This window comes from Elephas maximus, chromosome 12 (assembly GCF_024166365.1).
Source record: "Elephas maximus indicus isolate mEleMax1 chromosome 12, mEleMax1 primary haplotype, whole genome shotgun sequence".
In the NCBI taxonomy this organism is placed as follows: Eukaryota; Metazoa; Chordata; class Mammalia; order Proboscidea; family Elephantidae; genus Elephas; species Elephas maximus.
In genome coordinates, this window is record NC_064830.1 from 92216326 (window position 1) to 92284222 (window position 67897).

The window sequence follows — 67897 nt, forward strand, 5'->3', positions numbered from 1 at the left end:
GAACAGAATAAGTAACCCATATATGTTAATAGACTACCAGGTATTTAAGTGCTATGGAGAAGAAAAAAAAAAAAATAGGAAAAGGTGATGAGAAGGGCGTGGTTCAATTTTAAATAGGGTTGGTGGGAAAATTTCACTAAAAAGATAATTCACATTAATGCACAGCCCATTACTGTAATTGTTGTCAATACATTGTACACCTGTAAGAAGCTGAATTGGCAAAAGTGTGATAGATATATTTACAGTCACACACACACACACACACACACACAAACACACACACACTAGCTGCTGGGCCTGCTTATGTACAACCAAATACCTCCTGGGATTTGGTTCATTTGGTTTGGAGGTTTAGGGTCATAGTTTCATGGAACATCCCAGTTAATTGGCCTAATAACATGTTTAGTGCTTCTGTTCTACCTCCCAGTTTGTTGCATACTGCCTAGGGTCTTAAAAGCTTACAAGCAGCCATCCAAGGCTCAACAATTGGTCTCTATTCACCTGGAGCAAGAAGGAATAGGAGCAGGATATGGAATGTGTGGTTAATTGCCTCCATGAACAACTGCCTCCTTTGCCATGAGACCAGAAGAACTACATGGTGCCCAGCTACCATTACTGAACATTTTGATCAAGAATCCTCATCAAAAGGGGGAAAATGCAAAACAGAACATCAAATTCTCATGGACTCTAGACTTTCTGGGGCAATGGAGGGTGGACGAACCCCTGAAACTATTGCCCTTAGATAATCTTAAAAACTTACACCAAAAATATCCCCTGAAGTCACCCTAAAACCAAACAAAAGTTTAGCTTAACTAATAAAAAGGGTCTGCCTTGAGCATTATGCTTTTTTAAGAATTATCTGTATGGGATCAAATTGACAACAGCAATTCGAAAGCTTAGATAGGAACCTTAAGGGGCAGTGAGTTTATGTTAATGATGGAGGAACAACTCAGAAAAAAAGGGTGAGAATGATTGCACAACTTGAAGAGTGTAATCAATGTCAGTAAATTGTACATGTAGAAATTATTCAGTTGCTGTATGTTTTGCTGTGTATATTCTCAGCAACAATAACAAAATAAATAAAATTTAGGCAGAAAAAAGATAATTTGAGTCCAGAAGACCTACAGGCGGCTCATATTGTATAAGCCACAGAGTGTTCTTAGGTTATTGGAGGAATAGTCAAGTGGGGCAGCCATAGAAGATGATACAGAAGGGGTGGTGGCAAAATGCAAATCAGGTAGGGCTTCATTGGTAGGGTGTCCCTATAATACCTATCCACCACTCTGAGGTGCTTTTGAGTGAAAAAGAAACATTATTAATACTTTTGTCAGGGCAACTGGCATAAATCAGGAGTGTAATCGGTGAATCAGGAGGTAAGTGTGGGCACCCTAATAAAATTTTCACAATATTAAATTTGTGTGTGAATTCATAAGCTTTATTTTTCAAATCATGAACTGCCAAACATTTGGTCTGGAAGTCAGACAAGAGTTCCAAAAGTGGAAGGGTTTTGTAGTCACACACACATAGGAACAAGGAAGCTTATATTGGGCAAATTTCATATTGACTGGCAGGCATTTTCTTTCCTTATTTGGGATAAAGTGGAAATTCTGAATTAGGCTGAAGGGAACATGCAAGTCCTGATTGGCTAGCTTAGGTTTCCGTTTCCGGGAGCGTCAACTGACTGACTTGGATTTTGGCTCCTGGGAAGGTTAGGCATTTACAAGAAATGGGAAGAGGTTTTGGTTTGCTGATGTGAGAGGTTCAGCACAAGCAACTCCATTTTGGGCCTACTTTAGTCAAGTTAATAGCTTTTACTCTGAGGACAATGGGAATTTTGAAAAGAGGCAAGTCAGGAGCTGATGTATGCTTTAGCAGTATCACTTTAACTGCTGTATTGAGAATAGACTGTAGCGGCAAGAGCAGAAGCAGGAAAACCAGTGAGGAGGCTATTGCAATAATACAGGTGAGAGATGATGGTGGCTGGACTAGAGGAGTGAGATGTGGTTAGAAACTAATTATATTTTAAAAGTAGAGATCAAAGGAGTTGTTGATGAGTTGGATATGGGGTATGTGAGAAAGAGTATTCAAGCACAACCCAAAGGTATTTTTGCATAAGCAACTGGAAGGATGGGAAGGCTACAAGGGGCAAAGGTTGTGGAGATGAGTTCAGGCGTCTGATTTTGGACATATCAAGTTTGAGTTGTTTGTTCTATGTCTAAACAGAGATGTTAGTAAGTTGTTGGATATCCAGTCTGAAGTTCAGAATAGAGGTCTGGCCTGGAGATACATTGGGGGGTCATTAGCATTAGATGATATTGAAAACTATGAGATTAGAGGAGATCACCAAGGGAGTGGGTGGAAATGGTGAAAAGAAGTCTGAGGACTGAGCACTAGGGGTTTTCATGTTGAGAGATAGGAAGAACTAGAAGGAGGATATCCACAAGAGAATGGTATCCTAGAAGCCAAGTGAGAGCAGGGTTTTAAGGAGAGCGTAATGTTCAACTATGTTAAATGATGCTGATAGTTTAGTAAAATGAGGACTAAGAAATGGCCACTGGATGAACCAAGTGGAAGCCACTGGTGACTTGAGCAGTTTCTGTGGAGTGGCGAAAGGCAAAAGCCTAAGTGTGTGTTTAAGAAAGAATGAGGGGAGAGAATTGGAAGCAGCTAGTATAGACAACATGTATAAGGAGTTTTGCTATGAAGAACGATAAAGAAATGGGGTGATAGCAAGGGGGCAGTACAATAAAAAATATATTTTAAGAGAAATAAAAGCATATTTTTGTATACTGATGGGAAAAATCCAATGGAAGGGGAAAACAGCAGGACAATGAGATGGGACCCAGGGCACAAGCAGCAGGTTGGCTTTGCTGGGAGCATGATCAATTCATCTCTAGTAACAAGAGAAGGAGCAGAGCAAAGGGCACTGATGCACATAGGTGGGTGGTTGTGGGAAATGGAGCTTTTAGAATCTCTTATGATGGCTTCTGTTTTCTCAATGAAATGGGGAGCAAGGCAATCAGCCTGGAGTGAGAATGGCAGAAGAAGCATTCTAAGGTTGGAGAGAGGGGTGAAGACTTGAATAGTCATCTAGGAGTATGGGAGAGTGGATAGACTAGAGAGATGTGGTCAGAACTGGACAGCATTAAGGGCCCACTTGAGGTTCATGGTCATGAATTTTAAATGAGACTGGTTGCCATGGTTGGGTGGTTTGTCCAGCCACATTAAGCTGCTTGGGGGCAGGCTCAGAGTAGGTGGAAAGTTGTTTACCAGGGCTGTGGTTTTGCCAGACAGGTGTAATAAAGTGAGAAAGGAAGGGGCAAGGGGGTTGAGAGTGTAAGGTGTAATAAAGTGAGAAAGGAAGGGGCAAGGGGGTTGAGAGTATATGCAAGGACGTGATTGTAACTGTGGAATTTAAGCTGGTTAAGTAAGGAAGTGAGGACAAGGAGGTCAGGGGAGGAATAGTAGAAAGAATGATCAATGGATTTGGGAGTTCAGTGAGGTAGAGGATTGTTGAGGGTCTGAGATGACCTGAAAGAGGGAGGGGCTGCATATATTTGTAACACAAAGCCTAGGGCACAGACATTGGAGTGATTGTCTGGGTGGGGTAGAGCTTGGTATCTTTGGAGAACTGGAGTCTTTGAAGTAGAGTTCAAGGAACTGACCGAACAGGGTGTAGGAAGTCTCATCAATGTGGATATTGAAATCACCAAAAATTATGACAAGAGCAGTGCTGAAGAAATCCAAGAGCTAAACTCTGTGGCCATGGGCAGCAAAGATGACCACTGAAAATACTAAAGTTTAACTTCTCATAACACCTCTCCCTGGCAAAGCCTGGGATGACTTGAACACCTTTTTCTCCTAGGAAAATGTTCCAAATAATGTATAGCCAAAGAAGGGTGGCAGGAGAAGCCGTGTTGATTTCCTGAGGCTCAAAGGACAGTGTAGCCTAAAAAAAAGAAAAAAAAAAAATTTTTTTTTTTCCTAAAAGTCTGTATAACTGTTAGGAATTTATTACTGAAGCTAAGCTTCAATGACCTAATCTGTAAAACTTACATAATAGCAGTACCTGCCTCACAGAATGGCTATGCATATTTAACGTAGTACTGTATGCAAATAATTTATTGCACTTTTAGGCATTAGCTCATAGACCTCTCTCCCAGCAAGTTTATGAGGTAAATTCAAGTTAATTCCCATTTCACAGATGAGGAAACGTTGGCAGGTGGGGCTGATGTTGATGGTACCTGTAAAAGTGAGGAGGGTCCCACTCTGAGAGGTTCACAAGTCCCCTGAGAACGCTGTGAGGTGAGGCGCGGAAAGCCGGCAGCGGACGACGCACACCGGAGGCAGCCTGCACCTCTGGGGCTCCCGCCAGATTGGTGGCCAATAGCTCCCTCCGGTGGCGGAAGCAAAGAGCGCAGCCGGCGGGCAGGACCGGGCGCGAGGGGAGGGTCCCCGCGGCAGGTAGGGGTGAGGCCGGCAGCCAGCAGACATTTGTGGGAGTTTGAGGACTAGGACCCCGGAAGGCGCCACCCGATGTGGCCCCGAACCCTCCGCGACGCACCTGGGTCAGGTGCTGCGGCCCCGCCCACCTCCAGGCCGCCCTTCCGCAGTCAACACGAACCCGTTTCAGGCGGCGGCTCCTCTCGGCGCCTCGGAGCTACAAGCTTGTTTGCGCCAGCTACCCAGGGCGAGGAGGGGCAACAGGGGCTGTGGTCCACACCCGGTCGGAGACGTAAGTCTGAAGGACGACGCCTAGCAGCACCAAGAGGCGCACGTGGTTGTCAAGCCGCCCTGGCAGCTAGTGACCGGGAAGGGGCGGGGCCTCTCTTGGCACGCCCACGGGGCGGGGCCTCGGCCGGCGGCCAATGGAGCGCCAAGGGGGGGGCGGGCTCGGGGCCTGGCATCCCGGTAGCCGCCGCAGTGTTTTCTGCCCCCTGCGTTCCCTCCACCAGTAGCGGACCCCTTCGGCTCTCGGGGATCGCCCTGGAGGGGCTGCGTCCTCCGAGCCTGGGTGAGTGAGCACCCGAGCTGTAGGGGATGCCTGGCTGGCGAAACGGTGCTCTCGGCACCCTCCGACTGGCTCCGGGAGAAAGTGGGCAGAAGTGGGGTGGGGGAGGATGTTGCATGATGCGAGCCGGCCTGTGTTTTTGTTGTGGTAGTTGAGAGGTGTGTTTGGGTTGGTAGGAGATTTTGGGGGGCACCTCGTGTGGATGGAAACCCTGATGGCGAAGTGGTTAGGAGCTAGGGCTGCTAACCAAAAGGTCAGCAGTTCGAATCCACCATAGTGCACCTTGGAAACTCTATGGGACAGTTGTACTCTGTCCTATATGGTCGCTATGAGTCGGAATCGACTCGATTGCAACGGGTTTTGGCTTTTTTTGTGTGGATGGGAGGAGTTTGGTGGCGCTAAGGAGAGGGAGGAGGAGGTTGAGATGGGCTGAGGGCGAGGGTTGTAGGATTGTGGGGCTTGGGAAGATTTGGAAGTTTCTTGTGACCCGCGGTTGAGGTGTTTGCGTAGGGGGCTTGAGTGTGGTGGCTCAGGTCTTAGGAGGAGAAGGTGAGGAGAGTTCCCTGCCGGTAACTCACTTCCCTTTTGTGGATTTGCTTCCTCTTGTACTGCTAATTCAGAGAGAGAGGCTGGAGAAACCTTTGCTGCCAGAGGATCAGTGCCCTCTTTCCAGAGTCACTGCCAACCCTCGTCTCAGGGATATGGGGGGAGGGGCCTTGATATCTAAGTGTTCAGGGGGCTTGACCCCACCATTATTGGAGCGGTGGCTGGGACCACTGACGCTTTTGAGTTGCTGGTAAGCACCTGTGTTTGTTTCCTTGTAGCCCTGCCCTTTGGGGAGTCTTCTGAATGTTTGGGTAGAGGTGTTTTGTGGGGTCCTGTGGAGCAAAATTTCTTTTTCAGGCCTCATAACCCTTTTGTGGCTTCCCCTGTCTGCTCCCAGCCATGGCCAGTGAGAATTCACCTCTGCTGGCCTACCGGCTCCTGGGGGAGGAGGGAGTTGCCTTCCCTGCTAATGGGGCAGGGGGTCCTGGAGCGACGTCTGCCCGGAAGCTCTCCACCTTCCTGGGTGTGGTGGTACCCACGGTCCTGTCCATGTTCAGTGTAGTTGTCTTCATGAGGATTGGTGAGTGAGTGGAGGATACAGGGGTGCAGTGGTGATGGAGGTGGGGCTGGGGTTAGGTTGGGAAAGGGCCTGGGAGAAGAGGGTGGATGAAGGACTTGGAGAGGGGGCTCCCTGTGGCCTTGGGTTTAGCTCTGCCCTGGAGCTTACTGATGATGAATGGGGTAGAGGGTGAGGTGGGGGTGGTAGTTGTGGTCTGTGACACACCTTGTAACCTGTTTTGCTACTCTTGTCCCAGGGTTTGTGGTGGGCCATGCTGGGCTGCTCCAGGCCCTGGCGATGCTCCTGGTCGCCTACTTCATCCTGGCACTCACCGTCCTCTCTGTCTGTGCCATAGCCACCAATGGAGCTGTGCGGGGGGGCGGAGCCTACTGTATCCTCCAATGGTGGTGGACTGGGGTCTGGGTGGTTTTGTCTTCTAGAGAGGGCGTGAAAGGGGCTGGTACCCTCCATCCCTGGGAGGACTGGGTAAGAGGGAGGCAAGTTCCAATGAATGACAGGTTAGTGCATCTCTGTAGTCTACCAGGTGTTTTCCCAGCTGTTATTTTGATTCTCGTAGCAGTCTTGCCAGTTGGGTAGTTCTCTCTCCATTTTAGAGATGAGGAAACTGGAGCTCAGAGGGCGTTAGTGCAGAGCCACACGACCAGGAAGTGGGTGTGCTAGGACTCATTGCCACTGAGCAGTTCCTGCGGGAGATGAGTCTGTGGAGGGCCATCTGGAGGATGTTTTGTTCCGCGACCCCTTCCTCATATTCCACTTCAGTTTCTTTTCCCTTAATGCTCACTTCCTGCTTCCACTTTTAGTCATGATCAGCCGGACCCTGGGGCCTGAGGTTGGGGGCAGCATCGGCCTCATGTTCTACCTGGCTAACATCTGTGGCTGTGCCATCTGCGTGCTGGGGCTGGTGGAGGCTGTGCTCGATGTCTTCGGGGCTGGTCTGTGGGCTCTCCACCCCAGTCTGGGCAGCTCTGTGGGGTTTGCAGGGTCTAGGATTCTGGGACTGAGAGGGAGAAGCCCTTAGCTGGACTGTGTCAAGCCCCTACTGTGTGCCCAGCGATGCATATGTTCGAGCAATTGTCCTTGTCCACAGGGAATTAGCACCTAGTCCAGGAGAGCAGGCAAATACCCCTAAAATTGACACAGGAAAATTGGTGGTACCCAGTGGGAGGGTGAGGATGCTGGGGTAAAGCTGAGTGGGGAAGTAGAAACGATGGCCTCTCTGAGGCAGGTGGGGCAAAGAAGGGTCTGTTTCTGCTTTGGGTCAGGGTTTGGGTCCCTCCTTAGGGTCTGGCCTTCTAACTCTGCCCCTTCCTCTCTTCAGATGCCACAGGGCCCAATGGGCTTCGAGTCCTCCCGCAGGGCTACGGCTGGAACCTGCTCTATGGCTCCCTGCTGCTAGGTCTCGTGGGTGGGGTCTGCACACTGGGAGCTGGGCTCTATGCCCGGGCATCCTTCCTTACATTCCTGCTGGTTTCTGGCTCCCTGGCCTCAGTGCTGGTCAGCTTTGTGGCTGTGGCACCCAGGGACATCCCCTTAACTCCTCTGCCTGGCCCCAATGGCTCCTCCCTGCCCCCCCGGGTTGGACACTTCACTGGCTTCAACAGCAGCACCCTGAAGGCCAACTTGGCTGGTGAGTTGGGCACTTTGGTGCCAGGGTATTCAGGACAAAGGGCGGGCACATGTCGGGGCTGGACCCTTAGAGCCCCGGGATGGGAACAGGTGTCAAAGAGAGTTAGGGGGCAGGATGTCTGGACCTCAGAGCATTGCAATTTAATTAAAATCTGTCTGGCATGTGTTTGGTGCTGTGGTTTTTGCCCAGCATGGCACAAGAGAGACCACAAGATAGCCCTTGCCTTAGAGGAACTTGTACCCTAGTTGGAGAGATAAGCTATACAATCAGGAAACAATTCAGTAGCAAAGTAAGAGTGAGATTCAAGCAGACAAAAGTTTAGGGCAGGGAGACTGGGCTGGAAGAGGCAGGAGTAGGTGAAGCTGGAAGTTAAGTGAGAAGGATTGGGGGATTCAGGTAGGGGTAGGAAGGGAAGGCATCTCAGGAAGAGCGTGAATTAAGGCCCAGAGGGAAGAACAGAGAAGTAAGGGGGAGTCAGAAGTGATTAGTCCAGCTAAGCTAGGGCCAGTGAGGAGTCAGGGCCGGGGTCCTTTGAGGGCAGTAGGGGAGGGAGGAGGTTGTGGAATGTGAGGAGAGGGTGGCCTGGCCAATGTGTCTGGGTGCCAAACAAGGATGCTGACATTTCCTTCCTGGAAATAATCCCTTCTCAGGTAGCTATGCCCGGGACTACACCACGGGGGCCATGATGACCTTCGTCAGCGTCTTTGCTGTCCTCTTCAATGGCTGCACAGGCATCATGGCAGGGGCCAACATGTCAGGTGGGAGTGCCTACCTGCTGCCACCTGGGGGCGTGGGGCTGCCATCACTTGCCCCTATGGGGGGCATGAGGGTTCGGAGGTGCAGGGGGATGGTGGGGAGAGCTGACCTTTCTCCTGATTCCCTCCCTCCAGGGGAGCTGAAAGATCCCAGCCGGGCGATTCCTCTGGGCACTATCGTGGCTGTTGCGTACACCTTCTTCGTCTATGCCTTGCTTTTCTTCCTCTCCAGCTTCACCTGTGACAGGTGCCTGGGAAGGGGGGTGAGCCAGGCCCTTGCAAGGGTGGAGTGTCAGAGGAAAGTTCGGTATACCTGGATCACCGAGGGAAGCACAGGCTGGGGAGCACATACCCAGATTTTGGGGTGGAGAGAAAATGGAGACTGTCTCTCCCATTGGGAGGGAGACAGAGCTGCTGCTGCTGCTGGGGAGGGCTGGCATATGTGAAAGCAACTCGTAGCTATCATGTGCCAGGTCGCTGCCATGTAAGCATTGATTTGTGTGTGGGGCAGGGAAGCTTTCTAGGTAATTTGTATTGTCACAGATACTTGGTCTTCTGTGCGTATCCTGTTGGAAATGACTACCACGTAATTAAATTCAAGGCAGCCAAATGATAACCATTGCATACCCAGGAAATCCTTTTGGCCCATTTGGTATATTGCTCTGATCCCTGAGGTTGGGGCTGGGTCAACTGACGTACATAAACAGCTTTTCCCCACTTACTGTTGGGAGCACTTTTCTCACAGAACCCTGTGATGATCGCATATCTGTTATCTGTATCCTTTGTTCCTCCCCTTCCGTCCCCACCCAGGACCCTGCTGCAGGAAGACTACGGGTTCTTTCGTGCCATCAGCCTGTGGCCCCCACTGGTGTTGATCGGCGTCTATGCCACGTCGCTCTCAGCTTCCATGAGCTCCCTCATTGGTGCCTCACGCATCCTCCACGCCCTGGCCCAGGATGATCTCTTTGGTGAGTTCTCCCCTGCCTCCTTGTGGGCTCTGGGCATGTCTTCCTGGCTCTGCCTCCGGCCCTGCCTGACCCAGGCTCATGTGGCTGTGGCATTTTTGTTTTCACAGGCGTGATCTTGGCACCAGCAAAGGTTGTGTCTCGAGGAGGAAACCCCTGGGGGGCCGTGCTGTATTCTTGGGGCCTAGTGCAGGTAAGCATCCTTCTTCAAGCTACCATGCCCCACCCCCTACAGCATGATCACCTGCTCTCAGGATGGCGGAAGGTTTAGGCTCGGGCTGGGAGATAAGTGTAGAGTTCCCGGGTGGTGCAACGGGGTTAAAATGCTTGGCTGCTAACCAAAAGGTTGGAGGTTGGAGTCCACTCGGACACACTTCAGAAGAAAGGACTGGTAATCTGCTTCCAAAAGCTCACATTGAAAACCCTATGGAGGCCAGTTCTACTCTGACACGCATGGGCTGCCATGAGTCGGAGCCGACCTGATGGCATCTGGTTTACTGGTGAGATATGTACTGAATGGTGAGGCTGTATTGGCATTTTGTGTGGGATGCATTGGCATTTGTATCAATACCCAGCCTCTTGGTCCTTGCCCAGCTGGTGCTCCTGGCTGGAAAGTTGAATACACTGGCTGCCGTGGTCACTGTCTTCTACTTGGTGGCCTATGCTGCAGTGGACCTGTCCTGCCTAAGCCTGGAATGGGCCTCAGCCCCTAACTTCCGGTGAGAGAATAAAATGCCTGTGTCCCCAGAGAAAAACAGGGAGGAATGGGAGGGCCTTGGAGCCCTGGTGGTATAGTGGTTAAGTGCTATGGCTGCTAATCAAAAGGTCGGCAGTTCAAATCCACCAGCCGCTTCTTGGAAACCCTATGGGGCAGTTCTACTCTGTCCTGTAGGGTGAGTATGAGTCAGAATTGACTCAACAGCAAAGGGTTTGGTTTGGGTTTTGGACCAAGAGGGCGGGGGTGGGGATTAGAGTAGCATGTCTGTGTGTTGAGGGCAGTCCCTGAGTTTCCTTCCTTCTCTCTGTCCATCCTCAGCCCCACCTTCAACCTGTTCTCCTGGCACACCTGCTTGCTGGGGGTGGCCTCCTGCCTGCTCATGATGTTTCTCATCAGTCCTGGGGCTGCCGGCGGCTCCCTGCTTCTCATGGGCCTGCTTTCTGCCCTGCTCACAGCTCGAGGAGGCCCCAGCAGCTGGGGCTATGTCAGCCAGGCCTTGCTTTTCCACCAGGTTGGGGGAGCTTGGAGGAGGGTGGTGAGGGGAGGCCTTCTAGGAAAGCCCACCTGTCAAGGGGGCCTCCTCTTCCCTCGGCTGGAGTTTGTATTCCTGTCCGAGAGGTGCTGAGTGGTTGCCCTTTCTGGCCCTTCCTTCCTACATGTCATCCATGTCCCCAGGTACGCAAGTACCTGCTCCGGTTGGACGTCCGGAAGGACCACGTGAAGTTCTGGCGGCCGCAACTGCTGCTCTTGGTGGGGAACCCCCGGGGCTCCCTGCCTCTGCTGCGGTTGGCCAACCAGCTCAAGAAGGGGGGTCTGTACGTGCTGGGCCACGTCACCCTGGGCGACCTTGGTGAGTTGCCCTCCTGCTCACATTCCCATTCTCCCTCCCTCCTTGGTCTCAGGGATTCTTCGTGTCCCAGACATACTTCTTTCCAGATGACCTACCCACCCTGCCACAGCCTGCCTGGACCTTTTTCTTCTGCTCATTTGGGATTTGGAGTCTGGGAATAAGTAAAGGGGTTTGGCCACATGGGCTGCCTTCCTTTGCCTACCTTCTCCACAGACTCCCTGCCCTCGGACCCTGTGCAGCCGCAGTATGGGGCATGGCTGAGCCTGGTGGACCGGGCCCAAGTGAAGGCCTTTGTGGACCTCACCCTCTCTCCCTCCGTGCGCCAGGGGGCTCAGCATCTGCTGCGTATCTCAGGCCTTGGTGAGCTGCTTCCTCTCTGTTTCCTCCAGCTCCCTTTGTGGACCCGTTAAATCTCCACTCCCCTCTCCCAGAGAGTAAATCACAAATTGCAAACTCTAAAAGGAACTCAGAATCTAGTGCAGATAAGATGCAGTGCTCAAAGATAACAACCACGCTGATGGTGGTATATGATAAGGCCTAGTAGAAGATGCTGAGCGTTAGAGATGGGGTGATACTTTTTTTTTCCTGAACCAAGAATCGGGGCCCAGGCTTTGATGAGTCTGTTGTACTTCTAGGGGCAAGAGAAGAGTAATTATTTGGGTCTGGGGCTGCCCTATCAAATCTAGGGCAGATGGTTTCTAAGCACCAGAGTTCAGAGAAACAAATGCTGCTACGCACTGATATGGCCCGTAAAGTTTTTGTGAAGAGATGGTACCTCAGCCAGGCCTTGAATGGGCTGGAGAAGTGGGGAGCATTGCAACGTGGGCCGGAGACCACAGAGCACAGAGGATGCCAAGGGCATGGGGAAGGTTCCCAAGCTTTGTGAGTGTGTCTTAATGCTGAGGCCTCTAGCCTTGGGCTGCACATTCCTCCAAATTTGTGCTCAATATCTGTGGCCACCTTTTCCATTTAGGATCTGATGTCCGACAGTGCTGGACATTGCTTTGCTCAGTGCACATCAGAAAATGCTCAGGAGGGGATGTCTAGTTTCATCTGCAGTAGGGTGGGGGGAGGTGCATCGTTAGATAGCCCAGGGGCATCTGAGAGTCTGGTCTTTCCTCTGCCCCACCCTTGTAGGAAACCTGCAAAGAGGCTATTAAACCAAAAAAAAAAAAAAAAAAAAACCAAACTCATTGCTGTCAAGTTGATTACGACTCATGGCGACCCTATACGACAAAGTAGAAGTGCCCATAGGGTTTCCAAGGAGCGGCTGGTGGATTTGAACTGCCGAGCTTTTGGTTAGCAGCCAGATGTTTAAACCACCGCGCCACCAGGGCTCCAAGAGGTCACTACTTTCAGGAAATGTATCTTGATTCAAGTAAAAGGGAAAGGATTTCCTCTAGGTAGTGCATTCTCCTGGCGCGTAGAATTTGATTCACTGGTAGGTTTTTTGCAGCCCGTTTGTTTCATGAGGAGGAGTTTTGGAAGTGGTTTCAGAGCCTTCTGAAAATGCAGCCCTGTGAAAGGGAGGGATTATCACATTCCACATTGACTGTGGAAGTAGTACAAAACAGGGAGCTGTTGGCAGGGACTTGGGACGTTGTGGTTCGCATGCACACTGGCTTGGTGCTAGGCTGCCGCGTTCATGTGCTGGCCCCGGTACCTACGAGAGCAGGGAGACTTCGGCAATGTTACTTTCCTGCTCTGTGCTTCAGGTTCCTTATGTGTAAAATGGAAGAATAAGTGTTACCTACCTCACAACGTTGTTTCAAGGATTAAATGAGTTAAAACCAGGGTTCCAATGGGTCAGTTTTGTTGGGTGGGGGGTTCTGCCCCCTGCTGAGAATTTGCATTTCTAACCTATTCCCAGGCTGTTCTAATGCTGCTGGTTAGGGACCAGTTCGGAGAACCACTAGCAGAGCAGTGGTTCTCAAGATTTATTATATGTAAGAGTCACCTGGGGATCTTGTTAAACCATAGATTCTGATTCAGTATACCTGGGGTGGAATTATTTGCATGGCCTGGGAACTTGTTAGAAATGCAAATTTTCAGCAGAGGTTCAGGAAAAAAAAAAAAAAACAGCAAAAATCCCCTAACCTGTTCAAAGCCAGTGCTTTCAACAGGACCTGGGGCCTTGTAAGTTCCTTCAGGAATGGTGCTGTGAACGTAACATTCCGAGGCTTTGCAGGAGTAGGAACAGGCTGTGAAGCCTAGCTCGTCTCATGTCATAGCAGGATCTGAGGTGCTTTCCCTGGGGATTGAGGCCATGAACTTGACTAATCAGGGTGTCAGACTCTCCCATCATGAAAAAGGTGTGCTGCTTAAAAATGCGGAATAAACAGGTTCCTACTTCCCATGGCCCTGAAGTGCGTATTCTCCAAGTGAGGCGAGCTTTGACTATTTAAAGGAGGAGGTTAGTGATGAAGATAAGTGGATAAATGCATGTGAAAGTGTTTAGGAAAACGAAAAAGTCATTATGCAAATATACATAATGCCAGGAGAACCCACACACAGTGTAAATGTAATACTTAATGGCTGACACACTAATTGTCAGTGTGTCCGTGGGCGCATCCTTGTGTGGTAGAAGCTCAATCTGTGAGTCTGATTCCTGTCTGTTCTTTCCTGCCTCTGCTCCCAGGTGGCATGAAGCCCAACACATTGGTCCTGGGTTTCTACGATGATGCCCCACCTCAGGACCATTTCCTGACAGACCCAGCTTTCTCGGAGCCTACTGATGGCACTAGGGAGGGGGGGCCTCCAGCCCTGAGCACCTTGTTCTCTCCACCTCGGGCTCCTGGGAGCCCCCGGGCTCTCAGTCCCCAGGACTATGTGGCCACCGTAGCGGATGCCCTCAAGATGAACAAGAACGTGGTTCTGGCTCGGGCCTGTGGAGCCCTGCCCCCTGAGCGGCTGAGCCGGGGGTCTGGGGGCACTTCTCAGCCACACCACATGGACGTGTGGCCCCTCAACTTGCTGCGGCCTCGGGGTGGGCCCGGCTATGTGGACGTCTGTGGCCTCTTCCTGCTGCAGATGGCAACCATTTTGGGCATGGTGCCTGCTTGGCACAGTGCTCGTCTCCGGATTTTCCTGTGCTTGGGGCCTCAGGAGGCCCCTGGGGCGGCTGAGGAGCGGCTCCGGGCACTGCTGAGCCAGCTGAGGATCCGGGCTGAAGTGCAGGAAGTGGTATGGGGCGAGGGGGCTGGCATCAGAGAGCTGGAAGAGGAAGGGTACTTTGAGAACAGCGGGTGGGGAGATGCTGAGGCAGAGGCGCTGGCATGCAGCGCCAACGCCCTGATTCGGGCCCAGCAGGGGCGCAGCAGAAGTGGAGGGCCTGGTGGGCCGGAGGGTGGGGATGAGGAGGAGGGACCTGCCACTGCCCTGACCTTCCTGTACCTGCCTCGGCCACCCGCTGATCCTGCCCGATACCTCCGATACCTGGCGTTGCTGGAGATCCTGAGCCGTGACCTGGGCCCCACGCTACTCATTCATGGTGTCACTCCTGTCACATGCACTGATCTCTGATGCCTAATGGAGCCCCATTCCTGATGGTGGGTAGAAAGGGCCCACCCAGGCTCAGCAACCCCTCTTGATTAGTGGATGTCGAGGAGAGGAAGCACCTCTTTCCACTTGCCCTGCACTTGGGGCTGGAGCCCAGTGGAGATGTCAAGGGATTCTGGGCGGGCCAACTCCTTTCCCATTGTGAGTGGGACCCCATGTACTAACGTAGGGCAGCTCTGCATCCCAGTCTCCACTGTGGGGGGGGCAGTCAGCAGCCCCCCTTCCCTTCACTGGTGCCTTGTTGGGAGGGGCTGGCTCTCCTCTTGCGACTCTAGGCTACCTCAGTCTCCCTCTCATCGCTGACAGGCTCACTGACCCCTGAGGTTGTGATGTGTTCGTTCTGTTTTATTTTTCTAACTCTGCTGAACGTAAATAAAAGATCAACAAACTACATGCTGGTTGAGCACTGCCCGGCAGCAGGGGAATGGGAGGTGGGTCGACAAGAAAGCCATGTGCCCTTGGGAAAGGGAGAAGCATTTATCGGCATGTGGAAAACAGGGGTGCCGGAGCTGTCCCGACAGCGAGGTTGCCACGTGCAGGACTTGGGGGCGCGGAGCCAGTGGCAGCAAGGGGTGTGGGGCTGGGGGATTCGGGCGACCTGGAGGCAGCCAACGCGGGATCCAGGACACCACTCCCCGCCCCGCAGGAGGGGCCAACTCTGGGAGGGTTGGTGGTTTTGGGCCTAGGGGGCCACGTGACCCTCCCCCAGGAATGTGGTGACATCATCAGGGGCGTGGTCATCCCCAAAATTGGGAAGGAAGGGAGAAAAAAAAAAGGAAGAAAAAGTTTCTTTCCTGGAGTTCCAAACGAGGTGCAGGAAGAGAGGATCAAGGCCAGAGATCCGGGGCTCTGAGGGGTCCCCCGCTCCAGGCCATGTCGGAGCCCACCTGGCTCCCCCCGAAGCAGCCGGAGTCCTCCAGAGCTCCTCAGGGGAGAGTGTTCCCTCGAGGGCCCCCAGGGCCACCGGTGGCCCACGGAGCAGGTAAGGCAGCCCCGGTGCGGTGCGGCCGTAGGGGCCGCCGGTTGCCCAGCGCTCGCCTCTTCCCTCCACTCTTGCCCCCTCCCCCAAGCGGGCTGGGAGGTCCTGCCTGCCCCCATTCTCAGACCCCAGGTGGAGGAGGAGGGAAAGGCGGGGCCCTCTTGGCGCCCCTCGTCTTCTCCATCCCTACCTTTGGTCTCTCTTCCCCTCAACCCAGCACTCCAGCCCCACCCCAGAGTCAATTTTTGCCCCCTCCCATCTGAGCAGTGTTACCAGGCCGGAGGGGGACCAGAGGATCGGGGGCCAGCCTGGGGGGGGTCCCATGGAGCACCCCAGCGCCCGCAGGTGAATACTGGAAGTGGGGGGCATGAGTCGAGTGTGAATGGGACCCGGGGAGGCAGAGGAGACGTTGTGATTTGCATCTCCCTGCTTTTGCTCCATCTCCAGGGGCTCCCCCTAGATAGAGGGAGCTTGGGCCCAGGAAGTCTGGATGCTGAGATAGATTCGCTGACCAGCATGCTGGCTGAGCTGGATGGGGGTCGTGGTCACGTGCCAAGGCGACCAGACCGACAGGTGACTCCTCCCCTTCCCTAACCCTGCTTACTGTCCCCTGCTTCCCACACCTCCAGCCTGCTCCCTTCCCTGGATTGATTCTCAGTCTGAATTCCACCCACCTCCGTCCTACTCCTGTGTGAGAGATGTACGCCCAGCATGAAGAAGCCTGGGCCAGAGAGCTTACTAGGTAGTCAGCCACCTGAGGGCAGTGTCTCCTCAAAAGTTGCCCATCTTGGGGCCACACGTGGGGTTTCCACAGATGTGTGACCTGGAATGGGCCTTCCTTACTCTTTGTGGTCTCTTTCTCCCCAGGCTTATGAGCCCCTTCAGCCCCCTGCCTACCGCACGGGCTCCCTGAAGCCGAACGGAGGGGGTGTTCCATCCCTGCAGCTCCCAGCATCCCCCTATGGAGGTCCCACTCCGGCCTCCTATGCTACTGCCAGCACCCCTGCTGGCCCTGCCTTCCCTGTGCAGGTGAAGGTGGCACAACCAGTGAGAGGCTGTGGCCCACCCAGGCGGGGGGCCTCTCAGGCTTCTAGGCCCCTCCTGGGGCCCCACTTTCCTCTTCCCAGCCGAGGTGAAGTCTGGGGGGCTGGCTATAGGAGCCACCGGGAGCCAGGGCCAGGGGGTAAAGAGGAGGCTGCCAGGGTCCCTGGCCCTGCAGGAGGAGGAAGAGGAGGCAGGTACGGGTCCCAGGTAGGTCCACGGCACTGGGATTTTATAGACAACTGGATATTGAGTGGGTGGGGTGAGGATGGTGTTTAATGTCCTGGTTTTAGAGCAGAGTCACAGGTCGGGGATGTCAGAGCTCTGGATTCCCAAAGGGTGTGGGGGAGGCCAGAGAGGGGGTAGAGCACTGGTGTCTCCTCGAGGCTCTCCCCTGGGTCCTGGGCTGAGCTGCTCTCAAATGGGCTTTCTGGGTTGAATCGCATGTCATGTCACACACAGGGATTTTTATAGTGCCAGAAGTCCAGAGGTAAGACCAAACCCCTGATTCCCACCTCCCAGGTCCCCCTGAGCCAGCCTCCAGAGGAGGAGCTTGAGAGGCTGACCAAGAAGCTGGTGCATGACATGAATCACCCACCCAGCGGGGAGTACTTTGGTGAGCTGCCTCTGCAGTGTGGGAGCATGGGGAGGTGATACTGGAGAGGCAGAGGATGTGGGGGTCTGGCTTCTGGGTCTGTGTAGATTGACCTTTTCCCCACTATCCCTAGGCCGGTGTGGGGGTTGCGGAGAAGATGTGGTGGGGGATGGGGCCGGAGTGGTCGCCCTTGACCGAGTCTTCCATGTTGGCTGCTTTGTCTGTTCTACGTGCCGGGCCCAGCTTCAGGGCCAGCATTTCTATGCTGTGGAGAGGAGGGCGTACTGTGAGAGCTGCTATGTGGTAAGTGGTTCGGGCTGGGTGGCTGGAGTCAGCAGCTGGAGATAGGTGGGAGCCAGATGGCCAGCCCCAAAAAGGAAAAGGACTCAAAGTTGGAGAACTAGAACCTGTTGGAGGGGGAAGACAATGGTTCCTTACAAGTGTGAAGCATTTTAGAGTTAAGGGAATAAATTAAATCCCCACATTAGCCCTGTGAGGCAGGTATTATCGTTGATGACATTTTTACTGGAGACTGTAGCTTAGAGGGGTTAAATGACTTGTCCAGTAAGTTGTAGTGCTGGGACTTGAACTCATCCTCTCAGGTCCACCTTTCACTGAATCACATGCAGGAGGCTAGGTAAATAGATGGGTAGGCTGGCAGGATGCCTGAAGGGCTACCATGGGGTCCCCTGACCTTCCTGCTCCCCTTCCCAACAGGCCACCCTGGAGAAGTGCTCCATGTGCTCCCAGCCCATCCTGGACCGGATCCTTCGGGCTATGGGGAAGGCCTACCACCCTGGCTGTTTCACCTGTGTGGTGTGTCACCGTGGCCTCGATGGCATCCCCTTCACGGTGGATGCCACCAGCCAGATCCACTGCATTGAGGACTTCCACAGGTCAGCATGATAACCCTTTCCATCTCCCTCACCTCTGTTTCATGCCCCAGTATCGATTACTCCTGTTTCCAACCCTGGACCTGCCTCCTTCTCTTTGGTATACCTCTCTTCCCCAGTATCCAAGACCATACCTCTGGTCTCTCCTGTTTCCTCCGGCATCCCACCTTCTTGGGGCTCCATCATTAGTCCCCTCAACTCCGGTCTTGATAGCCTCATTAGTTCCCTTTCACCCTAGGAAGTTTGCTCCACGATGCTCAGTATGTGGCGGGGCCATCATGCCTGAGCCAGGGCAGGAGGAGACTGTGCGAATTGTTGCTCTGGATCGAAGTTTTCATATTGGCTGTTACAAGTGTGAGGTCAGGGGGCCTGGGCAAGAGGAACAGGTCTGGGGTGCTGGGTATGGTTAAGCCTGAGGGAGAAAGAACCCAGGGGTTAAAAGCTGATGGAAAGCTCTTGCTTCTTTCCCAACAGGAGTGTGGGTTGCTGCTCTCCTCTGAGGGTGAGTGTCAAGGCTGCTACCCACTGGACGGACACATCTTGTGCAAGTCCTGCAGCGCCTGGCGCATCCAGGAGCTCTCAGCGACTGTCACCACTGACTGCTGAGTCTTCCCAGAAGCATCTGCTGCATTCTCTGCTCCTGTCGACCACCCTCCCTGATGTTTACCTTTACAATTGTCACCAAATGCTGTCTCTTCTTCCTCTAATTATGAAATAATAATTCTGCAAGAGTTTACAAAACACTTTCAAGTTTATTTTTTTCATCTGATTCTCATAGCAGCCTCAGATACAATCCTGATTTGTTGTTTCTTTGTGAGAATTCTAGAGCTGAGAAGTGAGGTTCCCAGATGGCATGCTTCCCAAATGGCAAAACCAAAATTCGAACCTGATCTTAGTCCCGGTCCAGTTTTTTTGCAATTCTACTGTTCTTTTTAGTGTAAAGATACTCCTCCTCTCAGTGCTGGGAGCAAGGCTGCAGTATGCTCTAGAGAAGCAATGTTCCCTATTAAGCCTTAATACTCAAATAATTGAAAAAGGACTTGGAGTTATCCATTTTGGGTGGTGGTGCATTTAATCTGGGGGCAGGCAAGATGCTGCCTATTGGTCAGGCCTCTACACAACCATGATCATGAAACTATTGGTTTGAGATAACGCTCAGATCTGCCAATTTTGTTTAAAAGTGGGCACTTTTGTCGAAGTGCAGGAACAATGGGTTTTGCAGGTAGCACGTACGGTCTGTGTGGGAGCACGAAATGGTGGGAGGAGAGACTTTAAAATGGTTGCTCTCTTCCCCTAAGGCCAACACTCCCCAAGCCCATGCCCTTGCCCTGCCCAAAGGGCGAAGCCACTCTCGATGAGGTCAGAAGGAACCCCAAATAAAAAGATCAGGTCGGAGGGCAACGGCTGGATGCGAACTGTCTTAGACCCCGGACACACGTGAGAGAACACTCTCTCACGCCCAAAAGGCGCTACCACGGCGGCTAAGCTTGGCTCTGCCCGACTCCCGTAGTTTTTCTCGCTCTGGCAGTTCTCGTGCAGGAAGACACGCGAGACCTCCTGGCCCCGCCTCCTCCCATCATCCTTCTGTTCTCCCCGCCTTAGCCCTGATCGTCCGCTGTAGTTCCAGTTCGGCGCGAAAGGAGTAGTTAGCGCCGTTCGGCAAGTGGCGCAAGCGCGGTGTGAACGGCGCGCGCCGACTGCCCATCTTCTGCCGCCCTGCTTTCTTCTAGTCTCTCCGACTCCTTCCGCTGAGATCCTCGCGTCTCGGTCTCACCGCGCGCGTTGTTCTCGTCGCGTGCCAGAAGCGAAGACGCGGGCCCGGGCCGCCCGGAGAAGAAGCCCGCCGGAGCGCTAGGCCAACGGCCGCGACCGATCCCAGGTGGGGGGAGGGGCGGATGCCAGGGCCTGCGGCCCGCGCTGCTGCGAGACTCAGGGACCCGGGCCCAAGGGCCGGCGGGGAGCCGTTGGAGGCGGCTGTCGGGCCTGGGCCGCCATGGGTGGGGCGGGGAGACCCGTGGGGCGAGCGGAAGTATCGGAGCCTTTCATTTCATCCACTTGCCAGGGAAAAAGAGATTAGGATGGCGGGAGCAGCGGAAGGCAGGCCCTTGCGGGAGGGAGGCGAGCCTTTCCTCTTCTCGTCATTGTTCATCAACATCTTGACTACTCCTCCCTGGGCCTCAGGCCCCCTCAGACCGTGCTATGGGTGACAGTGATGACGAGTATGATCGAAGGCGCAGGGACAAGTTTAGAAGAGAGCGCAGCGACTATGACCGTTCTCGGGAAAGAGATGAAAGACGTCGAGGGGACGACTGGAATGACCGGTGAGACATTTAAGCTTTTTCTCTGTTTTGTTTTCCAGTCTCATTCTGTTTACAATCCCCTGTTATTAACTTTTCTCCTATGACTTTATTAGGCTGAACCTTAATTAAACTTATGATACTTGACGGTCTTGGTGTACAGAAACGGCAATTTCATACGGTTCATCGTGTTTGTTGTTAGCCAGAAAAGCATGTGTCTTTTTTTAAACTTTGGAAGCATTTTGTAAATGAAAAGAAATTAGCTTTTCTATCAGCATCCTTGTCAGTGTCATTCTGAATTGCTCCCAAGAGTACCTTCTCTTCCGTAAACACTTTATACTGTTTGAATTGATTTTTTATATGCTTGATTTTTGAACTATCCTGAAAATCTGAGTTTAAGTATAAAGAAGTAATATTTATATGTGCACTTAAAATCTGTGTATTTTATCGTTTGTAAATTATACCTCCAAAACGTTAATGCAGAAGCAATGTTATTATAGGATTGATTTCACTGCGGAGATTGTAAGACCGCTTAGTTCCCTGGCAGGATATGATAAAATTTCTTGTAATTGTTTTGCCTAAAATTTCAAAAAGAGTTCTTTGGACAGTGCTAATTGAGTTAATTGGTTAGGTTTGAATATGCTAGTGATTAGGTTGCTGGGATGTTTTTGAGTTAATTATAGTTAGGGTATTTACCTTAAACTTCTGATAGGGTTTTAAATAATCAAGGTTTATTGTTTTTTGGAAATACAGGTGGTTTTTTTTTTTTTTTTAATCTAAGCGGCTGACATCAGTGAGCTGATGGCAGGCCCCATTTGGAAACAGACTGTTACAAAGAGTTCGCGGTGACTTATTGTGATAACTTTTATTCATCAGTATCATTTGGGAAAAAGAGTTCAGTTAATCATTCAACTCGCCACCCACCGTATCTCTTAGCTGTGGAGATCCTACCTGGCCACCCTGTTTTCCTGGGTATTTTCTAAGAATGTTGGAAGAGAAAGGAGTTCTGAAGATGGATAAGATGTAGTCATTGCCTTTAAGGAGTGTTTGGAGTGGCCTTGGGGCTATACTGCAAATGAGCATATATAAAAGAAGATCATAAAAAGCACTGAGGGAAAATCCTTCTAAAGGAGGGTATCAGGGTGGTCTGTCCTGGTTACGGGAGAGGTGGCACTTAGCCAGACATGGAAGAATATGGGGGAATTCCCCAAACACAGATGGAGGGAGTATGTTGGAGTTGTGGATGTACATTGTGTGCAGAAAACAGTACAAATTCTGGCTTGGTTTAAGTAGTGATTCTCAAAATGGCGGTCCACAGGCCCTTGGTCCCCGAGACCCTTTCAGATGTCTGTGAGGTTAAAACTATAGAAATACTAAGGTATTACTGAAACTTTAACTATAGTGACATTTGCACTGATGGTGCTATAGCAATGGTGGATAAAACTCCTGGCACCTTAGCACAAATTAAGGCAGTGGTGCCAAACTGTGTCAGTAGTCATTATTGTATTCTTCACTGCCAGTTTCATTGAAGACTGGTCCTGATGAAGCAGTCACAGTGATTAATTTTATTAGACTCTCGATACGTGTCTGAGATAGCTGGTAATGTTTGTTATTTTTATATTGTTCAATGAAATGTGTCAAAAGTCGTTGAAAGAGCAAGGTAGAAGAGTGGATTTTAACGTAGCAGAGTATAACGTAGCCGACGAGTTCACTGATAAGATTTCAGAGGCCACATTGCAACTAACCTTAAAACTACCCTTGTTTTAAGAAGTATCAAAGAACGCTATCCGTAATTACCTGAAAAGCCTACCATAGTACTCCCTTTTCAAATTACATATCAGTGTGAGGCTGAATTTTCTGCATATACATCGACCAAAACAACATGGCACAATAGATTTGAATGTGGAAGCAAATAATAGAATCCTGTCTTCTGTTAAACTAGACCTTAAAGAGATTTGTAAAATATGAAACAATGCCATTTTCTCACTAAAATGTTTTGGATAATAGTAATTTTTACACAAACATGTAGTTTATATTAAATGTAATTTAAAAGTGAATAAACCAAACAAAGCCCAAACCTATGGCCGTCGAGTTGAGTCTGACTCGTAGTAACGCTAGAGAACAGAGTAGAACTATCCCATGGTGTTTACAAGGTCGAAATCTTTATGGATGCAGACTGCCACATCTTTCTCCTTCAGAGTAGCTGGTGGGTTTGAACCACTGACCTTTTGGTTAGCAGCTGTGTGCTTAACCACTGTGCTACTAGGGCTTCTTCTATAAGTGAATAAATACTAAATTTTTATTGTTTGTTTTAATTTGGAGTATGGTAAATATTGACAGGTAGAACCCACATGATCAAAAACTCTTTGGCATCCTCAATTTTGAGATTGGATTCTGAGACCAAAAAGTTTGACAACTACTGGGTTAGAGAAGAGGCCAGAATTACGGCTAGAAACAAAGGTTTTGAATAGTGTTATTTACTAACATTTAAGCAAGGGCATGGCACAATCAGATTTGTGTTTGAGAAAGACCACTTTGAAAGTAAAATAGAGGAGGGTAAGGGGCCGGGGCAAAACCATTGCTGCAGTCCCAGGAGAAACAACCAGGCTACAGATCAGGTTAGAGTTAGTGAGGTGGCAAAGACAGGGCAGGTTTAATAGGTTTTGAGGCAGAGGATTAACAAGACAGTAACATTTGCTGTGAGGGTGATAACTTGATAATTGGATAGATGATGATATGTTGATATAACTGAGAGGGGAACAGGAGGAGGGAAACAAGTTTGAGTACATAGTGGTGGGAATAACAGGCTCCGTTCTGACATGCTGAATTTGAGGTGATAGTGGCTTCTAATTTGTTGTTATGTGCTGTGGCATCAAATTTGCCTCATAGTGACCCAATGTGACAGAAAAGAACTGCTCCGTAGGGTTTTCTAGACCGTAACCTTTATGGGAGCAGATTGCCAGGTCTTTTTCCTGTGGAGCTGCTAGGTGGGTTTGAACTGCCAACATTTTGGTTAGCATCTGAGTGCTTAGCTGTTGCACCACCAGGGCTCCTTGGATGTCTATCTAGGGGTAATTTATGTGGGTCTGGAGCTCAGAAAAAACGCTGGGGTAGAGTTTGTGGGCAGTGGTTGAAGTGATGAAGTAAACCAGGGTTTTTCTGTTTAGAGTGCAGTTTTATAATTTTAGGCAGCCTAGCATCAGAAGTCACCTAGATTCCCGAGAGATAAGAATCAGGATCAGCACAAAGCTGGTTCCTGTGAGGTGGAGGTCACACATACCTCCTCTCTCCAACTTTTCACCATTTCTGACACTAGCTGCTCCCCCATGGCACACTCTACTTGGTTTGGTAATTCGTTGCAGTGGCCCCACAGATCATACTCTTAGTTATGTGGTCTACTGGGGAGATAACATGCTACAACTTGGGATCAAGATCCACTTGGAAGTAATAGGAATAATTCGGGATCAGGGTTAGGAAGCACATAGGCAAGGCTCGGGAGGCTTCCCCCGGGTGGAGAGCACATCCCTTCCTTCTTCAGTGCAGGACAGCTTCCAACCAGGACAGCTTTTAGGCCTTCCTGTTGACTGTGCCAACAGGCAAGCCCTCCTCTCAGCCATGCACACCCACCTTGGCCTTCGGCCTCCCTGCCAGAGGCCTTTTCTATGTTAACTGACCCAGCTCATAGCCAGTGTTGGAGCTTGCTCAGCTCTCTTAGCTGTTTTCCTAGCAACAGCTTTCTGCCTTCACCACCGACTCTGCCACAGGACCCCTTTCTGGGCCTGTCACCGCTGGCTAGGACCCCTTTCTGGGCCACTTGCCATCTTCAGTGTTAACAGCACTTGACCCATGTTACAGCTCTTATAGGAAATAGCTGTTGTAGGAGGTTCCTTGCCTCTTCTCTCTCTGCTGCTTTTCTCTTCTTGCCTCTAAAAACCGCTGTGGGGTTGGCTGCTTATATGAGCAGCCTCTTCATTTTGTCCTCCTAGGAGAACCATAAACAGATCAATCCTCACAAGTCACTGAATCCTATTGGGTGGATTTTCAAGCCCATATTTGCATAGCAAATTGACCAGTCCCTGCAAGGTGCCTAAAACAGACGACTCACAGGGCAGACTAGTCCATGGCCAGAAAAAAAGTAGCAAATCATAGGGTTTTCAGCTTACCCAGAAATCAACCTGCGGAATCCCTGGGCGAAGGTAACAAATGACTCTCTGAGATAGAAAACAACTTGGGAGCCCCCCTTCCTCCAAGGTGCTTTTCCAAAGAACTGGGGCAAAGGTAGCTCCCCAGGGTTAGGGGAAAAAAAATCTCCCAAGCTGTTTTTCCAAAGGACCAAGGCAAAAGGCTACATAAAGGAACTCATTTCACCACAGCCTGGTGGGATAGGGCCTGTCCAGGAGGTTAGCCTTGGGATATCCAGCTGTCTCTTTAGTTACCATTTCTTGTTTTTATCTCCAGAGAATGGGACCGTGGCCGGGAGCGCCGCAGTCGGGGTGAATACCGGGACTATGACCGAAATCGGCGAGAACGCTTCTCTCCTCCCCGCCATGAGCTCAGCCCCCCGCAAAAGCGCATGAGGCGAGACTGGTGAGATGGCTGTAGTTTCTCTGTGTCCTCTCCTTAGCCTCAGTTCCACCTGGGCCTCAGCTCTCTTCTATCGTCTTCGTTGAATTTTTCTCAAATTTCCCGTAAACTGATTGTTTCTTTGTCCCTTTACACCCTTGGTGAGAGATCATATTCCCTAGATGCCCCTCCGTCTTATTCTCCTTCATGTTCTAGAGGGATGGTTCCCTTCTCTGACTTTTGTGTCCCCCACCCTCAGGGATGAGCACAGTTCTGACCCATACCACAGTGGCTATGAGATGCCCTATGCTGGGGGGGGTGGGGGCCCAACTTATGGCCCCCCTCAGCCCTGGGGCCACCCAGACGTCCACATCATGCAGCATCATGTACTGCCTATCCAGGCCAGGTAAAGACCTGGGGTTCTCTGGAGAAGGGAGTTGGTAGGCTTGCGGGTGGTTTGGGGTTGCTGAATACCATGACCGGAGCCAGGAAGTGGCTCAGGCACACACAGGAGTGCCTGTGGGGGTGGTAGCAATTGATGCCTGGGCTGACGTCCATGGTGGGCAAAGGAAGGGGGCAGCTGGCTACCTCGGCACCCCCATCCCCCCACCCTCTTCCCCCACAACCAAGACCTCCTGACCGGGCCCCCCCCAGGCTGGGCAGCATCGCAGAGATCGACTTGGGTGTGCCTCCACCAGTCATGAAGACCTTCAAGGAGTTTCTGCTGTCACTGGATGACTCTGTGGATGAGACAGAGGCAGTTAAGCGTTACAATGACTACAAGCTGGATTTTCGGAGGCAGCAGATGCAGGATTTCTTCCTGGCTCATAAAGATGAGGAGTGGTAAGTGCCCCGACTTGTCTGCTGCATTTTCCCTGGCATGTTTCTCCTGGCCCAGCCAGTGGAGCATGCAGCCCTGTCCTCTTCCCATTTTCCCCAAACCGGAGTTTCCTGGGGGTGGGGGATGGGAAGTACAACAGCATTCGCTGATGGGGTCTCCTCAGTTCAACGACTGCCACGGCCCTACCCCACCTCCCTTTCCCGCTGTCCTCAGTGAGTTGGATACCTCCAGGCAGCTGGCTGGAGACGCCTGGCCCCTTGGGGCAGCAGACTGTTTCCCACTTGCTGGCATTGGGTCACTGTCATTCCTGGTCGCTGGGACCCTCTATGGCTGTGGCATCCTCCCAAAAACGACGAGTGAATCCAGACAAGAAAACAAAGATCTCAGGGTCATTTGACAGAAAAAGAATTTTAATTTTTTTTCCTTTTGTGGATGTTTTAATTTTAATCAACCATCTTTTCCCCCCTTCCTGCTCCTCCTCCTCATCCTCTTTCTGCTCCTCCTCCTTGAAAAGAGCCAGAACTGGGAACTACACCCGCCCATCGACGGAGCTCGGAGCAAACCCACCTCACCCCCACCATACCCAGCCCATACATGAGCTCCCTGGGCTGAGCCGCGCTGCCCCGGCCAGGCAGACAGGCAGGGCACCGCTGTGCACAATGCAGTGGTCTAGCTGAATGTGATTGCTCAGGCAGCTAGTCAGTCAGGGCCCCCACCGCGGAGTCCCGCGGGGGGGGGGCACCCGGGCCGGGAAGCCCCAGCCAGGAGCCAGCCGGTGGCCCACCAGCCAGCATGGGCCCTGGGCGCGGCTAGTTAAATCTTGAGCTCTGTTTGACCAAGCAGCCAAGGTAAAGATCCTGGAGGTGATGCCTGCGGCTTTTCTTTTTCTCTTAACACTGAACATGTGTTTCTGTTCTGTCTCTGTCCTCTTCTTTCTTTGTCTCAGTTCCTTAGTTAATTTTATTCGTTCTCCGTCCCTCTACTTGCTCCCTAACACTTCTTTCTCTGTGTTTTCAGTTTCTCTCTGTCTGGTCTTCAGTTTTTCCCCTTGTTTTTGGTTTCTGGGAAATTTTCACCTTTTCCCTCTTTCTCATACTCCTGGTTTCTTTTGCCCCTTCTCCCCACGGTCCTATTTAAATGTTTCCTTTTTATGCCCCACCCCTCTTTTTTCTCTGTCCCCGTGGGCAATACCTGAGGTTATAAGGGCACTTCAATTTTTCCCTTTGGTTTTTCCCTGTCCCCTCACCATCTTGCTTGTCTTCCCAAGGGGGAGAAAAATATCCTGCCTTTTTCTACCTGGTGCATTTCAGGTTTCCCTATCTCCCCTCTAGGGATGGAGGGACTTGGTGGGAGCAGTCCTTTAATGACTGGAGTTTGGGGTTGGCAAGAAGGGAGGTCTTTGGGGCCTAACATTTCCTGAGTCGTCCTTTCTGGCGCTTTGGTGGGAAACTGTAACTTTTTAAGTTCATATTTCCCAGAGACTTGGGGCAATAAATCTGCCTCACTAAGCCTGGCCTCCCTCCTTAGTCATTTTTCTTTCCAAATCCAGAGCTCTTAGTTCTTGGTCCTCCCTCACATCTTCTCAGAGCACGACCTTTGGTTCCCTTTGGGATTGATTGGGTGGTTCTAGTGCACCCCTCTCCCCTAATCTCTGCTTTCGTGATCTTTTGTGGGTGTGAGAGGTTGGGGGCTATGCCCTGACTTTTCTGGGCCCCACCTCATGTCCTGGCCCTGACTTCCAGTGAGTGTTTTGTGTTTTCCCTCCCCTGTTCCTTCTCAGGTTTCGGTCTAAGTACCACCCAGATGAGGTGGGGAAGCGTCGTCAGGAGGCCCGGGGGGCCCTGCAAAATCGACTGAGAGTATTCCTCTCTCTTATGGAGAGTGGCTGGTTTGATAATCTTCTCCTGGACATAGACAAAGCTGATGCCATTGTCAAGATGCTGGATGCAGGTATGTGGATTTGGAAGGTTGGCATGAGGTTGGAGGCTGTCTTGTTGGGAAACAGGAGCAGGTTGACAGAAAGCCAGAGGCTGAAGGCTAGGATTCCTGGATTATGATTTCTCCTCTTTTTGTTATAGCTGTGATTAAGATGGAAGGAGGCACAGAGAATGATCTACGCATTCTGGAGCAGGAGGAGGAGGAGGAACAGGCAGGAAAGCCTGGGGAGCCCAGCAAGAAAGAGGAAACCCGGGCTGGGCCAGGGCCGGGGGATGGAGAGCGCAAGGCCAATGATAAGGATGACAAGAAAGAAGATGGCAAACAGGTCTGAGTGATGGGCCACTGAGAGGGGGAGGGTAGGAATGGAGCTTCTTTGTGGTGGTGCTGTGGTCCAAAGGGGCTGGAACCCAGGGAGTTGTGTGTTAATGTGAGTGGGGATAGAGAAGAGCCTCTGGGCTGAGCTGTGGAGGGTGGGAGGGGACCGTCTGATAAAGGTTGAAGGGGAGATATGACATCCCCAGTGATTGTCTCTTCTTGTAGGCTGAGAACGATAGTTCTAATGATGACAAAACTAAGAAATCCGAGGGTGACGGGGAAAAGGAAGAGAAAAAGGAAGACTCTGAGAAGGAAGCCAAAAAGGTAGACTATCTCTGACATGGGGATCAGACTTTCAGGGCTGGGGTCCTGGATTCTGACCCATCCCCTCCTGCCATGTCTCTCACAGAGTAGCAAGAAGCGGAATAGGAAGCATAGTGGTGATGACAGCTTTGACGAAGGCAGTGTATCTGAGTCCGAATCTGAGTCTGAGAATGGCCAAGCTGAAGAAGAGAAGGAGGAGGCTGGTAGGTTTTATCTTCTGTAGTCCATTCTCTTCCAAATGAATAGGGTGGTAGGGTTCATTAGAGGTTGGTGAAGTTGATGGGATGGAGGGGGTGCCTGTTTGGGAAGACTTCTGTGGGAGGTGGTAACAGCTTACTTCTGTATTGTCCCCTCTGAATTCAACAAAAAAATTCACCAACTCCTGCCACCTCCTGCACAGAAGTGCTCAAGGAAAAGGAGAAGCCCAAGGAAGAAGAAAGGGAGAAGCCTAAGGAGGCCCCAGGGCTGGAATGTAAACCTCGGCCCTTGCATAAGACTTGCTCTCTCTTTATGCGTAACATCGCGCCCAACATCTCCCGGGCCGAGATCATATCTGTGAGTGGGGGAGATGGTGTTGGAACAGGGATGACACGCAGACCCTTACAACCAGGCCGTATTCCTTGAGGAGGGGCAAGGCACAGGACATTACATGTCTAGACATATATTCCTATGTTTCTAATGGTGAGACCCCTTCCCATGGGGCCATACCCTTCTAGGACTGACCCTGATTGCACCATTTGCTTTCAGGTGCTGGCATTCTTAAGCCCTTTACTGGTTTTTCCTTGCCGGTGGGGGTGCGTGGGATGGGGGGGGGTAAATTAAAAGGCGGTATCCCCTGGAGTTCTGAGGACATGAGAATTGGAGGAATAAGTGAATTCTTGTCTCATCACTAAATGGGGTTTCTTTTCTTCTGCTTTTTTAGCTTTGTAAAAGATACCCAGGCTTTATGCGTGTGGCACTATCGGAGCCCCAGCCGGAGAGGAGGTGAGGAACTGAGGGCAGCGTGACCCTCGATACCTGGGAGAGAAGATGCAGAGGAGGGTTAATGGCTAACACTCCCCTACTCCTGGATGATGCTGACGTTTTTCTTTTTTCTCTTGGTTAGATTTTTTCGTCGTGGCTGGGTGACCTTTGACCGCAGTGTCAATATCAAAGAGATCTGTTGGAATCTGCAAAACATCCGAGTAAGTGAACTGTTCTGAGGAAGAGGGGAAGTTGGCACTCCATGCTCCATATGGATTCCTTTGTCCACGGATTCATTCATTCTGCACCCTACCTCATTCAGCCCACTCACATGAACTGTTTACTGTTGGCTCTGGGCTAGGCTCTGGGATCGTTACCGTGAACAAGACACAGCTGGTCCCTGTCCTCGGAAAGCTCATAGTCTTAGCACTGACACTAATAGGGCCAGTGTTGGAGTTGCTGGCACTTGGGCAAGTTGCAGTAGGGTGGGTGAGCCCACTGATGACATGTTTCCTACAGCTCCGGGAGTGTGAGCTGAGCCCTGGTGTGAATAGAGATCTGACCCGTCGTGTCCGCAATATCAATGGCATCACTCAGCACAAGCAGATAGTGCGCAATGACATCAAGCTGGCAGCCAAGCTGATCCACACGCTGGATGACAGGACCCAGCTCTGGGCTTCAGAGCCTGGAACACCTCCTCTTTCCACGGTCAGTGACTCCCCCATGAGACTTTCAAAAGTAGTTGATGCTATCTCATCTGCTGTGGGCACTTTGGTCTCCCTTGAGCTGTAGCAGTGACTCCTTGTACCCATCTGCTTCTGTTTGCCCCTTCCTGCCTGGGTAACAACACCTCCAATGCCCAACAGAACAGACTGGCGCTAGTAATTATTTGTGGGTTGTTGTATGCTGTTGAGTCAGTTTTGACTCACAGGGACTCTATATGACACAGTAGAACCGTCCCAGGCTATAATCTTTATGGGAGCATATCACCGGGTCTTTTTTACCCCCAGAGAGGCTGGCGGGTTTGAACTGCTGACCTTCTGGTTACTAACTGAGCACTTCACCATTGCACCACCAGGGCTCCTTATTTGTGGGTTCAAAACAAAACAAAACAAAAAAAGCCAAACCCACTGCTGTCGAGTTGATTCCGACTCACAGCGACCCTATAGGACAGGGTAGAACTGCCCCATAGAGTTTCCAGGGAGCGCCTGGCGGATTTGAACTACCGACCGCTTGGTTAGCAGCCATAGCACTTAACCACTATGCCATGAGGATTAGGGTAGGGCAGATAATGAAGACAAATAGTGAGCAAAGGCCACAGGTCAAGTGAGACCTGAACTCCATTCCCCCTCAAGTTGCCTTTTCAGGTGAGATCCCTAGGCCCTCTACCCTGAAGGGTTTTCTCTGCTTTGTCTGCCCCTGCTCATCGCCCCAACCCCTCCTCCCTTCCCTCCAGAGTCTGCCCTCTCAGAACCCAATCTTGAAGAATATCACTGACTACCTGATTGAGGAGGTGAGCGCTGAGGAGGAGGAGCTGCTGGGGAGCAGTGGGGGGGCCCCCCCTGAGGAGCCTCCGAAGGAAGGGAACCCAGCGGAGATCAATGTGGAACGGGATGAGAAGCTGATCAAGGTGCTGGTTTAGCCGTGTGGGGCATGGGAGAACATGTCTCAGGGTAGTAGTATGGTGAATTAGTAGGTCCTAACTGGCTTCTCATTTTCCTTTAGGTTTTGGACAAACTCCTTCTCTATTTGCGCATTGTACATTCCCTGGACTATTATAACACATGCGAGTACCCCAATGAAGATGAAATGCCCAACCGTTGTGGCATCATCCATGTTCGGGGCCCCATGCCACCCAATCGCATCAGTCACGGAGAAGGTGAGTTGCCAGGCTCCCCATTGCTGATTCCTCTGAGGTTTCCTTTTCTCTTTAGCTGTGTCTAGTCTTATTCCTGCTCTGATAGCAGTGTTCTGCTACCTCCTTTAAATTCTCTCCTTCCACAATTCCTTGCTTTTGGCTCCCTTCTCCAACCTGCTCTCCATCTCTCTTCCCAAACTACAGTGCTAGAGTGGCAGAAGACATTTGAGGAGAAGCTGACTCCGCTGTTGAGTGTTCGAGAATCTCTTTCAGAGGAGGAAGCCCAGAAAATGGGTCGCAAAGACCCTGAGCAGGAAGTGGAAAAATTTGTCACCTCCAACACCCAGGAACTGGGCAAGGATAAGTGGCTATGCCCTCTCAGTGGCAAAAAATTCAAGGTCTGAGATGTTAGAGAGTTGGCTTATTAGAATGGTGGGAGGAGGGGTTTGGGCCAAGAAGTCTAAAGGCCTGGGGAGGGAACTGGGACTACCTGGATACTGGCAGGAGGGGAGAGTGATTTTTCCAGATTGGGTCTGTGGAGAAGATTTAAAAAAAACAAAAACCAAATTTGTTGCTGTTAAGTCAATTTGGACTCATAGTGACCCTGTAGGACAGAGTAAAACTGCACCATAGGGTTTCCAAGGCTGTCATCTTCAGGAGCAGACTGCCACATCTTTCTCCTGTGGAGTGGCTGGTGGATTCAAATGGCTGAACTTCTGGTTAGCAGCTGAATGCTTAGCCACTGCGGCACTACAGCTCCTTGTGGAGAGGATTAGGGAATCCATACTCCTTGTTCTGTTCTGAGGCTCTCCTCTTCACCCAGGGCCCTGAGTTTGTACGCAAACATATCTTCAACAAGCATGCAGAGAAAATTGAGGAAGTGAAGAAGGAGGTGGCGTTTTTTAACAATTTCCTCACTGATGCCAAGCGCCCAGCTCTGCCTGAGATCAAGCCAGCTCAGCCACCTGGCCCTGCCCAGAGTAAGATACGATCCATGAGGGTCCGCCACATCGTCTTACCCTTGGTTGTCTAGGGACTCCCTTTAACATGTCACCCCCTGAGAAGTCTACCCCACCTTTAGACCATATTCCTAGGACAGTTTTTCATGCACCTCCTCCCGCAGTAATTCATGTCCCTGTCCGTGTTGTACTCCCCCCAGGCCTGACCCCGGGACTCCCTTACCCACACCAGACGCCCCAGGGCCTGATGCCCTATGGTCAGCCCCGGCCCCCCATCTTAGGCTATGGAGGTAAGTATAGGAGGGGAGAGGAAAGGGGTTGGTGGTTGTGTGGGGCTGGGAGAAAATTTAGCTGGGACATAATCGAGGTTGTGATTTTTCAACTCAACTATGATTTTTTTCATAGCTGGTGCTGTCCGCCCTGCAGTCCCCACAGGAGGACCTCCATACCCCCATGCCCCATATGGTGCCGGCCGAGGGAACTACGATGCCTTTCGAGGCCAAGGAGGTTATCCTGGGAAACCCCGCAACAGGTGAGAATGAGCTGTGATGCCCAAACTTTCTGGCTCTGTGTTGCCCTCTTCAAACTCCCTTTTAGGGACCCTCAAGTCTCATCCCATTTTACCTTTTACCTCACAGGATGGTTCGTGGAGACCCAAGGGCCATTGTGGAATATCGTGACTTGGATGCCCCAGATGATGTTGATTTCTTCTGAGCCATCCACTTTCCCTCACTTGGTATCATCTGTAATTATGACTGCCTTGTCCCATACAGTTCTGAGGATTTTTTGTACATTCAGCCATACTGCCAATAAAAGCGCTTCCCCAGTGATGCCTACCTGAGTGTACATTATGTATGTACCTCCCCAAATCCTCGCAAAGATTGGCTGGGGCCATCAAAGATTGGCTGGGGCCATCGTTGGCTGGAACTTGCCAATTTTATTGATGCCAAATGCCCCAGGCACTGCTGGGACTGCCCTGGGGCTTGACATTAGGCACCCCTCTTCCCCTTTTTAAGAAGTGAAAAGGTATGCATGTATATGTAGTCAGAGACATGGGCTGGTGCCAAAGGCAGTCTCAGTTTTGGGCCCTTATCCTCAGTCCAGGGTGTGCTGCTGCTTTTCTGAGTTATGGCTGGTCAAACACAGGTTGTAGAAGGAGTTTGGGTCAAAGGCTCTGGTTACCTTTTGCCAGCCCACCCACCCAGCAGCCTGTAGTGCACTGGGGTTTTCAGGAGCATCCCAGCAATGAGGGTCCAGTATCAGGACGTAGGCTTCCGTTCCTGGCCCCAGGCAGACTCCCAGCAAGGTCTTGGCTCGGGCGTCCGCATCACCTCCCACCATTACAGGCCCCCCACCCTCCGAGAAGTGGGAGTAGAGCCTCTCCAGTTCCCCCTGAAGCCCCGCGCCACGAGGCACGTGGCACAGGCGCCCCTGGGGCCCTCCGAAGTAGGAAAGGCAGAGGCTGGCCTCTACACAGCCAATCCAGCTCCGGGAGCCCCGGAACCCGGCGGGCTTGTCGCCCATGTCCTCCAGGGCTGCCTGCACGGCGGCCAACCCCGGCACGCCGACGGGCTGGCCCTCTGGCCAGGAGCAGAGCGTCTGCAGGGCGCGGTAGCCGCAGCCCCAGCCCCGGTCGTCCAGACCATCGCAGCCGTAGTGATAGTAGAGGTAGTGGCCCGAGAGGAGGGCCAGGCGAGCGGAGCCGCGGCACGGCGGGGCCAGGCCCAGGTGGACGTCTCTCAGCGGCTCCAGGGCGGTTGGCGGTGGCGGCGGTCACCGAGGCCGGGTAGATGCGTCCTCCTGGCGACGAGGAGCGAATCCAGGGAGAACGCTGGGCTTCAGCGCTGCCTCTGGGTCCCAGGTCCTGGGCCGGCTGCGGGCAGGACTGGCGCGCCGCTCGGGTCACTCACCCGGCGCGGGACAACGAAGAACTCCCACAAAGCACCGCTGCGCCCGCCCTTCCGCTGCGCCGCCTCTGCCGGCCGCACGGCGCAGGCGCGATCTTCACTGCGTGGAGGGGGGCGGGGCGGGGCGGGGATGGGGCGGGGCGGGGCGGGCGTCGACTCCTCTGCGGCCCAGGACGCGGGCGCCCAGCACCCCGCCTCAGGGAGCCACACGTCCTACAGCCTCTAGAACCCGCATCTCCAGTTTCTGAGCCCCAGCGATCCAGGCGTTCTGCCCCTACCCCCCGCTCCCCAGACGTGCACACTCCTGTGGCTGTAACAGTTTATTGGCAGCCCAGAGGGGCGAAGGCACCGCAGGGGAGGGAGCTCGGCCCGAGACATGCAGAGGACGGGGAGCCCCCCCGGGGGAAAGTCAGGGCGGACAGGGCCTGGGGCTCATCTGTGTTATATCCCAGCCTTTAAATAAATAGTATGTACAGCAAGGAGGTGGGGCGGACAGGGCGGCGGGTGGGGGGTGGTCCAGGGGTCCCGCCTAGGTCACAGGTCTGAGCAACGATCCTGCTTGCTGTAATGGTCGAACTGGTTCTTCCAGTGCACCATGTAGGAGCTCCAGCGGCGGAACTCGGCCTTCCACTGGCGCTCCGCCTCGTCCAGCGTGTCTGCGGCCAGGGTGCCGGCAAGTGGGTGGGGGGAAGACAACACGGGGGAGGTCGGGAAATGGACATTGGGGGTGGGGAACGTGGGTGTAGGGAGGACACACGGACAACGTAGGGAGGCCACGTGAGATGGAAAGAGGATCAGGAGAATATGTGAAAAACGCAAAGACGAGAGGGAGGATGGAGATAGAGGCGGGGCCAGGGAAGGATGGCAGGAAGGAGAGGGAGGAGAAAGTGACCGGAAGACAGGGGACAGAGGGATCAGAGGGGGAGGATCCATGGGTTGGTGGGGGAAAAAAGAGACAAATCGTTGACAGTTATAGTCCCACTGGGGGTGCTGTCTCGCTCCGGGTCCTCCCTCTCCCCGCAACAGCAGGCTTAGGCTGCAAAGGTTAATTTCATATATGAAAGTATTTGGCGTTATTCAAACAACAAAGGCCTGTGGGTCCCAGAGTCGGGTCGTGGGTCACCCCTCCCCCTCTGTCCAGTATGAGTCTCTTGATTTGATAAGGGAGGGGTCGTTAAGCTGGAGATCCCTGAGTGGGGCCCTTCCCCACGGTGGACCACTCATTAGAGGAGAGGCCGCCTGAGGCCGGAGGGGAGGAGGCCATGGTCACAGCCGCAGGAGCCGGGAGAGGAGGTGGAGGGGCAGGGGGAGGCCGGGTCTGGGCCTCAGGGCAGCCTCCCCGTGGGCGGGGCCTGAGCAGGTGCAGGGAGCCTCCGAGGCTGGGGAGGGGGAGAAGAGAGGGGTTACACCCAGCCGGCTCCTACTCCACTCTCTCTCCTCGCCCCTTTTTCTCCCCACCCCCCCCCCCAGCCCTCCCGGGCTGGCCCCTGCGTACCGGTGGCACTGAGCAATTTGGGTAGGAAGCGGTTCCAGAAGGCGCAGGCCTGCGCGCGCAGCCCCCGCCGCACCTCCAGCGGCTGTAGGTTCAGGCTGACGTACTGCTGTGCGCCCGCCGTGTACGGTGGCCACTGCGGGGCTTTTGGGTCCCGGGCATCATTGGGGTCCCTGCGGGAGGAAAGGGAAGGCTCAGACCCAAGCAAGCCTGCCCCGCCCCAGGGGGATGGGAGTGAGGGATGGGGAGTGGAAATGGAGTAGGAGAGGCAAGGGCTTCCTAACCCTGGGCATCTTTAGGTCTAGGGAGAACCCCGTTCCCATCCCTCCCCCGACCTCAACCCTTCTTTCTTGTCTTCCTTGTCCCCCATGTCAGGGAGTCTCCACTTTTCTCCTACCTCTTGGTCTCCCTCTTTCTGTCTGTCTCTCAGTTTTTCCTCTCCGTTTCCCCCATTAAAAAAAAGTTGCTGTCATTTTTTGAGCCCTTACTATGTTAACCAGGACCAGTCCTATCTCTAAAACATCACATTTACTTTTGGCAACATCCATTAGATGCTGGATTTATTGTCCCCTCTTCAGGCAAATAAACTGATGGCGGGGTGGGGGGAGTGTGCAGTAGGGGAAGGTCACACAGCTAATAAATCACCAGAGGTCCAATTTAAGGGGCCCTGGTGGAGCAGTGGTTAAGAGCTTGGCTGCTAACCAAAAGGCTGGCAGTTAGAATCCACCAGCCACTCCTTGGAAATCCTGTGGGGCAGTTCTACCCTGTCCTATAGGGTTACTATCAGTCAGAATCAACTCCAGGGCAACAGGTTTTTTTTTTTTTTTTTGGTTCAATTCAGCTCTGAATTTCGAGTTCCTTTGTTTTTGTCTCTTTGTTTATCTGTTCTTCACTTTGCCTTTCTCTCCCTCTGTCTTCATCCCTTTAGAACTTGCCATCCTGCCTTCGTTTCTCTCTGGGTCTCTCCCCCTTTATCTTCTTTTCTCTCTTCCCTATTTGTCTTCTTTTCCTTGTGAATCTTTCCTTTCCATCTCTCCTTTTCTGTCTCTATGCCCTTCTCTCTGTCTCTGCTCCCCCGTTGCCTCCCTGGCTCCCAAAGGCCCTCCTCCCCATCAGCACTGCTGACCCTGTGCGGGCGAAGTTGGCCCAATATCTCATCAGCCGCTGGGCAAAGATTCTCTCTTCAACGGTGTAGTTTAAGGAGGGTTCCAGGGGGAGCCCAAAGATGAACTCGATCTCGTAGCCGTGGGGCACCCCCATCCAGAGGGGCCAGGACAACGTGGAGGCACGGTGGTCAAAAGTGTAGGCATAGACCCGGGCACCCTGGGTGGCCAGTCGCCCAGCCAGCTGGGCCACAGGACACACCACGTTGTGGTCACCCACCACATCACTCATTGCCTCCCTAAGCCGTGCTGGGTCTTCAGGGTGCAGCCAGTCTGTGTAATGCAGGACCACAGCCTCGGCTACCAGGTCACTCACCTGGGGGACCCCGACCCGCACCCCGGCCAGGAACTGGGCCCGGCTGATGAGTGACTCGTTGTCTTTGCTGAAGCCTGGGGCCCCGTAAACCAGAAAATAGGAGCCCTCATCCTTCACCACACCCACCAGCACCTGGGGGGACAGGATGAAGGATGGGGGCACAGACAGACAGGCAGACAGAACAAAGAGCCAGAGAGATGAACAGTTATAGACCCAGAACCACAGAATAAGAGAACATGAGATTGGGGAAGGGATGGAGAGAAAGAGAAAATATACCCACATTTCCATTCCTTTGACCACCCTGGGGTCTGAGTGTGTTTGTGCCTGAGTCCTCAGGGAGGAGGAGGTGGGAATCGGGGCTGGAAGCCTGGGCCTCTGGGAGTGGGTCTTGAGGAGCCCTCATGCCTGGGTCTCCGGGGGTGGGGGGGAGAAGTGGGTGGGAGAATGGGCCCAGAGGAACCAACTCCACCCTCTCCATCCATTAGTCACCTGCAGGCCCTGGAAGTCTCCAGCGTTGATGAGGGCCTCGGGTGTGTCACTGAGGAAGTCTCCATCTACCACAGGCACAAAGGAGAAGCGGAAGACACTTTCCTGAGGCAGTACGTGCCACTCATGGTCAACCAGGTCCTGGGCTGGCCGTGTCCGTAGGCAGGTCACGAGCTCTGTGTCATTGCCACCAGTGCTGCCTGGGGGACAGCCTACGAGACGAGCCAGAAGTGTGGCTCTGCGGCGGGCTTCTCCCACGCCCACGGTGGCCCAGGGTCCATTGGGTGCCCCACTTTGCAGCACAGCCCTGTGGAACAGGCCCCGGCTAGGGGGGGACAGCAGGTGCATGCCCACAGAGGCGGCACCTGCACTCTCCCCAAACAGCGTCACTGATGTTGGGTCCCCCCCAAAGGCTGCCACATTCTCCTGCACCCACTGCAGTGCCAGCCTCTGATCCAGTAGACCCATATTGCCTGGGGCCTCCCGGCTCCCTGGCAGGGCCAGGAAACCAAAGGCTCCCACCCGGTAGTTCATGGACACCAACACAGTCCCCTCAGCCTGTGCCAGGAAGCGGCCATCGTACACATCCAGAGACGAAGCCCCACTGTAAAAGCCACCCCCATAGATCCAGACCAGGACAGGGGCGGGGGATGAAGGCTGGGGGTATGGTGTCCACACGTTGAGGTAGAGGCAGTCCTCACTCAGCTCACGGTTGGGGTTCCACATCTCGATGCCTTCAAAACCAGGGTACAGGGTGTCCACGTACTGGTAACAGACACTCTGGAAAGCCTTGACGTCCAGCACTCCTGCCCAGGGCCGCTTGGGCTCTGGTGGCAGAAAGCGACGGGGGCCCACGGGTGGCTCCGCAAAAGGAATGCCCAGAAAAGCAGAGACAGGGCCCCCAGGAGCCATTAGGCGGATGCCCCGTAGCCGGCCCCCACGCACAGTCACCAGTAGCTCTGGGTCCTCCAAGCCCTCAGCCCCTGTACCTCCTCCAAGGAGGAAGAGGAGGAGGAGAAGGAGTGGGGAAGCCAGGGAAGGCATATGCAGGGGACACCGCGGAGGCCGCATGACTGTCAGGGCAGGCAGGGTGTCTGTTGGGAGAAAAAAAGGCAAAGGGTGAAGGCCTGAGGCACCCCAGAGGGAGGAGATTAGGTAACACTCTTGCCCAAGGGTTATCACTGAGCTGCAGAGGAGGTGGGGCAGGTTAGCAGAGAGGAGGAGAGAAATAGAGGGAGGGAGACAGGCAGAGACAAGGACACAGGCAGACAGAAGCAAGAAGGCAGAGACTAGGCAGACACACATCCAGACAGACAAACCAGACTTGCCAAGGAACGTCCCCTCCCCCTGCCTCGCAGAGGGCCCTCAGCCCTCACCTTCCCCGCTGCGTGTACTGGGCCTGGCCCAGTGCGTGCAGTGCGGACACCAGAGGCCGCAGTCCACGCAGAGGCCACACGGCAGGGGCGGGGCCCTCACTGACAGGCGGCGCTGATAGAGGAGCTTGCGGCGGGGTGAAGGCGCAGCCCAAGCCTCTCCTGGGCTGTCCAGGGCTGAGTCTCTGGGGGGTGGGTTGGGTATTCAGGGTGTGGGAGCCGGAGGTCCTGGGGCACTCCAAGTCCTGCCTGCTTCACACTCTGCCCCACCCTGCCCTGCCTCATCCACTGTCTAGCACAGCTAGCTAGGACTCGCTGGTTCCCGTTTGCTGCACGCATCTCTTGCCTAACCCCAGCAAACAGGCTTGCCAGCCCTCGCCCCCCAAGACTCGAGTCCCCTATCCGTCCGATGTTGTGTTGCACGCTGCCGCCAGGCGGCGGCAGTAGAGACCGAGAAAAGGACGGCGCTCCCCGCCCCAAGCCCGGGAGCCAGGAACTTGGGGCGGGGGTCTGGGGGTTCGTGGGCATTGCGGAGGGGCCTGAAGGGCGAGCCGGGACGCCCGTGTTCCAGGAGCTCAGGAGATCCCCGGCTGCAGGGGCGGGGGCGCTATTTTGGGGCAGCAGCTGCTGTGGTTCCGGCATCTCCAGCCAAGGGATCAAAATTCCCCGGGTTGGAACTCCCCCCTCTCCCGGCGGTTACCCCTCACCCAGCGCCCGCCGCCCTGAGCTGCAGAGTGGTGGTGCTGGGGATTAACTAGGAAACCCGAGTGCGGCTAATTATAACTCGGGGCTTCCGCTGAGCCTCCCCTTACCAAAAAATAAAGACGGAGTCCCCGCGGGAGGGGGGCGCCTGGGCCTCGGAGGGGACCTCCGCCGGGTGCTGCGCAGGGGAGCGCGAGCCCTAGCCCTCGGGATCCCGGGGCCCAGCCAGAGATAGGAACCTGCGTAGCACGGGTTCCGCCCCAAGCAGGGGGCGCCTTCCAGTGACCCCAGACTTGGGGGCAAGCGGGGCAAGGGACGCTCGGGGGTCCCCACTGGAATCCCAGAGGAGAGGAGGCGGCCAGCCCCGCGGGGAGCCCGTTCCCCGGCTGGCGACGTCCGTAAGTACGCGGCGGTGAGGGAAGAGTTAAGGATGCGTGTGGGGAGGCGGGGGGCGTCGCTGGGCGGGCCCGGGGGCTCGGGCGCTGGTGGGGGGGCGTCGGGCCTGGGGGCCTAGACCCCCTCGGGGAGCGCGCCTTCCCCCGGGCGAATGATGGGCCGCGGGCCGGAGGAGCGTCCTGTGCGAGGCCGGAGACTCACCTGAGGCGGCCGAGCCGGGCCGGCCGCGCCGGGAGCTGGAGGCGGCCGATGTTCCCCGGCGCAGGCTGAGCCGACTCTGACAGCCGCCGCCTCCGGCCCCCCGCACACACCCCTCCGGGCCGCGCGGCGCCCCCGCCCGCCCCCGCCCGCCCCCGCCCACTGTCTCCGCCCTCGCCCCTCCCGCGTCCCCTGGCTGCCGCCTCCCCACTCTCTCACTCCCTTGGAGCTGAGACCCGGAGACCCGGGGGCCCAGACGGATACTCAGCGACAGGCACGACAGAAAGACCCGCAGCGGCGGGGGACCCCACGGTGACAGACGGGGAGAAGCCCGCGGTGACAGACACGCAGACGGACAGCCTCATGCAGTGACAGACACAGACGGACTCAGTGGCCGACGTTCACAGACGGACGGACACACTGGGACAGACTAACAGTCTCTGTCGAGGCTCGGGAAGTTGCCGCAGGGCCAGGGGCCCTCAGTCCTCGAGACCTCCCTGGACACGACACAGCCAGGGGTGGCATGGGAGGACCGGCACGTGAAAATGTGACTGAGGACCCCCTCAGGGTTCGGGGTACCACTGATAGAGAAAGGGTGGCGTGGGACACTCCTGGGGATGAGGGGACACCTGTGGGAATGAAGATGTGAATATGAGATCAGGAGTGGAAATGGGGGACCCCTATGGAGGAAAGAGACTCCCGTGGGGAGGAAGAGGTGAATCGGGGTCACCCAAGAGGGAAGGCCAACGCGGGGCCACGCGCAGGGCTGCGGGGCAAGGCCGCACTCCACAGCTGCAGTGGAAACTTCCGGAACCCTCGCGGGTGGGCTCGCGCTGGTTCCCTGACGGGTGACCTCGGACTTTCGTCACCAGAGTCCGGTCGGGGCATGACATCACCAGGCCTAGTTCCCATTGGCCGCCGCGCCGGCAGGTGGGAGCGGCCTGGCCAGGGAGCCCCAGCCTGCACCGAGGAGCCTGGACCACGCAGAACCCCACGACCCGCCCTCCAGGGGCTCATCTAAAGGAACTATGCGGCCGCGGCGGCGTCCTCGGGCCCGAGGTGAGGGTGCAAAAAGTGCGCGGCGATGTGACAACGCGAATTCGCCACACCGAAGGGCCTTTTTCTCCGGGGGCAACAAGCCAGCGAGCCCGCGAACCGCGGCCTGGGATTCCGGCCCGCGCGGGCTAGGGCCGGGGCGTGCGTGCGCGCGCGCGGCTGTGCGGGGCGCGGCGGGTGTCGGGCGCGCGCGCGCACACTCACTTTGACCGCTGCGCGCCCCGCAGCGCTGCGGACGTTCGTCCGTAGCGCCGAAGGCAGCGGGTCTTCGGGGCTCGCCGAGGGTCGCGGGGGTCGCCTGAATCCAGTGGCGTACCCGCCTTGGGCGGAGCGGTTCTCGGTTTTCCAAGCTGGACGTGTCGCCAGCCCGCCTGCCCCGCGGGAACCGGCCCCCGCAGGACCCGAAACGCGCGATTGATCTTCCCTCCGTTCGCCAGCGGTGGCCGCCAGATGGCGACAAAGGTAGCCGCCCTGGCCTGGGAGATGGGTTGGGTAGATGAACCCCTTGCTATCTCTTCCCACTGTCTCAGGCTCTCCGCGCTGCACTCTTCAGTCACCCCAAATCCCCTTCTTGGACACAGAGGCCCTCTGCATCCGGCCTTCAGCGTCCTGGCCCACTGGTCGAGGGTTCCCCACTGGTTAGATCATGTCCTTCAGTTCACCTCTCTGGGGTAGCGGACAGAAAGACGGACAGTTGATATTGCTGCCAGAGAAAGGAACCCGAGGGCAGTAATTATGAATTAGAATGACAAAAGCAAACCCTGAACGTGTGAGCAGAGGCCTGTCCCAGTCGGAAGGTTGCAGGGATGTTTGATCCGTGAAGGCCATGGTAGTGATGGGGGCTTGCCTTCTCATCACGCTCCAAAACGGGGCTGCGCTAGCAAGCATGCATGAATTCCTAGGCCTGTACAATGGAGATGTGGGGGACAGGGACAGCTTGTCACCCAGGGTTATTATCAACTAATGAACCAGGAAAGTGCTTAGAAAGTGACAGGACAGGGTGAGTTCTAGGACCTGGCCCAGCAGAGACCTCCTCTTACAGGTCAGAGTTGACCCCAGGCTGGACCTGCTGCTGAAGTCAAGGACAGGGTGCCCAGGTTGGGCTGGAACTCCGGGGAGGCAGACCCTATTTCTGGATGGGTTGGGATAAGTGGATTTAGCCAAAGCAAAAGGTGCTCAGATGTGTCTGCAGGGGCTGGAGCCCAGGACAAGGACAAGAGCAGTTCCTGTCTATTTGGGGTGATGACAATGGGGCAGTACCTGTGGGGGGTCCAGAGGAGGTAAGGGCAGGGCTGTGTTGTGAAGCATTCCGAGGCTAGTCAAAACTTTATCCTTTCCTCCTATGGAGGCCAGTGATCAGGAGAGGGAAGAAGTGGGAGTTTTTGAAGATAACTGAGTCTGGAGCAGAAAGAGGATGTGGCCGTTTACGTTGGTACCCTCCTCCCCCTTCCCCAGGCCTGGGGAGGGCAGGTGCAGGCTTGCACAGGGTAGATGGGAAGAAGGAAGGGGAGGCAGACCCTGTAGGGGGCAGGGGTTATGATCTGAAGAAGGTGTCCTGCCCCTGGGGCCAGGGAAGGGTCAGCTGAATGTGAATCTGCAAGTCTGCATGGAGTCCTATACCATGCAGGCCCTCTGCCTGCACAGCAGGCCCTGCAGAAGGAGACCCAGGGTTCTGTAGCTGTCAGCATCCCTGAGAGGTGGGCCTAAAGGGCATGGGTGTGCGCTCAGCCTGAAGTTTGTCCCAGGGTGGCAGGGATGGGGGAAAACATGCAGGGCATCCACCAGAGAAGAGCCAGGATGAAGGATGCAGGTGTGGGGAGATCCACAGAGTGCCAGAGCAAGCCCTGGGCTGGAGATCCTGATTCCTGGGTTCTCACCCAGTGGTGACACAGACTGGCTGTGAGACCTCTGGAGAGTCACACTCCTTGTCTGGACCTCAGTTTCCCCATCTGAAAAACAGTAGGTTGGACTTGAGTGTGTAAGAGGGTCATGAGGCCACTCGGAGGGGCTGGTCCATTTGGTCTTGGGTGGAGTCCTTGAGTGTGCATTTTTAGCAAGTGCTTCAGGGCAGCCCCTAGAGAGTGGTCTAAGGGTCACATGAGGAGAAATGCTGGACTAGGTAGTTCCATGGAAGGGCCAACATTGATATTCTGAGGAGCCACAAGTGTGTGGGATCAGCAGGAGGCGCTGTAGACAGTTGGCCCGCACAAGAGCTGACAGAGGGCCGCCTTCTGGCCAAGCAAGGAGAGGGATGAGGATTTGAACCCCTCCTTTGCTCCTCCTCTTTCCTTCCTCCCACTTTTACTCTCTCTTAAAATCTTGTTTAGTTTTTGTCCTCATGGTAAAGTAATAACAAATGTGAGTCCCATGCTGACAAAGACACCTTGTTACAGATGGGGAAAGGGGCTTAGTGAGGTCGTTAGTCCAACGCAAGAAGAGTGTTGGAGCCAGGACTAGCCAGACCTTGCAGCTCACAGTAAAAAATAGAAAAACAAAGAAAAGCACAAAAATAAGGGAGAAATTAGAAACCACTATAATCCAACCACCTAGGGATAACTGTAGGGTTGCTATGAGTTGGAATTGACGGCAATGGGTCGAAGCTAACTACTGTTTTAAAACTTGTCACTGTTTTTGTTTTCTGATTTAAAAAGTAATAATGCCCATTTAAAAATGTCAAACACTCCGGAAATGATTAAATAGAGGAGGTTAATGTTCCCTACAAATCTCTCTCATCACCCTTCAGTAATCACCAGAGTTGGTTAATCGTTTGGGGTATCTTCTTCCAGATTTTTTCCCTATCAACAAACATGTCATTAAAAAAATGGGGTCATACTACTCACATTGAATGACAACTTGCATTTTTTCACTTAGCAGTATATCCTGAGCAGCTTTACATGCCAGGACTTACAGACTGAACACCTTTTAAACGACTGTCCACCAATTCACCGCATGAATGTCCTGTGGTTTACTGGTAACTTCCTTATTGATGTGGCTTTTCAAGTTGCCTCCATTTTCCCGCTCTGACATGAGGCTGCAGGGAACACCCTTGCCCACATGTCTTTGTGCACATGTGTGAGTGAGTGGCTGGGTTTGTGCCTCTAAGCATTAAGTGCCAGATCAAAGGGGCGTACATTTTATATGCCCAGTTAACCCTCAGAAAAAGTTGAATCCATTACAGTCCCACCATCAGCCTGTGAAGGCAGCTGTTTACCCTCACTTACCAGCAGGGTGAATTTTCATGTGTTCTATTTTTATTTTGTTTTTAGCTTAAAGCAACACCAACTTATTATTTCACAGTTCTTGTAGGTCAGAAATCTAGGCTTGATTAGCTGGATTCTCTGCTGGGGGTCTCACGTGACTGAAATCAAGGTGTCAGAAAGGGCTGCCATCTCATCTGAAGCTTGGAATCCCCTTCCAAGCTCATTCAGGTTGTTGGGTGTCATGGATTGAATTATACTCCCAAAACGTGTGTATAATTTGGCTGGGCCATGATTCCCAGTATTGTGTGGTTGTCCTTCATTTTGTGATTGTAATTTTATGTTAAAGAGGCTTAGGTGGGATCTTAACACCCTTACTAAGGTCACATCCCTGACCCAATGTAAAGAGAGTTTCCCTGGAGTGTGGCCTGCACCACCTTTTATCATGCAAGAGATAAAGAGAAAGGGAAGCAAGCAGAGAGTTCAGGACCTTGTACCACCAAGAAATCAGTGCAGGGACCCGGGTCCCTGTGTGGAGAAGCTCCTCGATCAGGGGAAGATTGACGACAAGGACCTTCCTCCAGCGTCTGCAGAGTGAGAAAGCCTTCCACTGGAGTGGTGCCCTGAATTTGAACTTTTAGCCTACTTGAAACTGAAGAAAATTAGAATGAGTTGAGGAGAGCTAAAGTATGACCTTCAGTATATCCCACCTGAATTTAGAGACCATCTCAAGAATAGATTTGAAGTGTTGAACACTAAAGACTGAAGACCAGGTGAGTTGTGGAATGACATCAACGGCATCATACATGAAGAAAACAAAAGGTCATTAAAAAGGCAGGAAAGAAAGAAAAGACCAAAAGGGATGTCAGAAGAGACTATGAAACTTGCTCTTGAACGCCGAGCAGCTAAAGCAAAAGGAAGAAATGATGAAGTAAAGGAACTGAATAGAAGATTTCAAAGGGCAGTTCGAGAAGACAAAGTATTTTAATGACATGTGCAAAGAGCTGGAGATAGAAACCAAAAGGGAAGAATGCCCTCTGCATTTCTCAAGCTGAAAGAACTGAAGAAAAAACTCAAGCCTTGAGTTGCAATTCTGAAGGATTCTATGGGGAAAATATTAAACAATGCAGGAAGCATCCAAAGAAGATGGGAAGAATACACAGAGGCATTTTACCAAAATGAATTGGTTGATGTTCAACCATTTCAAAAGGTAGCATGTGATCAGGAACTGATGGTACCGAAGGAAGAAATCCAAGCTGCGCTGAAAGCATTGACAAAAAACAAGGCTCCAAGAATTGATGGAATATCAATTGAGATGTTTCAACAAAAGGATGCAGTGCTGGAAGTGCTCACTCAACTATTCCAAGAAATTTGGAAGACAGCTACCTGGCCAACCGACTGGAAGAGATCCATATTTATGCCTATTCCCGAGAAAGGTGATCTAACCGAATGTGGAAACTATCAAACAATATCATTAATATCACACGCAAGCAAAATTCTGCTAAAGATCATTCAAAAACGACTGCAGCAGTATATTGACAGGGAACTGCCAGAAATTCAGGCCGGTTTCAGAAGACGACATGGAACCAGGGATATCATTGCTGATGTCAGATAGATCCTGGCTGAAAGCAGAGAATACTAGAAGGATGTTTACTTGTGTTTTATTGACTATGCAAAGACATTCGACTGTGTGGATCATAACAAATTATGGATAACATTGCGAAGAATGGGAGTTCTAAAACAACTGTGCTCATGAGGAACGTTTACATAGATCAAGAGGCAGTTGTTGGGACAAAACAAAGGGATACTGCATGGTTTAAAGTCAGGAAAGGTGTGTGTCAGGGTCGTATCCTTTCACCATACCTAGTCAATCTGTATGCTGAGCAGATAATCCGAGAAGCTGGACTATGTGAAGAATGGGGCTATCAGGACTGGAGGAAGACTCATTAACAACCTGCATTATGTAGATGACACAACCTTGCTTGCTGAAAGTGAAGAGGGCTTGAAGCACTTACTGATGAAGATCAAGGACCACAGCCTTCAGTATTGTTTACACCTCAACATAAAGAAAACAAAAATCCTCACAACTGGACCAATAAGCAACATTATGATAAAAGGGGAAAAGACTGAAGTTGTCAAGGATTCCATTTCACTTGGATTCACAATCAACAGCCATGGAAGCAGCAGTCAAGAAATCAAAGACGCATTGCATTGGGCAAATCTGCTGCAAAGGACCTCTTTAAAGTGTTTAAAAGCAAAGATGTCACCTTGAAGACCAAGGTGTGCCTGACCCAACCCATAGTATTTTCAATAGCATCATATGCATGTGAAAGCTGGACAGTGAATAAGGAAGGCCGAAGAAGAAGAATTGATACCTTTGAATTGTGATATTGGTGAAGAATATTGAATGTACTATGGACTGCCAAAAGAATGAACGAATCTGTCTTGGAAAAAGTACAACCAGAATGCTCCTTAGAAGCAAGGATGGTGAAACTGCGTCTTACATACTTTGGGCATGTCAGGAGAGATCAGTCCTGGAGAAGGACATCATGCTTGGTAAAGAACAGGGTCAGTGGAAAAGAGGAAGACCCTCAATGAGATGAATTGACACCAAACCAACCAAACCAAACCCATTGCCATCAAGTCGATTCCGACTCATAGCGACCCTGTAGGACAGCGTAGAATTGCCCCATAGAGTTTCCAAGGAGTGCCTGGTGGATTTGAACTGCCGACCCTTTGGTTAGCAGCTGTAGCACTTAACCGCTACACCACCAGGGTTTCCACGAATTGACACAGTGGCTGCAGAATCGGCTCAAGAATAACAATGATTGTGAGCGTGGTGCAGGACCAGGCAGTGTTTCATTCTGTGGTACATAGGGTCGCTATGAGTCGGAACCAACTCAATGGCACCTAACAACAACAATGAAGAAATAAATTTCTCTTTGTTAATAAAGCTATCCACTTGTGATATTTCTGTTATAGCAGCACCAGATGACTAATACGGAATTTGGTACCAAGAGAGTGGGGTGCTGTTCTAACAGATACCTAAAATGTGGAAGCAGTTTTGAAACTGTGAATTGGTAAATTCACAGAGAACCAGCAGCAGCAGAGAAGTTACAATGGTAGAGAAGTGGCAGCAGCAGAGAAGCGGCAGCAGCAGAATCAGAAGACCTGCACCAGCCAGTGCTGAAGCAGACCCTTGGAGCGAGAGAACTGAGTGCCTGCATGTCTGGAGTGGGGTGCTCCCAGACACTTATCAGTGGATCTAGGCTTGCCAACCCATGGAACAAGAGAGCTGAGTGCTTGTGCGCTGGATACTTCCTGGCAGAGTGGGGTGCCTCTAGGCACTTATCAGTGGAGCTATAGAGCTTTGGAACACTTGCCCCAGCAGGGCAGATGTGGGTGTGAGGCCTGAGGAGCCGAGAGGCCAAGAAACCAGGAAGCAGAAGCTGAAGAGACAAGGAACACAGGAAGCCGAGCTGCCTCAGTCTCCACAGGTACGGCTAGGACCTCTGGAGTTTGAAAGGGTGGAGCCATGGCCTGTGGTGTTTCTAAGGGTAGAGTCACCACTCAGATGGACTAGGATAATGTTGCACCTGAAGCCAAGGGAGCAGAGTTACTGTCCCAGTGGGCCTGGAAGGCAGAGCTGAAGCCTCCACTCAGAACCCAGAGAGTGTGGCCAATACCGGGAGCCTGGAGGGCAGGGTCATTGTGTGAATGATCTCAGAGAACAGAGGATTATTTTCAAGACTTGAGGGCTAATATAATGTGTTCTAGTGACTTGCTTGCTGCCTGTTATCCCTTCTTTTCCTCCAGTTTCCCCCATTTGTAATGGAAATGTCTAGCTCGTGCCTGTTCTGCCATTGTACCTTTGGAAGCAGATAACTTGCATTCTAGATTTCACAGATGAGGAGGAATTTTTGAATTTTGGACTTAGAGTTAAGACTTTCGTTATGATATGATGGGATGAATATGTTCAGCATGTTGCAAGGATGTGATTTTTTGGGGCCAAAGGGTGGTATGTCATGGACTGGATTTTGTCCCCCGAAACGTGTATATCAATTTGGCTGGGCCATGATTCCCAGTATTGTATGGTTGTCCCCCATTGTGTGATTGTAATTTTATGTTAAAGAGGATTAGGGTGGGATTGTAACACCCTTACTAAGGTCACATCCTTGAACCAATGTAAAGGAAGTTTCCCTGGAGTGTGGGCTGCACGACCTTTTATCTAACAAGGGATTAAAGGAAAGGGAAGCAAGCAGAGGGTTGGGGACTTCAAACCACCAAGAAATCAGTGTGGGGAGCAGAGCTCATCCTTTGGACCTGGGGTCCCTGCGTGGAGAAACTGCTTAACCAGGGGAACGTTGAGGACAAGGACATTCCTCCAGAGCTGAGGGAGAGAGAAAGCCCTCCCCAAGAGTTGAATTTGGACTTTTAGCCTACTTTACTGTGAGGAAATAGATTTCTCTTTTTTAAAGCCATCCACCTGTGGTATTTCTGTTACAGCAGCGCAAGATGACTAAGACATTGGGCATGCATTCTTTTTAAAGAGATAAGAACCACTGTTAAAGGGTTCTTTCTTTCAGTTGTCTTCTAGGCCGGCCTCTATTTAATACACTTGAGATTCTGTACACTAGACTAGTTGTTTGCTCTGTTGTGTTGTTGCTGTTAGATGCCATTGAGTCAGTTGGTTCTGACTCTTAGCAACACTGTGCACAACAGAATGAAACACTGCCCAGTCTGTGCTATCCTCACAATTGTTGTTATGTTTGAGCCCATCATTCCAGCCACTGAGTCAATCCATTTTGTTGAGAGTTTTCTTGTTTTTCGATGACCTTCTAATTTACCAAGCATGATGTCCTTCTCCAGGGACTGGTCCCTTCTGATAACATATCTGTAGTATGTAAAACAAAGTCTTGCCGTCCTTGCTTCCAAGGAGCATTCTGGCTGTACGTCTTTCAAGACAGATTTGTTCTTTCTTCTGGCAGTCCATAGTACATTCAATATTCTTTGCCACCACCATAATTCAAAGGCGTCAATTCTTCTTCCATCTTCCTTATTCTCTAACTGGTGGGAAAATGGAGCCACAGAGCATGGCTGCGGTGTTGGAAGCAGAAGCCAGGATCTTGGGGACTTATGGATCAGCCACTGCTCCCAACCCTGTGAGGCGAGAGCCTTTTCTGCTCTCCTTTTCTGTCCCCAGACCCCCTCCTCTCTCCTGTCTCTACTCTCCAGGCCCCTCAGTTACTCTCTGTCTTGGACTCTGTTCTCAGGTCTGTCCTGGGTGGGGTAAGTGGGGGTGCTTGTTCAGTCTTTGCAGGAGCAGAGGGTGAACAGGGTTTGAAAGGAAGGCTGTAGGCAGAGAGAGGAAGACAGAGGCCAAGAGGCAGGGGCAGGAAAGGTTCCGGAGCCTGGCTGGCCCCCAGAGGGCAGGGTTGCCCCTGAGCAGAGAGAGAGAAGTTGGCTGGCTAGGGTGAGAGCGGCCCCCAGATAGTGCAGCCTTTCCTGGAGCCTCAGCAGCTCTCCCAGCCCCACTTCCACTGCCATGAGTGGCCTGTCCCTAACACCTACTATGAGGTCTCCTGTGTCTCCCAGCCAGAAAGAGCTCCCTTTTCCCTCCCTGCCCTCTCCATCCCCTGTTATGCTCCCTCCACTCTCACCTACCTTCTCTCTGTCCAGGGAGGCCATACCAGGTCTCTGGGCTTCACTCCTCAATCCACTGCTCTGTCAGTTTTCACCACAGTGAGGTCCCTGCCTTGATCAAGCCTAAGCTGCCCTTTGTGCTACAGTCACCCTCCACCCCCACTGCCATGTTTCCTAGACCTGTCAGGACAGTATTAGTTCCTCTCACTGTCACCAGGGTCATCACTACCCCTTCACCACCATGTTCCTGTCACAGTGGCTGTTGTGGTCACTTATTTTGTCCACACCCCAGCCCCGCACGACCGCTTCGCTCACATCTCGTGTGGTAGGTTGATTAATGGCTTCCGAAGGATACCAACGTTTGAATTCCCCGAAACTTGTTTATGTGTTTCCTTACGTGGTAATAGGGACTTTGCAGATGTGACTAAGTTAAGGATCTTGGATGGGGATATTGTCCTGGACTATCTGGGTGGGCCCAGTGTAATTATGAGTGCCCTCATAAGAGGAAGGCAGAGTAGATTTGACTGCAAAAGAGGAGAAGGTGATGTGAGATGGAAGCAGTGATGGAAGTGACGCAGCCAGGAGGGAAGGAATGCTGGCAGCCTCTAGAAGTTGGAAGAGGCAAAGAAACAGATTCTCCCCTGGAGACTCCAGGAAGAACCATCCCTACCAACACCTCGATTTTAGCCCTGTGACACTTATTTTGGACTTCTGACCTCAAGAACTGTAGGAGAATACATTTGTGTTTTAAGTCACTAGGTTTGTGGTAATTTGTTACAGCAGCAATAGGAAACTAATGCATCTGGTAAGAGAGGGACCAGCCTTCCTGCAAGCTGGACACTTTCCTCTGATTTTGCTTGTATTGACAGTCCCACTTCTTCCTCCAGACCCTATCAGTTAACTATCACAAAACAGACCTACCCCTGCTTCTACAACAGCCACTCTCCACCATTTCCGAAAAGACCCCTGATTCCAGCAATGCTTCCCCCATTTCTTTTTCTTTTTAAAAATCTTTTTGAATTTTATTATGAAAGACATCCTTCTTATTTTTTAAATTTTTTAATTTGTTTTTGTTGTTAAGAATATACACAGCAAAACATATACCAATTCAACAGTTTCTACATGTATATTGATTACATTCAGTGACATTGATTACATTCTTTGACTTGTACGACTAGTCTCATCCTCCTTTTCTGAGTTGTTCCTCCTCTGTTAACATAAAATCACTGTTCCCCTAAGGTTTCTATCTAATCTTTCGAGTTGCTCTTGTCAATTTGATCCCATATAGATAGTGCTTAAAAGAGCATCACGCAGTAATTTAGTTAAGCTAAAGTATTGTTTGGTTTTAAAAAGACTTCAGGGGATATTTTTGCTTTAAGGTTCAAAGATTATCTCAGGGCAGTAGTTTCAGGGGTTCGTATGGCTTCAATGCCTCCAGAAAGCCTGGAGTCCATGAAAATCTGAATTTCTGTTTTGCATTTCTCCCCTTTTGATTAGGATTCTTCTATAGACTCTTCCATCAAAATGTTCAGAATGGTAGCCAGGCACCATCCAGTTCTTCTGGTCTCATGGCAGAGAAGGCAGTTGTTCATGGAGGCAGTTAGCCACACATTCCATTTCCTCCTCCTATTCCTGACTCTCCTTCCTCTGTTGCTCTTGGCAAATAGAAACCAAGTGTTGTGCCTTGGATGACTACTCTGTTGCAAGATTTTAAGACCCCAGACACTACTCAATGAACTAGGAGGTGGAACAGAAGCACTAAACACATTTCATGAGATGTCCCATGAAACCATGACCCTAAACCTCCAAACCAAGGAACCAAATCCTATGAATGTTTGGTTGTACATAAACAGCTTCAGCAGCTACTCTTTTCTTTTTTTGTCATTGTTATAAATATATCTATCACACAATTTTTGTCAATTTAACTTTTTACAGGTGTATAGCTTATTGACAGCCTTTAAAATATTTGGCTGTGCAACCTTACCTTCAATTAATGCAAGCTTTCCATCACTCTAAACTGAAACTCAGTTCTCCATAACCAATAATAACCCTCCTTTTCCCCCTACCTTCCATGACTCGTAACCACTAATAAATTTCGATCTCCATATATTTACATTTTCTTGCTTTTTTATAAAAGTGAGGTCATACAGCGTTTGACCTTTTGTGATTTTCTTATTTTAGTATAATGTCTTCAAGCTCCATCCATATCGTAGAATGTATCAAGACTTCATTTCTGCTACTGGCTGATTAGTATTCCCTTGTATGTATGTACTACATTTTGTTTATCCGTTTATTTGTTGATGGGCATTTAAATTGTTTCCACCTTTTATAGTGCTGCAGTAAACATTGGTGTACAAGTCTCTGTTTGAGTCTCTGCTTTCAAGTCTTTTGGGTATATACCTAGGAAAATTGCTGGGCCTTAAGGTAGTTCTAGGAGCCCTGGTGGCGTCGTTGTTAAGATCTCAGCTGCTAACCAAAAGGTCGACAGTTCAAATCCACCAGCTGCTCCTTGGAAATCCTATGGGGCAGTTCTACTCTGTCCGATAGGGTCACTATGAGTTGGAGCTGACTTGATGGCACCTAACAACAACAACTACAACAACGTGGTAGTTCTATTTTTAGTTTTTTGAGGAAGCACTACATTATTTTCCACAATGGTTGTACTATTTTGCATTTCCACCAGCAATGGGTAAGAGTTCCAATTCCCCCACAGCCTTGCCAGCATTTGTTGTTCTCTGTTTTTTTTTAAATCTTAGCCATCCTAGTGGGAATGAAATGGTATCTTATTGTGGTTTTGATTTGCATCTTTCTGATGGCTAATGACATTGAGCATCTTCTCATGTGTTTGGTGGCCATTTGAATGTCCTCTTTGGTAAAATGTCTATTCAAGTCCTTTGCTCATTTAATGACTGAATTATTTGTCTTTTTGTTGTTAAATTGTTGAAGTTTCATGTATATTCATTATTTGATTCTTATCTGATATGTGATTTCTGAAGATATTCTCCCAGTCTGCAGCTTATCTTTTCACTTTTTTGGTAAAGTCTTTTGATGAACAGAAGTTTTTAATTTTTATGAGGCCTCATTTATTTATTTTGTCTTTTACTATTTGTGCTTTTGTTATTATATTAGATAATCCATTGTTAAAAGCTAGGCCTGACAGTGTTGCACCTGCATTTTCTTCTAAGGATTTTATTTAATCGCACACTTAGGTCTTTAATCCATTTTGAATTTGCTTTTCAGTGTGGTGTGAGGCATGGATCCTGTTTCATTTTTCTTCACCTCGAAATCCAGTTTCCTCAACACTATGTATTGAGGACACTCTTCTTTTCCCATCGTATGGACTTAGCACTCTTGTAAAAAATCAGTTATTTTCTGGACTCTCAATTCTATTCCGTTGTTCTGTGTGTCTACTGTTATACCAGCACCAGGCTCTTGATTACTGTAGTTGTATAATGTGTTTTAAAATCAGGAAGTGTGAGTTTTCCTACTTTGTTCTTCCCTTTCAACATTGCTTTAGCTATTTGAGGCCTCTTGCTGTTCCATATGAAGTTAAGGATTGGTTTTTCTATTCTGTAAAGAAGGCTGTTGGAATTTTGATTAGGATTGCGTTGAGTCTATAGAGTCTTCCAATCCATGAACATGGAACATCTTTCCATTTATTTAAGTCTTCTTTAATCTCTTTCAGCAGTGTTTTGTAATTTTTATCGTATAAGTCCTTCACATCCTGGTTCAGTTTATTCCTAGGTATTTTATTCTCTTAGATGCTATTGTAAATGAATTGCTTCCCTCATTTCTCTTTCAGATTTTTCATTGCTAGTGTATAGAAACCCAACTGATTTTTGTGTGTTGACCTTGTACTCTGCCATTTTGCTAAATTCCTCTATTAGCTCTATAAGTTTTCTTGTGGACTGTTTGCGATTTTCTGTAAATAGATCATGCCATCAGAGAATAGAGATAATTTTACTTCTTCTTTTCAAATCTGAATACCTTTTATTTATTTATTGTCTTATTGCTCTGGCTAGGACTTCTAATACAATAGTCAGTAGAAGTGGTAAGAGCAGGTACCCTTACCTTGTTCCCAATTTTAAGGGGAAAGCTCAGTCTTTCTCCTTTAAGTATAATGCTGGCTGTTGGCTTTTCACATATGCCCTGAATCATATTGAAGAATTTCCCTCTTTTTCCAATCTTCTTCAGGGCTTTCATGAAGAAAGGGTGTTGGATTTTATCAAATGCTTTTTCTGTATCCATAGAGATTATCATGTGGTTCTTTTCCTTTGTTCTATTGATGTGGTATATTATGTTGATCGATTTTCTAATGTTGAATCATCCCTGCATCCCTGGAATAAATGTCACTTGGTCATGCTGTATGACGTTTTTTCCCTTCCCCCATTTCTGCCTACATGGAAACCAGGCTAAATCTGTCACGATCTCATTCTCCAGTGCTGTCAAGAGAAAAATTACCCCTCTTTCTTTCATGACTCCTCTCCCCATCTCTGGTAACAGGAGCTGTCCTCTCCTCCACCGTGACCCTTTCCCCAATCCACGATCACACCTCCTCCATCCTTCTCACATGTAACCCTTTCCATCAATTCTGTCAATTCAGGGGCACCTCATTCTCAGCTATTCCCCACTTTCGCCAACACAGAAAACACACTGACCTACAAAACCTATCCTCACTCTTTCTACAAATCGTTCCTCTACCTCCGAGAAGGGAAGGATGACTTCTTCTAGCATGACTCCTTTTTGCCTTTGCCAATGCAGGATACCTACACTATTTCTTTTTATGATCCCTTTTCCCACCTTGGAGCCCTGGTGGTCCAGTGGTTAAGAGCTCGACTGCTAACCAGAAGATCAACAGTTCAAATCTAACAGCTGCTCTTTGGAAAACCTAGAGGGCAGTTCTACTCTGCTATGAGTTAGAATTGACTCAAAAGCATCGGGTTTTGAGTTTTTTCCCCACCTTTGGCAATATAGGAACCATCCATGCTATTTCTTTTTATGATGCCTTTTCTCACCTTTTGGCGATAAAAGAACGACCCATCTTTCCACCGTATCTCTTCATTCTGCTAATATGTCAATCACCAGTTTGCCCATCACCCCACCCTCTACCCACAGGGGACAACACAGGGGACTGCCCTGTTTCTAAAACAATCACTACCCCAAACTTCCAGAAACATAAAAACAAACAAACCCCACATCTCACATGACATGTCCTTCCCATCTGCCAATATGAGGATCACTCCACTTCTTCCATGACCCACTCTTTCTTTTATTTCAACTCAGGAATCACACTGTTGGGAAAATGAGAGAGCAACCTTCTGATCCCCATTTCTGCCTTATTAGAAGCCTCGAAACATTCCCTGATAATGGAGGCTGGGAACTGAGTTTCTTTCTCTCTCCCAATTTCTTCTCCTTATCCGGGAGCCTCCCTCCCTCTTCTGGGCACCCAGTAACTTTATCTGTTTTGCTCATGTGTGGGCACTATATGGCACTTGGCCAACCACATTTCTGTATCTGTTCCTGGTGGGGAAGGAAGGAGGTCCTCACCTACAGCACAAGAGGTTTGCACGCAGAACACCAGTCTTGCGTTGGCTGCGAGAAGTGACTTGCTGGCTATGGGGGACCAGTGCTACTATTGAGGCTGACCTTGCTCTGTCTCTTCTCTATGTGAGTAAAATGTTGCTCCATCCAATGCCTGTGTGTCAGTCATGCTTTTGTTGGTGCGCCCAGACCTTGGACTTTGGCTCCACAGTTTGGTGCTGTGAGTTGGCAGAGCAGGTAAGGTTGACACACACTAACATCTTTCAAGTTACTTTATTCTACAAATGCCCATATAAGACCGTCTGAAATTCTTCCCCCCACCTCTGCTTACTCAGAGACACTTCAGTTTCTTCCACATCTTCCTTCAATGATACCAACTAAGAAATCACACTTACTTCTATAGTGACCCCTTCTCTAACTTTCCCAAAACAGGAGAGATGCTTTCTACAGCTGTGACCTTGCTCTTCCGCTCTGCTAATTTCTACATCTTCACCCAACTCTGAAAAACAGGGCCATACTACTATGCTTCCCTTTACCTGTGTCCCAATACTGGGGCCACCCTCCACCCCACCCTGCTTGGTTCCAGACATCTTTCTCTCTCCTTGCCACTCCTGCAACCGCCCCTTATTCCTCAGGAATATTTTCCCATATTTCTTCCAACATTTTCTAGGATCCGTTCCACAGATGACACTACCTGAATAACCCTTCTTTCCCAACCCTTTCTCCACTTCTACTGCCTTGTGAAGACTAGACAGGATCCCCTGAATCAGACCTGTCCTACACTTCTGCCAAAACAGGATCCAACCCAATATGTATAATCACTCCTTCCAATGACTGTGCCAATTCAGAGATGCACCCCAACTTCCACCATGACCTATGTGTCTAACTCTTACACTACAGGACAGTTTTTCTTTTTAGCTTGAGCCTGTCCTCAACTTTTGTCAACAAAGGAATCTTACCTGTCTTATCTGTTCCCACATATTCCAACACAGTGACCTCTCCAATGTCTTCAGTGACCCCTTCCTCCACAGCTGGCAATACAGGAATATCCTTGATTCCTCCATTTCTTCTTCCACCATGTCTGTTTATCCAGGAATCAATCTGGCTTCTACCATCAGTTCTGCCAATTCAGGGAACACCCCTGCCTTAGTTTGCTAGTGCTGCTGTAACACAAATACCACAAATGAGTGGCTTTAAAGAACAGAAATTTATTTTCTCACAGTTCTGGAGGACAAAAGTCCAAATCAGGGTCTTGGCTGTGTCAAATTTTTCCTTGTACTGGATATTCTTTGGTTCCCTGGCGTTCCTTGTAGATGATCTTTACATGGAGTCTGTCTTCTGTGTATGAATGTGTGCGCGAGCAGATGTGTGTACACACGCCTCTGCATCTAATGTGCTCTTTTTATAACTCAGAAGTGATTAAGTTTAGAACACACTGGTATTAACATAACAAATAAAACCTTATTTCCAAACAGAATTACATCCACAGGTATAAAAACCCATTGCCGTCGAGTTGATTCCGACTTATAGTGACCCTATAGGACATAGTAGAACTGCCCCATAGAGTTTCCAAGGAGCGCCTGGTGGGTTTGAATGGCCGACCTTTTGGTTAGCAGCTGTAGCTCGTAACCACTATGCCACCAGGGTTTCCCCACAAATATAACCCCCCCCCCCCAAAAAAAAAACCAAACCCATCACTGTAGATTCCAACTCATAGCTACCCTACAGGAGAGAGTGGAACTGCCCCATCGGGTTTCCAAGGAGTGGCTGGTGGATGCAAACTGATGACCTTTTGGTTAGCAGCCAAATGCTTAATCATTGTGCCACCAGGGTCATTATGAGTTGGAATTGACTCAATGGCAATGAGTTCCACAGGTACAGGGGACATGATTCAATTCATAACAACCCCTACTTCCCTCCTACCTGTTTCCCACCTTTGCAAACACAGGGAATCCCTACTTCTATTACAATCCTTGTCCCGCCTCTGCCAAAAAAATGATTCTCATCTTCCCTGTTTATTGGTTAGGATTCAGTTCAGCTGCGTGAGACTGAAAATTAAACAAAAATGGCTTAAATGAGAAACTGATTTCTCTCTTACATTAAATAGACTCAGCAGCAGGCTATGCAGAGTTGGCATGGTGCCCAGGGACCAGACAGACTCCTTACACAGACTCCTTACACAGACTCTCGTTGCTCCACCATCTTCAGCATGTGACTTCTATTGCATGGTGTAAGATGGCTACTGGACCATCAGCCATCACATCTGCATTCCAGTCAGCAGGAAGGAGGAAGGGCATACCCTAACCCTGTGAGCATGTTCCTCAGAAGCTGTACACACAGCACTTGGACTTATATCCCTTTGGCCAGAACTTAATCCTAAGGTCCTAGGTGGCTATGATGGAAGTTCAGAGATGTAGTATTTGTTCTGGGTGACTGGGTGCCCATCTAAAATTTGGTTGTTCTAATACAAACGAGGGGGTAGTGCTGGCTCAGTGGTAGAACTCTCACCTTCCATGTGGGAGACCTGGGTTCGATTCCTGACCAATGCACCTCATAGGCAGCCACCACCTGTCCTTCAGTGGAGGCTTGGATGTTGCTATGACACTGAACAGATTTCAGCAGAGCTTCTAGACTAAGATGCACTAGGAAGAAAGCCCTCTCATTCACTTCAGAAAAATCAGCCAGTGAAAACCGTGTAGTCGCCATGAGTGGGGGCAACTTGACAGCTGGTAACAACAGTAACAACAACCAACAATACTCAGGAAGAAAGGGGAGCAGATGCTGGGTGGGGGGGACAACCTCCACTTCTCTCATGAACACCCCCCACGCCGCCGCGTGATTTCTGTGACCAATGGCCGATTCCTCATCGCACCTCGCCACCCTGCCTTCACCTCGGACACGCACTGGTTGCGAGGTGGCTGTCCACTGGAGGGCGCTGGTCGGGGGCTTGGCGGGCGCCGCAGCGCTGCTGCTGCTCGTCGCCCTGGTCGTATTTGCTGCGCGCTCCCTGAGCAGGCGCGGCCCCCGCGGTTGGTGACAGCACTGGGGACCGGGAGGTGAGGGCGACCCAGGGGTCGCGGACCGGCAGCCCTCACCTGACAGCAGGGCTCTCCGACCCAGGTCCTCCCGCCACCACCATGCGCAAAGCAAGGCAGGGGATTAGTTCTTTTCCCAGGCTGGCCCCACCTGGTGAGGCCACTGGCCCAGCCCTCTTTAAGATGGTTTGTCAAATAGCAGAGATTGGAACCTGAAGCCATGCTAGGAATGTTCCTTCCCTCTGCCTGCCCCTCCTATGTCCCCACTGAAGGTCGACCTGAAATTCCTACTGATTCAAGTCACATCATTTCCCCAAAGAGGACGCTTCCTCCAGGGCCTCATCTACCCTGTGGGTATGTGCCCTTTTCTGTTTTGCTTGTTTCGGGCATTTCAAACATATTTTAGCCTGTTTCTGGACAGTCTGGCTTTATTTCCATTTTTCTGGTAAATATTTAACCAGTTTATAGTATTTCCCATGCAATTCGTTCTAACAACCACTTGCTGCTTCTTGCCTCTGTTCTAGTGAGGGGGAGGGTGGAGTGGGGGCTGCAGACCTTGTGCTGGGGATTGATTGACTGTGGACATCAGTGCCCATCTTGGGCTGATTCCTGTCTGTGTGCTGCACTGGATCTGAAAGGAGAGACGTGTGTAATTTAATTCGCCAGTGGTGCATTTAACTCCATGTCACTGTTTATATTCCCTGGTGTCAGAATCGGAGAGGAACTGAGGATCCTGCAGTATGACTCAGTGCTGCCTGGCATGGTCCCCGGCGGGCTGATAGCTGCTGCCTACTCAGATTCTGGTCTCACACAAGCTACAGCCATCTGGACTTTGGTTTCAGTTTAAATATTAGCAGTGCATTTTGGATGCCTTCTTGGGAACAGCTGGCGAGGTCACACTGGCAGCTGTCAATGTTTGCACCCAGGGTGTCCTGAAAACATTCCCAGGCACTTCTGGCTGCCCTGCAGGCATCAGCCCCCAAGGGGCAGCCATCCTGGAAACAGGACCCTTGGATAACCCTCGCTTTGGTTCTGGGGACACCAGGTATTGGACACAGGAGCGGTACAGAAGTGGTGAGGGCCTGTCTAGGGTCTCCCACCATGCCCAGGGACAATAGGCTGGCTTTGAGGTTGGCCACATGACCAGCTGTCCTGTGGATGTCTAGAGCCCCAAGGTGACCATATACAGCACCAGGGATGCCAGGGTGGGGTTCATGAGTATTCCAGACCCAGTGTTACATTCACATTAGCACTTGCTGGAGGCTTGTTGTATGTCAGCCAGGGCTAAAACTTTGTTAAATATTTCACTAATTCTCTGGCACAACAATCCCATGGGGTAGGCCCATTATGGTCACAACATAACAGACAGGAAACTGTAGCACAGAGGGTTTAAGCATTTGCTCGGTTTCATAAAGCTGGTCACTGGAGGCCCTGGACTTTGAGATGAGAGCTGACCTGTTGCAGAATGATGGGTCACTTTTGCGTGGGTCACCCAAGTGATTGGGTGGGACTGTGCAAATAAGATAATTGTGGCCCACCAAGGGGATTGGTCAGTTTTGCCATCCTGCTAGGCTTAAAAGAGAGCCAATTCCACAGCAGAAGGGGGGTTTTACCAGCATCAATGAGCACAGCCTTTGGACTCGAGATCCCTGCACTGAGAAGCTCCTAAAACCAAGAGGCCAAGAGAGAGATACAGAGAGAGAGCTGTAACACTGAAGATGGCAAGAAGTGGTGGCAGAGAAACAGTGGCAGAAGAGGCTGACAGCAGAGACCAGCTGCAAGGACTGGCAGGAGGAGATGGCACAGTGGGCTTCCTGGCTTGTGGAGCTAGAAAGCTGAGTGCCTTTGGGCAGGAGGCTTGGAGGTATAGGGTGCCTCTGGGCACTTGGTGGAGTTAGGTTTGCTGACCCATGGAGCTTAAGGTGAGTACCTTCGGGCCAAGGCTTACCGGTGGAGTGGAGTGCCTCGGGGCACTTATCAGCAGAGCTAAAAGTGCAGAGGCCAAGGGCCAGAGAGAAGTGTGCCTGTGGCACTGCTGAGAAGAGGCTGTCCTGATGGAAGAACTGTATCCTGAGCATTCCTTAATCTGAATCATAGCGTGTTACTTCCCTAATGGAGCCCTGGTGGCACAGTGGTTAAAAGCTATGGCTGCTAACTGAAAGGTTGGCAGTTTGAATCCACCAGCTGCTCCTTGGAACCCGTATGGGGCAATTCTACTGTCTTATAGGGTTGCTATGAGTTGAAATTGACTTGACATAATGGGTTTAGTTTTTCTTTTGTTTTACTTCTCTATTAAACCCCATAATCACAAGTATTGTCTGTGAGTTCTCTATGTCCATTGCAATGAATTATCAAACCCAATAGAGAAGTAGAGTGTGGTGGGAGGGATGCTTGGTGTTTGTGATGGTTAAGATTGTGTGTCAGCTTGGCTGGGCCATGATTCTCAGTGTTTATATGAGATCAACCCCATGATGGTGATCACATTATATCAGATCCCATCATGGAGGTGCTTATGTCATTACATAACTGCCAGACTATATCATAACTGACAAACTACTGAGAATCATGGCCCAGCCAAGTTGACATACAACCTTAACCATCACATTCGGTGTCAGTAATGATGGTGGAGAGAGGAGGCATGTCTGACCTCTGCCTCATGGGAATCAGCCTTGGGCTGTTGATCTTGATTCTCCTTCCCCTTGTAAAATTAGAAGAGATCAGATGCCGCCCCCACACTGTTTTTACATCTGTGATAGGTCTACGTATTTGGGAGCCATTCACCTTGCTGTGATTACCAGAAGGTTAACTTCTAGAGTCTCTCGGGCCCTCTTGGCCCCTTCCTTCCAAGAAAAGTGGGTGAAGCGGGTCTCTGCATGAGTCACTCATGGTTTTTGGGCTTAACTTCCAACCCTCTCTATAACTGCCTTAATCACCGTCCCCTTCCCCCCTTTCTACTTCCTCCCTCTCTTGCTCTCCATCACTTTCTTTTTTTTTTTCTCCCTCTTGAGCCTCAGTTGGGGATCCTGCCTGTCAGACCTCCCAGCCATCCTGGACCATGAGGACATTGGGTCCAGGTGAGAGGTCCCGTGGTATTACCCCAGCACTGTGAGGGACAGCAGTTGTAGGGTTCCTGCCTTGGTCATCTAGTGCTGCTATAACAGAAGTACCACAAATGCATGGCTTTAACAAGGAAATTTATTCTCTCACAGTCACAGTCTAGTAGGCTACAAATCCAAATTCAGAGCATCAGCTCCAGGGGAAGTCATTCTTTCTCCATCGGCTCTGGAGGAAGGTCCCTGTCATCAATCTTCCCTTGGTCTAGGAGCTTCTCTGTGCAGGAGCCTTGGGTCCAAAGGATGTACACTGCTCCTGGTGCTGTTTTCTTGGTGGTATGAGGTCCCTATGTCTCTCTGCTTGCTTCTGTCTTTTATATGTCAAAAGAGATTGGATTAAGACACTATCTAATCTTGTAGATCTTATTAACATAAAAAAAAACATAACTGCCACTAATCCATCTCACTAACATCATAATGATAAGATTTACAACACATAGGGAAATCACATCAGGTGACAAAAATGGTAGATAATCACAGGATACTGGGAATCATGACCTAGCCAAGTTGACAGATATTTTTGGGTGACACAATTCAATTCATGACAGTTCCTAACTCTGGGGAGAAGGAAGGTGATGGTCTCTGCAGTTTCCAGGGATGATTCCTCCTCTCGCCTGGGACCTCACATCTCTACTCAACTCCCACACCCAGAAACCTCTCCCAACTGCAGAAAAAGGCCTTCCTCAACCAGGCCTGGGGCCAGAGGGTACAGGATGGGGTCAGAAGAGGTTATTCAGCAGCCTCCCAAGTCTCTTCATCTTGTCCTTGACCCCCAGCCCAGAGCAGCAGTCTCAGGCCCAGGCCCATCTCTGCGTCTCTTCCCTGAGGAACCCCTGTCTCCTTGGGAGCCACTCTGGAACTTCTTCCCTCTCCCAGACCACCCCATCCACTGAGGATGGCTCCGTGGCTTTTCCTTACCTGTGGCACCAGGATTGAAATTCAAGGGTTAAGGGCAACCCTCCCCTCGGCTTCTTCTTTTCAGGCTGGAGGCTCTTCATAGGCGGCAGGGAGGGCTTGAGATCCACAGAGACCCTAGTGTGAGAGATGAATGGAAACTTTAGGTCTAGAGGTGGGAAAGTACTTCCAGCCTCTCTCACCCCCTCTCCCCACTTCCATTTCCCTAAACTCCCTCTTCTTCTTTGCCTCCCTTATGTGGTACTTCCTCATTTTCATCACCTGACCCATCCTGTCCCTCCCTGGCCTCCACCATCCCCACAGGTATCCTACCCAGGATCCTCCAGCTTCCTCTGTCAGGAAGGCCTGGTTGAGGCAGCACACAATGCCCTTGTTTTAAATCTCAGAGAAGCTGCTGGTGAGTATTTTCCTCCTTTCTTGCTGGAGGCCTCTCCTTGGTTGTGCTGGAGAAGTCATGAGGGGACTTGGGAGCATCTAGTTATCTCTGTGAGGGAGGACAGGCTGTGGGCAGCTTGCAGAGACCATGAATCAACTCCCTAGCTCATTAGAGGCTGGGCTCTGCTGGAGTAGTGGGGGTGGTGGTGGTGGGGGACAGGGCTCTGGAGCAGCAGCATGTGGGCACCAGCAGACAGTCCCTTCCATCTCTTCCCTGTAGGGGGGCAGGCAGGTCCAGTCTAGGGTCTGTGCTGTGGAGGGAGGACCATGGACTTGTGGGAGCTGGGGCTGGAAGAGGGATTATCTCAGAGCATCTGGGGGCTCTCTCTGGCTCTGGGACCAAATCTTCCTCCTTTAATTCAGTTGTGACACCTTCCCATTCCCTCCTGGACCTGCTTACAAATGTTTGTAAAGTCAGGTAAATATGGCCCAGAAAGGAGAGCTTAAAGGTGTCAGAAAAATGGGGAAGGGGGAGTATTTCCTGCTGGGATTTGATTTAGAAAATAATATTGGAATTATTTTTGCCTGTCCTTGAACAAAGAGAATGTGACCCAGCTGAAGCTGGGGCCACAAAGACTCACAAGGACACATCAACTGGGCCCTGAGATAAAGACAATAGATGGGATGATCTTAGAAATTATCTTCTAAGGAAGAAAAAATATTTTTTAGGGAACTTTTCACATAAAACCAATCAAACAGAACACAAAAGACTTTTTCACTCCTATCTTTTTCTATTAACATTTAGTAAATAGAAATTTGTTGGACCAGTGAAGACCCTCCTGATGGTTGGGGTACTGAAACCTATACCAATGATTGTTAAGAAAGGCAATGCAAAGTGTAAGACCACAGTTTCTAGCCAATCTGTGAAAACGTGAAGCTTTCACCCATTTTTGTAATGTTAATATATACTGATGATCTTGTAACCTCCCTCGGAGCCGCAGACATTAGCTCTGGCAGCACGCTTGTCTGCTTCCCACTTCTGTCTTTTTGAATATATGCCGAATAAAACTTTCTTTTTCCTTTACTAAACTTTGTGATGTCTTTTTTCCCTACAACAGATTTCTTGTTAAGTTACATTTAATTAATTTGTTTGAACAGTTAATACAGTTACAAAATTCAAAAGGTATAAAAAGATATGAAGTGAAAAATCCCTTTACGTGCCCTGTCCCCAGACACTAATTCCCGCCCCCAGAAGCAATGTTGCCTGTTTGTGGTGTTTTTTTTTTTTTTCCCATGTATTAGCCATATTCTTCTGCTCCAGCCCATGTTGTTACATAAATTGTAGCACTCTTTCCTCTTCTGCACTTTGACTTTTTTTTTTTTTTTAAACCTAACAGTGTATTTTAGGGAAAGTTCCAGATTGGTACATAGACCTCCTCATTCTTTATTTTCTTCCTTTTTTAAATGAAAAGCTGTATACTTTGAAAACATAATTGAATTCGTCCCCCCACTAAGGGACATTTACATTGCTCTCAGTTACTTGCTATTACAAATCTTGTACATAAATCATTTTGCAGTGTTGCAAGTATATATTTGGGGTTAATTTCTAGACTTGTGCTGCTGGCTCACTGCCATCAGCAACATATGAGAGTGCCTGGGGGTCTGTGGATGTCTTGGGTGGTCTGTCAGGTGCAGCATAAGAAAGTGAGACTCACGTGGGAAGACCAGAATACAAATAAGATTTAGTACTGGAAGGTCCCGAGGAGGAAACTACAGCATATCTCAACACCTGGGGACGAGACAACAAGCTGGAACTGTAGGAGAGGGCTTATGTATGGCAAGCAGGGTTGGGTGTTAGGGCTAATGCACTGAAGTCTATTGGTCAGTTTAAAAAGTTTTTTAGGGCATTAGCAGGGGAAAGGGGAGAAACTTTATCATGGGGCATTATATGGGATATGGCCAGGAGGGGCAAGGAGTAACAGAGGCAGTCGAGAGACTGGGTTACAAGATCGTAACAGTTTTTATCTCAGGAAAACTTAGGGGGCATGGCTGTGGGTGGGGTGGGGGGCGAGTTGAGACTACAACTGTTGAGAGACTGTGTGACAAGATGTTGTTGTTAGGTGCCGTTGAGTCAGCTCTGACTCATAGCGACTCCATGTGTAACAGAATAAAACACTGCCCTGTCCTGCGTCATCCTCACAATAATAGGAGGTTTATTGGAGCCCATCGTTGCAGCCCCATCTCATTGGGGGTCTTCCTCTTTCTCACTGACCCTCTATTTTACCAAGCATGATGTTTTTCTCCAGGAATTGGTTCCTCCTGATAACATGTCCAAAGTACATGAGACATAGTCTCCCCATCCTTGCTTCTAAGGAGCATTATTTTGGCTGTACGTCCTCTAAGACAGATTCGTTTGTTCTTCTGACAGTCCACGGTATATTCGGTATTCTTGGCTAACACTGTAATTCAAAGGCATCAATTATTCTTCGGTCTTAGTTATTCACTGTACAGCTTTCGCATGAACATAAGGTGATTGGAAAATATCATTGCTTAGGTCAGAAGTACCCTAGTCATTAAAGTGACATCTTTGCTATGACAAGATTGGAATGGTCATGTCAGAAACTGGGTGGAATTAGTGGAATTAACTGGGCAACTAGGAGAAATGAATGGATGCTGAGGCAGCAAGCTATGTAAGCCACAGATTGGCCTTAAGGCACTGGGTGCCTATAGTCTTACCGACACAGCCTATTATGAACATTTTTTTTTTTTAATCATAGCCCATTTTGGGCTTTTAGTGTGTCAATATAGCTTTAATTTGTATTTCTATTATTATGAGTGAATTTGAGCATTTTTTCATGTGTTTAAGGCCCACCCCTTTTTCTGTTTTCCAATTTATTAATTTCTGCTTTATTTTTATTAAATTCTTCTTTTTGTTTTTCTTAGGGTTATTTTATTTTTTGTTTTCCAACTTCTTGAGTTGGTTGTTTAATTCATTTATTTTCATTCTTTCTTATTTGTTTCTGTAATTATTTACTGCTATGAATTTTCCTCTGAACATTGCATTAACTGTATTCGATAGACCTTACTTGTATTCTTTTAATTGTTTCTCTTTGTTAGATGTTCTAGTATTTCAGTTTATATTTCCTCTTTGTCTCAAGAGTTTTTAAGAAAGAGTTTTAAATTTCCAGGTGATGGTTTATTTTTAATTTGTTTATTATTAATCTCCAGGTTTATTGATCAGGGGATATTTTCTACACTGCTAAGTTTCACTGAATCTAAGATGTTATAGTTGTACGATGGATCATTATTTTATTTTTAAACTTTTAATTTTTTGAAACTTTTTATTTTGAAGTAGTTTCAGGTTTACAAAACATTGTAAAAATAGCAGAAAGAGTTTGTATATATTCTTCGGCCAACTTCACTAAGTGTTAATATCTTAGGTAACCATGGTACAATGATCAAAACGAGGAAATTACCATTGAATCAATACTATGCAGTAATCTACAGATCTCATTCAACTCTTGCCAGTTGTTCTATTAATGTCCAATTCCTGGTCCAGAATCCAATCCAGCATGACACATTGCTCTTGGTTTTCAAGTTTCCTTAGCCTCCTCCAGTTTGAACAGTTCTTTAATATTTTTTTTCTTTCCTTACTTTGACATTTTTGAAGAGGACTGGCCAGTTATTTTGTAGAATGCCCCTCAGTTTGGGCTTGTCTGATATTTCCTCGTGATTAAATTCAGGTCATGCACTTTGGGCCAGAATACAGCAGGAGTGATGTTGTGCCCTTCTTAGTGCCTTATATCAGGAGGTACATGATGTTGATGTGTCTTATTTACTTGGTTAAAAGAGTGTCTCCCAGATTGCTCCATTGTAAAGTTACTATTTTTCCTTTTGTAATTGATAAGTATCACACTATTTTAAATACCACTAAAAGAAAAAAAAGGTGTTGCCAATTATAAATGTAAGACACCATCAATTTTAAGATGTACACACATTTTAGAGATGCTGAAATGTGAAAAAATTGGAACTGATGAAATACTGTAGAATTCTTCTTGGGGGAATGTGTTTTCTTTTTTGATCACAGTAAAGTTTGTGAATGTTCCATGACACCTAAAAAAGAGATATATTTGCTATTTTTAAGATACAGAATTCAATCTATAGATCAGTTAGATTCACCTTACCATGTTATTTAGTCTTTTTAATATTCTTTTAAGCTGTTCTTACATTCATTTCTTTTTTGGTTCACTTGATTTCTCATAGGCTGATAGGTGAATTAAAGTCTTGTACTACACATTTCTGTCTATTTCTCCTTGTATCATGTTTTTGTTGTTGTTAGGTGCCATCAAGTCGGTTCCAACTCATAGCGACCCTAGGCACAACAGAATGAAACACTGCCCAGTCCTGCACCATCCTTACAATCGTTGTTATGCTTGAGCTCATTGTTGCAGCCACTGTGTCAATCCACCTTGTTGAGGGTCTTCCTCTTTTCCGCTGACCCTGTACTCTGCCAAGCATGATGTCCTTCTCCAGGGACTGATCCCTCCTGACAACACGTCCAAAGTATGTAAAACGCAGTCTCGCCATCCTTGCCTCTAAGAAGCATTCTGGCGGCACTTCTTCCAAGACAGATTTGTTCGTTCTTTTGGCAGTCCGTGGTATATTCAATATTCTTCGCAACACTACAATTCAAAGGCATCAACTCTTCTTCGGTCTTCCTTATTCATTGTCCAGCTTTCACATGCATATGATGTGATTGAAAATACCATGGTTTGGATCAGGTGCACCTTAGTCTTCAGGGTGACATCTTTGC

The 67897-nt window shown here is 50.3% G+C and overlaps 5 protein-coding genes across 16 annotated transcripts; 3 read left to right on the plus strand and 2 right to left on the minus strand.

The window, feature by feature from the left end:
* Nucleotides 1-4906: 4906 nt before the first annotated feature.
* Nucleotides 4907-15001, plus strand: SLC12A9 (solute carrier family 12 member 9). Of its 4 annotated transcripts, none has more exons than XM_049904178.1 (14): nt 4907-5014; nt 5955-6137; nt 6373-6507; nt 6938-7069; nt 7456-7764; nt 8415-8522; nt 8655-8766; nt 9330-9487; nt 9595-9677; nt 10079-10203; nt 10521-10713; nt 10878-11052; nt 11266-11412; nt 13691-15001. In XM_049904178.1, the coding sequence occupies exons 2-14, from the start codon at nt 5957-5959 to the stop codon at nt 14572-14574; spliced, it is 2742 nt and encodes a 913-aa protein (XP_049760135.1). In that variant the 5' UTR covers nt 4907-5014; nt 5955-5956; the 3' UTR covers nt 14575-15001. The 4 variants fall into 4 exon arrangements, with proteins under 4 accessions (XP_049760135.1, XP_049760132.1, XP_049760134.1 ...); XM_049904175.1 differs by having other exon boundaries at nt 4926-5014; nt 5915-6137; XM_049904176.1 differs by lacking the exon at nt 4907-5014 and adding an exon at nt 5792-5807.
* Nucleotides 15002-15233: 232 nt separating this feature from the next.
* TRIP6 (thyroid hormone receptor interactor 6) lies at nt 15234-18854 on the plus strand. The gene is made up of 9 exons (XM_049904609.1): nt 15234-15592; nt 15807-15934; nt 16037-16162; nt 16457-16840; nt 17153-17246; nt 17359-17528; nt 17943-18121; nt 18357-18477; nt 18593-18854. Exons 1-9 carry the CDS (start codon nt 15484-15486, stop codon nt 18722-18724), a joined length of 1443 nt encoding a protein of 480 aa, XP_049760566.1. The 5' UTR covers nt 15234-15483; the 3' UTR covers nt 18725-18854.
* Nucleotides 18855-19702: 848 nt separating this feature from the next.
* SRRT (serrate, RNA effector molecule) lies at nt 19703-33006 on the plus strand. 5 transcript variants are annotated; one of them, XM_049903878.1, is made up of 20 exons: nt 19703-19997; nt 20181-20439; nt 24874-25002; nt 25238-25384; nt 25609-25821; nt 27600-27769; nt 27898-28082; nt 28298-28396; nt 28482-28599; nt 28797-28951; nt 29319-29380; nt 29502-29580; nt 29879-30067; nt 30816-30989; nt 31085-31238; nt 31422-31615; nt 32041-32197; nt 32365-32466; nt 32582-32708; nt 32815-33006. In XM_049903878.1, the coding sequence occupies exons 2-20, from the start codon at nt 20318-20320 to the stop codon at nt 32888-32890; spliced, it is 2652 nt and encodes an 883-aa protein (XP_049759835.1). In that variant the 5' UTR covers nt 19703-19997; nt 20181-20317; the 3' UTR covers nt 32891-33006. The 5 variants fall into 5 exon arrangements, with proteins under 5 accessions (XP_049759835.1, XP_049759834.1, XP_049759836.1 ...); XM_049903877.1 differs by having other exon boundaries at nt 20300-20439; XM_049903879.1 differs by having other exon boundaries at nt 20300-20439; nt 32377-32466.
* Nucleotides 33007-33080: 74 nt separating this feature from the next.
* On the minus strand, nt 33081-34122 carry UFSP1 (UFM1 specific peptidase 1 (inactive)). Its single transcript, XM_049903882.1, has one exon. It carries the CDS (start codon nt 33698-33700, stop codon nt 33272-33274), a length of 429 nt encoding a protein of 142 aa, XP_049759839.1. The 5' UTR covers nt 33701-34122; the 3' UTR covers nt 33081-33271.
* Nucleotides 34123-34378: 256 nt separating this feature from the next.
* On the minus strand, nt 34379-40310 carry ACHE (acetylcholinesterase (Cartwright blood group)). 5 transcript variants are annotated; one of them, XM_049903921.1, is made up of 6 exons: nt 40213-40310; nt 38917-39098; nt 37544-38634; nt 36702-37186; nt 35579-35748; nt 34379-34739 (listed from the first exon to the last, which is right to left on the minus strand). In XM_049903921.1, exons 3-6 carry the CDS (start codon nt 38609-38611, stop codon nt 34618-34620), a joined length of 1845 nt encoding a protein of 614 aa, XP_049759878.1. In that variant the 5' UTR covers nt 38612-38634; nt 38917-39098; nt 40213-40310; the 3' UTR covers nt 34379-34617. The 5 variants fall into 5 exon arrangements, with proteins under 5 accessions (XP_049759878.1, XP_049759880.1, XP_049759882.1 ...); XM_049903923.1 differs by lacking the exon at nt 40213-40310 and adding an exon at nt 39726-40141; XM_049903925.1 differs by lacking the exon at nt 38917-39098 and having other exon boundaries at nt 36702-36922.
* Nucleotides 40311-67897: the final 27587 nt, after the last annotated feature.

Bases quoted from the DNA above. Each gene is read 5' to 3' on its own strand.
- SLC12A9 (XM_049904178.1), top strand. From the start codon at position 5,957: ATGGCCAGTGAGAATTCACCTCTGCTGGCCTACCGGCTCCTGGGGGAG. The intron at 8,523-8,654 runs GTGGGAGTGCCT...CCCTCCCTCCAG, and splicing joins GGCAGGGGCCAACATGTCAG to GGGAGCTGAAAGATCCCAGC. The intron at 9,488-9,594 runs GTGAGTTCTCCC...TTGTTTTCACAG, and splicing joins GGCCCAGGATGATCTCTTTG to GCGTGATCTTGGCACCAGCA.
- TRIP6 (XM_049904609.1), top strand. From the start codon at position 15,484: ATGTCGGAGCCCACCTGGCTCCCCCCGAAGCAGCCGGAGTCCTCCAGA. The intron at 16,841-17,152 runs GTAGGTCCACGG...CCCACCTCCCAG, and splicing joins GAGGCAGGTACGGGTCCCAG to GTCCCCCTGAGCCAGCCTCC. The intron at 18,478-18,592 runs GTCAGGGGGCCT...CTTTCCCAACAG, and splicing joins TTGGCTGTTACAAGTGTGAG to GAGTGTGGGTTGCTGCTCTC.
- SRRT (XM_049903878.1), top strand. From the start codon at position 20,318: ATGGGTGACAGTGATGACGAGTATGATCGAAGGCGCAGGGACAAGTTT. The intron at 27,770-27,897 runs GTATGTGGATTT...TTTTTGTTATAG, and splicing joins TGTCAAGATGCTGGATGCAG to CTGTGATTAAGATGGAAGGA. The intron at 29,581-29,878 runs GTAAGTGAACTG...TGTTTCCTACAG, and splicing joins GGAATCTGCAAAACATCCGA to CTCCGGGAGTGTGAGCTGAG.
- UFSP1 (XM_049903882.1), bottom strand. From the start codon at position 33,700: ATGGGCGACAAGCCCGCCGGGTTCCGGGGCTCCCGGAGCTGGATTGGC.
- ACHE (XM_049903920.1), bottom strand. From the start codon at position 38,611: ATGCGGCCTCCGCGGTGTCCCCTGCATATGCCTTCCCTGGCTTCCCCA. The intron at 37,187-37,543 runs GTGACTAATGGA...CTGTCCCCCCAG, and splicing joins GAGACTTCCAGGGCCTGCAG to GTGCTGGTGGGTGTGGTGAA. The intron at 35,749-36,701 runs GTCAGCAGTGCT...TTCCTCCCGCAG, and splicing joins GCCAACTTCGCCCGCACAGG to GGACCCCAATGATGCCCGGG.